At 42.5% G+C, this 72089-nt stretch overlaps 1 protein-coding gene and 1 long non-coding RNA gene across 5 annotated transcripts in view; both read right to left on the bottom strand.

The window, feature by feature from the left end:
• Nucleotides 1–37123: 37123 nt before the first annotated feature.
• Nucleotides 37124–61874, bottom strand: LOC118651769. The gene is made up of 6 exons (XR_004966343.1): nucleotides 61434–61874; nucleotides 60419–60575; nucleotides 58619–58703; nucleotides 53494–53596; nucleotides 46929–47016; nucleotides 37124–37661 (listed from the first exon to the last, which is right to left on the bottom strand). It is a non-coding gene; the product is annotated as an uncharacterized LOC118651769 (long non-coding RNA).
• A 9837-nt stretch (nucleotides 61875–71711) lies between these two features.
• Nucleotides 71712–72089, bottom strand: part of ERI1 (exoribonuclease 1) — a 15502-nt gene continuing 15124 nt past the window's right edge. For all 4 annotated transcript variants that reach the window (XM_036299840.1, XM_036299843.1, XM_036299842.1 and 1 more), the window contains one exon: nucleotides 71712–72089. This exon is cut by the window's right edge and continues 1264 nt beyond it. The gene's annotated coding sequence lies outside the window, so the exon portion shown is untranslated.

Here is a 72089-nt window from a genome sequence, read left to right as displayed (position 1 = left end):
TCAGCAGTTACAGCTTCCAGTCCTATCACAATGTGAACAATGGAGGTGACTAGAACATACAGAAAAAGAGACACTGACCTGGTGCGTTGGTTAATGGTCTAGCAGGAAGGAGGAATCAGCTACTAAGCGCCACTAATCAGCCAGTCACCGTGAGTGATTACATAAGTCTCCCATCCTGCCTCTTGCCCTCAAGGAGTTATCATCAACTTAGAAGAGCTGGCAAATACTTGTTGCCCAAGTGATGGGAATTGTGAACTCATCATTAGGTAACAGAGGGTGAAGAATATAATCTCTTGGTGAGAACCACTGAAAAAAATTAATTGTTCCTTTCTTCCTCTTTTGTTAGGCATGATGGGTGTCTAGACCAGTTGAAGAGTATCCTGCTGATTGAACAATGGTAAAGTCTGTGCTGACAGCCCCCGCCCTGCTACAGTCACCAGGCCCAAGTGCGCTACGGAATGCACAGGCACCTCCGTCCTTCCAGCCTCCTGGCCTTAATTCCAGTCCTGGTATAGACTTAGGGATGCCTAAGCCCCTTTTATGTCAACATGCACACCACACTGGTAGATGGGCTGCCTTATAGTTTAAATCCTAAGGTGTACGGGTGAACAAAGGAGCAACCATTGTAGATAATCCCAACTCAGCCTTTGCTTATCTTTTCTTCTAATTAAGAAACAAACATTTGGCTTCCTTTCTCACCTTCCTAATTGAGTCCACCAGTCACTGGGAAGGCACAAGCAGGGGGTAACAGGCCCTGAATAAGGATGGCATTGGAGCACAGTTGCAGGGGCAGCTGGTGATGACCTTTGCAAGGATAATGTCACAGCAGAGCAAAGAGGCAGCCTCGTGTAGTTGGGAGGATGGCTACACACAGGGAACTGAGCAAGTAAACACACTAAGGATAATGGGACCTGGAGAAATAGAGACAGACGATAGATGTCAAAGTACCCATGTGTACATACATAAGTGTGTATGTGAACATGAGTGTATAAGAAATGCATATATTTCCTAGTTCTGTCCATGAAGAAGGCCTGGGAGAAGCAACATTCCAGTAGCAAAGGGCACACTTAGCACCCAGATCTTGACGTCAAAATATTGCTCTCCACGAAAAGGAGACAAGACTCCTTAGAGAACGGGCTGGTCCAGAGCTGTACAAGATAAGCTTGTTGTCTATAGTGTCCTAGTCGCTCCATTGTTCTCATTTGTGATAGGACTGAAAGCTGTACCTTCTGAGCAGCTTGCTGTGGAGGAAATGCTCAAGAATGATGGGCACAAACCAAAGGGACACCGAAGCCAGTGTCACAGGGATCCTGCTGTCAGAATCGGGGTCAATTTGAACATCAAAATAATTAATGATAATAATGGAATATAAGACACTGAATCATAGCTTATAATGAGTAATAACTCATTTGTTTATAAACAAATTAATCTAAAAATGGGAGATGATAAATTTTCTCTTCACTGTAGAATGCCAACTAGTAAGTGTGTAAAGAATGATCCAATTAGAAAATGACCATTTGACAAATATCATGGTAGTAATACATTCAGGCAAGACACATCAATGGGTGCTGAAATAAGTGGTGAAAGTGGAATGAGTAATGGGATGTCCATGATACTTATTAATTACAAATGAAAAAACTTTACAGTAGAGAAATGGGGCAGACACTATCTTAATCAAGTGATAAAGTTACCATCGGGACACAAAGTTATGGGGACAAAGTGTCATCAGGGGCCACTTGATAGGCTGCAGTAAGAACACAAAATCACTTCTGTGCCATTCGCCCCTCAAAGTGCATAGCCTGAAGCTCATCATGAGGAAGCACGGGGCGAACCCAAGTTGAGGGTCAGTCTACAAAATCTTCATAAAAGTCAAGGGCATAAAACTCATTCCAGAAAGACTGGGTCATGTGACTGAGAATTGAAGTCTTCGCTAGCCAGTATATCATGGGTAACACCTGAAAAGTGTATGGATGAAAGCTATACAGTTCTTTGTTCTATTCTCACAACTGTCCTGTAACTTTGAAATTGTTTCAAAATTTATTTTTTCAGAATTAAGAGCGATTAACAACTACAGATTGGAAAGATGACATAAATGACAGTAATGGGCATGGCAATGCTTCTCAAAGTGCAGTCGGCAGACAGATGCTGGTCTGCAAATTTCCCCTGCACCAGGAGAAGGAGCTTGTGCCATGCTGTATGCCAGCCGCCTCCCGAAGCACACCACACTTCAGCTGAGGGGTTATTGAAGGCCCAGTTTTCCCCATGAAGGATGTAGTACATTAATTACTTTCTGGATCAAGCCTCCCACGTTATCAGAGACGGACGCCTAGAGTAGCACCGGTGTAAATGACAATGGAACCTGGATTGACACTTCATAAAGGAGGTTGTTAAATCACAGTTCTCTCCTGTGAGAGTCACAGTTGAAAACAGTCATAATCATATGATCTCAAATGTCTAGTTCAAAACATAGACCTTGATGCATTTTGGATGAAAGTGATCAGCACCGATATGACCCCGCATAAGCTACAAGTGTAGGCCCAATAATCTCATGGGCTTTTTCTGTTCAAGATGTTTCCATCTCTTAACATCTCTACAGTCCTCAGGGGAGGGGAACATACCGCACATTGCCGTAGTCTATCACTAATTCTTCACCAAGCGACTCTTGCAATGGGAAAACAAAACTAACTAAAGAAACATGTTTAAGCAAATTAGTGAAGAGAAAAAGTTTCATGCAGCTTTAAGACCTTCCTTGTACCTAAAAAAAAAAGTTTCTTATAGATGCTTAGTGCTTGTGTCTAGCAAACTGTAAAACAAACATCTGTACTTGATTTTAAAAGTTCTTGGCCATCTATTAATAATTCTCTTATATGAACAAAATCTTTTTTGGCATGCTCTTCTCACATGATTGGAGACAGTTCTTCCTGATGGTTTTACATTTTGCCCTTTTGGTAAATTCTATTTGCTAATTCTAAACTGGTATGAGCATTTGTGGTTTTTAATCCTGGGGATATGCTTATTGATTTGAGAAAGAGGGAGAGAGAGAGAGAGAGAGAGAGAGAGAGAGAGAGAGAGAGAGAGAGAGAGATCAATTTGAGAGAAAACATTGATTGGTTGCCTTCCATATGTGCCTAGACCTGGGGATCGAACACGCAACCTAGGCATGTGCCCTGACCTAGAATCGAACCTGAAACCTTTCAGTACATAGGATGCTCCAACCAACTGAGCCAGACTGGCAGGGAAAACCTTTTTTTTTTTTTTTAAACTTCCTGTGTTTATGCATCAACCCATACTACTCTGTTTCTGTTGCCAAGAATGTGCGTTGCCAGGATAAATAAGATCACCTGGTTGGTACACTGTTTTTCAGAACAGCAGGAACTTCAGGATCCAGTACCTCGGAGGTTGTACACCAAGCTGGGTCACGTGGCCTCTTGGGCCAGCCAAGTCCTCCAGTGGGAGGAACAATTAAAGAACCAGCAGGATCCTTGGCGCCAGCCCAGCATTGTCAGCACTTGCTGCACATTCAGGAAGAACATAAACACCACTACCTTGACCCAGGGATCGATTGTCCTTGCTGCATCAGTTCTGTAGCACCTGGAGGTGACACAAAACATGGGGATGTCTGCCCAGGGCTGGTTGCTCCCTTCGAACTGGCGTTGCTTGTCCCAGATCTCCAGAAACTGTCTCATCAACACTGCTAAGCTCAAATATGTGAGCAGCATACATGTGAGCAGAGTCCTGGAGGGGAAAGAGTAGGTTTTCAGAAATCAGCAGGAACCCTGAAAAATAGGGTTGCTATAATGTGGTGGCTGCTAGAGCAGTCAGAACCCTGGGGATGGAGCTATACCTGAGATATCCTTTCATTTTTAAACTTGGAAATCAATATGCTTCTTAATGTGGCCTCTGCCTACCTCCATAACCGCATCTCCTGCCTCCCGCTGACTACCTTCCACCAATGCCAATTTGCATGGTGCTCCCCACATGCTCCACGCTATTTCCCATCTCTAGGCTTTGCTCTAAACTTCCTTCTGCTCTGTCGACTAAAGGCCCAGTGCTTGGCTTGAAGGAAACACTCAGGCATGGTTGTTGAATTGAGCCACTGAGACCTCAGGCCCCTTTTCGGTTGGTGGTTGTTCTTTAAGTCTGCTTCTTAGTTTATTTCCGATAAATAAAAGATCTGCTATGGTAAAACCATATCAGAAACATAGATGCTGATCAGAATTTTAACCTAGAGAAGATAACCTTTGCATTAAATTAACCAATAACACAATATAACCTCTACAAATACCTCAGGTAATAAGAATTGTCTCACTCAAACTAAAAACTACCCAAGGTGTGACAATGTCTGTTCCCATGTTAACAAAGCACTATTTATCAAGGTTCTTGGTTGCTATGGTAATTTTCTCTGTTGACCTGGTTATCATGAATGAGGATTTCAAGGCCCTGTCATTCCTCATCATTAAGATAACCTTATAATTTTTCATCCAAACTAGAATATATTTGAAGGTCAGAAGGATTCATATAAATAATTACCCCAATGCAACATCTATACATAGGACAATTCCTGGAAATTTGGGATATAGCACCACATTGCCCATCAGGCTTTATGGTGTCCACACAAACAGACCCTCAACAAGTGTTTTCTGACTGAATATACTTTATGGTTTTCTGCCCAGTTTCCATGTAAGGTCCTTAAGAGCAGGGATGATGTCTAATGCTTCCTCTAGATTACTCACAATGTTGAATGCATAATAGCTGCTCAAACATACCTGTTAATTGACTCATGGTGATGTTCTTCCCAAATGAAAGTTCCCCATGGGTAGCTGTAATTTAAGAAGGGAACTTTGTTGAGAAGTTAAGGCTAGAATATTTAGGTGGGTCAGCAGCATAGAGGAGATAGTGTTAGGTAAGTATAAAAATTCTCCCAAGATACTACATATACTGAAGAAAACAAGTCAATGATGAGACCTGACATGCTTCTATAGGAGGGTGAAATCCTCCTGTCTTTTCTGAACTAGGACATGCTAGAGGTCACGGACTTTTACTAATCTTAGTACTTTATAAAGTAAGAGAAGGGGGAGGGGAGAACTTGGAGATTATTTTGTTTAGGGAAAGAAATAATAAAATGAATAATTTTTTCCTAGCTTTGATAATGATGATGGAGCACAATAATAATAAAAATATACACTCATACTTTTGACACAAGAAAAACTTTGGGCCACCTGTGACTCCTATTGTTTTATTTTACAGATGAGGAAACAAAGACACAGAGAAGTTGCATGGCATCAGTTACCCACCGCCCTCTGAGAAAGTCTTGTAGTGAGAATTTGACAGCATTTAATTATCCATCCGTCATGACTTCAGCAGCTTTGGGGAAACCTAAACCTTCATTCTAAGGCATGAATATGTCCCCCCTTGAGACAAGGAAGTGAAAACTTCTCAAAAGTTTTGCCAAGATAAGATTAAGATTCTCTTCTTGTTTGGTGACTCTAACCCCTAGCAGGTCTAGGTTAGTAAATGAGCATCTGTTCTTGAAGCAGTCAAAGCATGAAGAGGGAGAAGGCAACCAGAAGTCCTAAGCAAAAGCGATGGCATCTGGCCCCCATGAGTGAAAACCTGGCCCCTGCCATCTTTGGCACATAAATGTCAATATCTGATAGAGAAATCCCCTGGAAAAACACTGGGAAGTTCAGTCTCAGAGTATACTGAGGACATAATTATATGACAAACCAGAAAGCTTCATATAAATACTGTTCCAGTGTTAGCAGTGAGCAGAAATGTCACCCTGTAAGGTCACTTTATGTTTTCACGACTCTTCTAATATTTCAAAGATCTTCATCATCACAAAATTATGAGAGTCAACATCTTGGCATCTATCATTCACACATGAATCACTGAAAGTTTTTCAATTCATTTCCCACAGTTACAGAGTGAGTCAAAAGGAAAGTACAGTGTAAGCTAATAACCTACGGAAGCCATTTCTGGAATGATCAGTATAGGCCTCTGCCGACAGTGGCCCAAGTTGTTGTGCTCAGAAAGACTGCCCTAGCACAGTGAGTCTGCACCATACCTCCTTCTACTCCACTTTTTTCTTTTTCAAACAGGATAATTTTTTCAGCATGATTAATATTAAAAGAAAAAGAAAAAAGGAAAAGGGTTGTAGGGGAGGGGAAAGGTGGACTTAGAGATTCCAAGAACTAATAAGATTCTGGTGCCAGGAAGGCATGTTAGTCAGGACTTTCATTTTTTAATTTCCTTAATGAAAACTTGTGGATTGATGAATTCCCAGAGAACAGGTCCTTCATCCAACCCACTGTGCTATGAGTCTGGGGTTGAACATAGTGACTAAGGTGCAGCCATGGAGTCTGAGTTCCACAAGAGAATTTGGAATGTAAACACATCTTCCTCCACCCCTGAACAGGTTAAACAGGTAGATTCTTTCTGTAGGTGAAAAAGGTTAATCAGCCAGCCCAAGAAGATGACTATTGTATTCTTAAGTCTGCTCCCTTTGTAAGAACTAGAGCCCTAGATGCAAAAAGTGCCCCAAACAGGACCAAGGCACTCCAAGGACTGACAGGTCAACCACACTGACTCGAACACAGTGGACCCAGATGGCATCAAAGATTGAAGAGCACCATGTTAAGAAGGAAAGATCCTGGTTTTATTACTTGAGTTTACTTAGCAGAAGCGATCTGGCGTTTGATGATAATCAATAATGCTTACCATGGAGACCGTTAAATTCATCAAAATTGTGCCAAGACTTCTTATTAGTTCCTGAACACCAAAGATAACCTTAGAATTAGGCTGTTAAGTGGTTTTGGAAAAGATCTCAGACTTCATCTAGGCTTCCTGATGAGCAAGGAGAGGTAAAGTAAGGCACAGGGACCTGCCCAACCTCACACTAGGAGTTTGGCAACAATGAGGTCTGCAGTCAGATCCCTGGACTCTTAGATGAAAGCAAGTTTTCTGCAGCTGCAGCGATTTCCTTGGCACTTGCAGGGGCCACTGAGACCCAGACAGATACTCTCCCTATCTAGGAAGCAGACAAGGGAATCAGAAAGGTAAATACTCAGAGTATGTATGTACATGACCATGAACTATGCTGCCACGTTTTGTCTGCAGAGAAGGAGAAGTAAACCCTATCTAGCCCATGATAGATAGAAAAGAGCCTTCAAGTCCAGCAGATCCAGACTTTAGTCCTTCTTCCACATATACTCAGCTGTGTGACTGCAGACAAATCACTTTATCTCACTAATTCATTTGCATAATGAGGATAATAACTATACCTAATTTAAAAGTTTGGGGAGGGCTAAATGAGATCCTGTGTATGGAACATTTAGCACTGTGCCTTGCAAAGACTATATGAGCTGCCATTATTACTTTGGCTTCTGTGTGTTAGTTGGCCGTGGCCAACCAGCTGCATGCAAAGTCGCCTTGAAGGCTGCCCATATCCAAGAGGACCCTCTTCTGTGCACTAGAGGTCAGTGTCCTGAGATGTGGTTTCCATGGGTCTTACAGAAACTTTAGCAGAGCTGTTACAGGAATCCTCAGCCTGGATCTATTTCTCTCACTTCAAAGAGCTGAAAATATATTTGGGAGATAAGTCAGAAAGACACCCCCCCAAAAAAAAAAACCTTCTAGCAATATAAGGCACAACTGAAATTTCAAATAATCAGTGCAGATACAAAATCAATGGGTAAGAGGTCATTAAAGAATGAGTGGGATTCAGAAGGAAATGGGGTAAGGGATTCCAGGGATGGGTGTCTTGTGAGAAAAGTTCAAAGTCAATGATCTTGTCTTCCCAGGAAACAAAGAAGATAGTTAGCAAGCAGACTGGCTGGAAGGGAGCTTCATATAATAACCCCGCCCACCAGACAAGCAGGGCAGATCATGACCCAAGGTTATTGTTGGCTCAGTCTTTCACCATTAAAAAAAAAACACAACCTACACATTTGGATTAAAGCTAAGCAAACAGTGATCCGACTCTGTGGGCCAGATGTATCCTATAGGAGGTGGGAATAAGAAAACAGAAATCGCCCCTCACCTCATGAAGGGAAGTTATGTTTTTTATGCCAAACAGAGCTCCCAAATGATACAAAAAGGCAAGCTTTCTGCGGTTGGCATGATGGATTTCCCAGACAGGGGAGGGCAGAGGGGCTCTTCCCTTCCATATGAAACAAAAGAGAATGGTTTGCCCTCAAGAAGAAGCAGGGCCCTAACCAGTTTGGCTCAGTGGATAGAGCGTCGGCCTGTGGACTGAAAGGTCCAGGTTCAATTCCAGTCAAGGGCATGTACCTTGGTTGTGGGTACATCTCCAGTAGGAGGTGTGCAGGAGGTGGCTGATCAATGCTTCTCTCTCATCGATGTTTCTAACTTTCCATCCCTTTCCCTTCCTCTCTGTAAAAAATCAATAAAATATATTTAAAGAAATAATAATAATAATAATAATAATAATGCTTATTTAAAAAAAAGAAGAAGAAGCAGGCAGGGGATAAGGATTTAGCGGCAATTTAAGGAAATGAAAGAATGATGGCACCTTGCCCCATCCTATGGGGATCCTGCTCTTTATTTGATGGTCCTTCTACATTTTTATAGCCTCTACCTCTCTCTAGGAGGCACTTGCTTATCTAACAGCTTGGGACTTTTTTCTAATCCTTTCAGATAGGGTGTCTCTACCACTGGGTTATAAGCCCCACAAGTCAGGGGGTACTTCCTCATCCCTTTCAGGATACTGCAGTCTTTACTGCCCAGGCCTCCACACGCAGGCTCCCTGGGCATGGGCTGTGATAACCCGCTGATCAACAGGGGCTCTGAAAGAGGTGTCCGCTGATAAACTGGCCCCTGCTGCGTTGTTCAGTGTCTGTAACTCAGAGCACAACTGATTTCTCCTATCTCACTGCAGAAATTCCAAGCTTGAGCCAGACCCAGCTTTGTAATAAGCCTATAGCAGGACCAGAGGATGTTAGGGGTCAAAGCATTAGTATGGAAAAAAAAAAAAAAAAGAAGGAAGAAAGAAGCCGTCATGCCAGAGAAGAATTACGTATAAACTACACACTTAACTGTGCAACTTTGAGAAAAACATTTCTAATCTATCATTGGAATACAGAAGGTATAAGTAGCTATTGAGTGTCTGCAGACACAGAACGCTAAGCTAGGGGCCGGCATAGGAAGCTGCTAAATACATAAAGCTGGACTTTGAAGAATGAGGAGGATTGGCCTCCCAGGCCTGGTGATTTGGTGCACTATGAGGTTTTAACAAAAATGTGTTTAAATGCATAGATGAGCTCCCAAGAAAGAAAGTGAAATCCTCAGGTCCCAAAAATGAAGAGGAAAGTTTAAAAGAACACAACAACCCTCCCTCCTTCCTCCTGAAAACTCATGTGCTGAGGTTGTACCTTCTCTAGGGGAGAGGATGGAAGAGTGAGAATTACATGACGTGGTGATTTAGGGCAGAACTGCTCAAACCCTTCTATGCCCATGAATCACCTGGGGTCTCGTTAAGAGAAAAATTGGAATTCTGTAGATCTGGGCGGGGCTGAACTTCTGCCTTTCTAACCAAATTAGCAAAATTGAAGAGAGAATATGTGAATTGTCAAATAGGTCACTGTGATATGTAATTGTGAAATAGATATGCACAGTTTGCCCATTATGAAACCAGAGAGATAAAGAGATAGAAAATATTAAAGGGTGTTAAGAAAAACAGAAGATAGAAAAGGACCAACATTTAATTGGAGTTGAAAGTTTGGGGAGAATGAGTATGAATTTATATTTGAAGATATGAAGGCATTAGTCCTAGACAGAACAGAGAAAAATAAATCTATACTGCCACACCCTTGGTGACGTTATAGCGCGTGCACGTGCGCGCACACACACACACACACACACACACACACACACACCTTAAAAGCAGCCACAGGAAAAAGTGAGAAAAAGGAAAAACAGAGAAGGGGGCAGGAAAGAAAAGTAAAGGGGAGGGAAGGCAAAGAAAATAATGATCTGAAACAGTATCTTACTATTCTCCACATTGTCTAGTAACCTTCTACTTGTCTTTTGTGTCTCGTCTGAAATGTCATATCTCCCAGAAAGAATTCCCTGACTCCCCTAGAGGTGGCTGGGTGCTTTGCCTCTGTTTCCACAACACAGTGTGTTAACCTCAACCACGCAATATTGAAATTGTCTGTTTCCACATCTGTCTTTCTAATAAATTTTAAGCGAAAGGAAAAGGAAAGGAAAGGAAAGGAAAGGAAAGGAAAGGAAAGGAAAGGAAAGGAAGGAAGGAAAGGGAAAGGGAAAGGGAAGGAAGGAAAGGAAGGAAAGGGAAGGGAAGGGAAGGGAAGGGAAGGGAAGGAGGAAAGGAAGGAGTAGAGAAGGAAAGAGAAGAGAAGAGAAGAGAAGAGAAGAGAAGAGAAGGGAAGGGAAGGGAAGGGAAGGGAAGGGAAGGGAAGGGAAGGGAAGGGAAGGGAAGGGAAGGGAAGGGAAGAGAAGAGAAGAGAAGAGAAGAGAAGAGAAGAGAAGAGAAGAGAAGAGAAGAGAAGAGAAGAGAAAAGGTGAAGGGAGGCAAGGGGAGGAGAGAGAAAAAAAGACAAATTACACAAAGGAGAACAGCCTGACAAAAGGCTTTCAACAGCTACCACAGACACTGAAGTAATATTTCTGAGTGCTGAGGGAAAGCATCTTACTCTAGAATCTCTACAGGGCGAAACTATCAAACAAAAGAGATGAAATAAAGATATAGTCAAAGACTGTTCGAATATATTACTCAGACAGCCTCATGGAAGTGTGTGCTTGAAGAAGGAAATTGAACCCCAATGGAAGAATCAATAACAACCTAACAATAGGTGGGCAAGAAAAGGATAGAGGACCTGCAGGGCATTTCTGGGGAAAGGAATTGTTGAAATGCACCCACATTCTCCTTCTAGGAACTCTGTGCTGAGACAGGGGAGTGGGGCGTGCCTGGCCGTGGCAGATGGTTCCTTTGGTGACTAAGTGGGAAATAAAGACATAGAGTCAGATGCCCTCTCCCCTTCCTCTGCTGCCATTCTCTATCTGACATTATACACTTTGTTTTATTTGTTTCTTGACTCTCCTACTAGAATCTAAATTCCCCGAGGGCAGGGACTTGATCTATTGTCTCCCCTGGCCTGGCACACACGTGGTGCTCATGTATTATTGAACACAAAAAAAGGGAATGAGGTTGTGCAGAGAGATTTCAAAGGTGTGGAGTTTAGACTTTCTTCTCAGCGGAACAGGTGGGATGTGGTGGGGACGTACCCAGTACTAATGACCATCTACCAGGTCCTGGGCTACACACAACACACATTATCTCACTTTGCATGGCCTATGGAATAACACAAACCACATGCTAGTGAGCAAAATGAGCTGGTCTTTCAACCTGGTATAAAATCCAAGCTGAGCATCCTTGTCTCGATTCTGTGTTTATGTGCATTACTGCTGTTTCTAAGGAAGATGTAGGCTGTGATCTTCCATCCAGCATCATGTCCTATGTCCAACTGGTCATTGGGAATAAGATCCTGCTCTGTGTGCTTGGGTAAAGCTTTCACACTCTGGACAGAGCCACACTCGGTATCACTTAGTGATCTAGTAATTCTAGTTTCCTAACACTTACCACATGGACCCCACACCACAGGAACCCTGAAATTCCGGTTCTAACAGTGAATCACTAACAATGAGAAGGCCCCATCTTGACTGGAAGCCAGCCCCACCTCCTTGTCACAAGGCTTCCCCACCCTCTATGTTCTCAGCTGTACCCTCCTTGAGGCCCCTCGGGCCCACTGTTAAAGCCAGACAGACTCTCCAGTTCTCACCCCTCCCCCAACAACAACCCTGCAGCCAGTTTTAGATGCACAATGACCAGAACAGGCTTTCTAAGGAATGGTGTTGGACACTGTGTCCTCATTCAAAGTCCTGATAGCATGAGGGTAACCCTGTAAACACAGACCTCAGGGCAAAGAGCAAGAATTCTTTCCCTTCCTCACTTACAGCCAACACAGAAATGGAAAAGGCCTTTTGGAGGACAGGCTTGGTAGCCATCCAGTTACACAGAAAATTCCCTATACCCCTATGGGAGGACATGACAATGAGAAATGTCCCCATTGAGAAGCACACAAGACATGCCCCCACTTTCTCTCTCTCTCTCTTTCTCCCTCCCTTCTTTGATGGGTCACATTTGCTGTCCCTTGAGTGCTTTCTCCAGCATTTTCTCCACTTGCTTCCTTTCTGGGATTGACACAAGCTCAAAATCACACAAATAGACAATCCTCTCAGTCTTCCCTTCACCACCTTCTTTCTCTGCTTTCTTACTCTCCCTCAACCCCTGGAAAAATGACCTCCACTTCTAGACATCGGCATTGCTCTCCTGAATCCACCCCAGTAGCAGCCCAGCCTTCTCTAATGGGCCTTTCCTAGTCCCTTGAAGGTAGCTGCGGCTCAGTGTTTTCTCCAAGACAGCTGCATGAGTGTGAAAGCGCATGCTGGTCTTCCTTGCTAACCCAGAGCTTTGTTCATCGTAGTGTTCAATGACTACGAGAAGGAAGAAAAGCAGTGAAAGGGACTGGTTTGGGAAATGATGTCAATGCATATCGTATTCTTTCAAAGGAGTGAATCTCTGACCTTAGGGACCTTGGGGAAATTATAAAAGATCTGATTTCAGACCCACTTTGACGATGTGAAATCAAGTTCTGTGACCTCATTGCTCCTGGGTTGAGTCAGTTGGCTGAGCAAGTGCCCTCTTGCCCTCTCACTAAGTATATTTGTATAAGAGGTCCTGCTCTCACTCGAGGCCACCTCTTCTTATCTGCAATTCACCAGCCTGTAATGCAGGTCAGCAGATTCTACCATATTCAGAGAAGAAGTGAAATATTAGCTTGAATGTTCTCCCATGTCCTCCAAAAAGTGAGTTATTGGCAAGGAAAGAGCTCATGTTTTTTCAGCCTGGAATAGAGTGAATGGGTAAAGGTAAACAGAAGACAGACTCCAATTCTGATGAGCTTTCCCTCTTGGTTTGGTAAAATTAAACCACAAAGTAATTTCTGAGCCCCGTAGGCCATTTTAACCAGCACAATAATTCCTATGGACAGGAAGGAACCTGGTTGAAAGGACTGTTAGGGAGACCTTCCTGGAGGAGTGGGGTGGGGAGTTTGTCTTTGTGCAATGGGATGGTGGTAGCAATTTCCCGAGAAGCCTGGGTCTCAGGTCTGTGGACTATATAAAGCCACTAGCAGGACCCTTCCAGGGACACTTTAGAAGGTCCCAATGGAGGGAAGGATGTAAAAATGCTGCAGACACTCTTCATTTCCCTTCAAAGGGCCTGGGATGAGAATGAGGTCAGGAGGGTGGAGGGGGGGAGGGCCTGCCATGCCTGTATATGGATGAGAGGGGCCCCAAGTGTGCTCCCTCGTGGCTCTCCCACCTACAATGTGGAGACCAAGGCTTTGTGCACACAGAGATAAAGTGTGAGTGCAGCCTGCGATAAGAACTGGTTTCTTCCTGAACCGGCCATCCCTGTCTCGGGGATAGTTTCCATTTAAAAGTGAGCTCCTGCAGCCTGGGGTGGAGCTTACAAACACTGCAAAGGGGCTGACATGCATGGATGCCTCTGGCGATAGTGGTGGTTATATTTAGTCCTGAGCTCAAGTTAAACACCAGGCCACCTGCAACATGCACGACGAGAGCACCAAGAACAAACACGAGTGCAAGGCCAGTAAAAATAAAAGAGCAAAGTGCAGACTCCAAAGAATAAATATGCACAGGCTCTGGCTGGAGATACGACGGGGTAGGTGGAGCTGGTCGCTGGGGCAAGGTCAAGGTCAGCAGAAATGGGTCACTGCGGAGGGGCTTTCCCCCTTGTTCCCTCCAGGGGCAGAGTTCTGAGGGCCTTCAGCGGGGTGAGGGGAGCTCAGCTGCATTTCCTCACCCCACACCCCACTCCACACCCCATGGCTGACCCTTCTGTCCAGGGTTAAACCTGCACAGTCTTCCAGAGAGCAATGGAGCAGCTGGCTGAAAGTCACCTGTGCAAGTCAGTAAGGTTTACGCTCTTGATTCCTGAGCCTTTCCACCTGCTTACATGCTATCATTTCCCCCCCTAGAGCTCTTCTGGTTTTTGCTTCATGTACCAAGCTTTCTCTCGATGTAATTCGTGTAGTAACACACAGATTTGCAAAACACTGCAGTTTTTTTATTCACTGCTCCAAGCTGTAAGCTCCTTCAGGACAGCGAGGGACAGAGTTTATCTGTGCAAAATGCTTGACCCTTAGTGGGTAGCCAACACATACTATTAAAGAAAGAAAGAAAGAAGGAAGGAAGGAAAGAAGAAAGAAAGAAAGAAAGAAAGAAAGAAAGAAAGAAAGAAAGAAAGAAAGAAAGAAAGGAGAGCAACTAAGATGGCGGCATAGGTAAACACCAGGAAATTATTGCCTCACACAACAATTGAAAATTACCGCAAAGGACTGAGCAAACATCATCCAGAACAACAGGAAGGCTGGCTGAGTGTAAATTCCACAACTAGAAGGAAAGAAAAGCACGCTGAGAGCCAGAGGCGCTGCGGAGGTGAAGTGCAGAGGTATGGTGGCGCGCGCGCGCGCGCGAGGAAAGGGGGTGGCGCCTGAGGACGCGGCTGTCTTTTTGAATCACAAACTCCCGACGGCTCTGAACTCCGGTTCCGGGAAGTCTCTGGGGACCCAGGTCTCATACGGGGAGAAGCTGGTCTGTTCGGCAGCGAGCGAACTTGAGGGCGGCTTTCCCTCAGAGGTGCTTGCAGCCGTTACCGGAACACTGAGACGCGCGACTCCGGGCGGAGAATCGGCCATGGCCGCTTTCTCCGCCCTCTGACTCCCTGAGACCCCGCCCCACCCAGGCTGCGGCAGAGGCTTTTGCATGTGAATGTACCTAACTGCAGCCAAACCAGGCAGACCTGGAACTTCCAAGAGAAGGCCCAAGGCCCCGCAGCGGCTTGCATTGCTTCACAGCTGAGCCTCTTCGTGGCTCCTGCTGTGTGGCCTCAGGCAGAGGCTGAATTAGCACCTCCTTAGATCCAGGAGCCACTGTACCCAGTGGTCATAGGGGGTCCATCCAGACTGCAACTCCTCAGATCCATAAGGGACGCACTCAGGGAGCAGACTCAGTGAGCACCAAAGCCCCACTGAAGCAAGTCTTGCCCCAGAAGGGTGTCTTCAGCACAGAAGTTCTCCCACTTTAGACACAGCTGATTCTCACAGCCAATTGGCCTGGAGGTCAATTCCTCCCAGTGATTCTACAACAACCAAGGCACCAAGAGTGCACCAAGAGTGTCCACCCCAGGTAACTGGGGAGGCTGAGCTACTGGGCCCTACAGGACACCTGGCGCACAGGGCCACTCTATCAACACAGGGAAGCTGCCAAAATGCGGAGACAAAGAAACAGGTCACAAATGGCAGAAATGGAGGAAAGCAAACGATTGGATATAGAGTTTAAGGCCACGGTTATAAGGTTTTTCAAGAATTTTATGGAAACCGCCGATAAATTTAATGAATCCCTCAATAAGTATAGGGAGACCATGGAGGACATGAAAAAGGACCAACTAGAAATTAAGCATACACTGACTGAAATAAAGAATAATTTACAGAGATCCAGCAGCAGACAAGAGGATCCCAAGAATCAAGTCAAAGATTTGAAATACAAAGAAACAAAAAATACCCTACCGAAAAAGAAAAAAGAAAAGAGATTCCAAAAATATGAAGATAGTGTAAGGAACCTCTGGGACAACTTCAAGCGTACCAACATCAGAATTATAGGGGTACCAGAAGGAGAGAGAGGGCAAGATATTGAAAACCTTTTTGAAGAAATAATGACAGAAAACTTCCCCTACCTGGTGAAAGAAATGGACTTACAAGTCCAGGAAGCGCAGAGAACCCCAAACAAAAGGAATCCAAGGAGGACCACACCAAGACACATCATAATTAAAATGCCAAGAGCAAAAGATAAAGAGAGAATCTTAAAAGCAGCAAGAGAAAGACAGTCAGTTACCTACAAGGGAGTACCCATACGACTGTCAGCTGATTTCTCAACAGAAACCATGCAGGCCAGAAGAGACTGGCAAGAAATATTCAAAGTGATGAATAGCAAGAACCTGCAACCAAGATTACTTTATCCAGCAAAGCTATCATTCAGAATAGAAGGTCAGATAAAGAGCTTCACGGATAAGAAAAAGCTAAAGGAGTTCATCACCACCAAACCAGCATTATATGAAATGCTGAAAGGTATTCTTTAAGAAGAGGAAGAAGAAAAAGGAACTCTTACCATTTGCCACAGCATGGATGGAACTTGAGAGCGGATAAATACCACAGGATCTCACTCATTTGTGGAATATAATTAACAACATAAGCTGATGAACAAGGACTGATCCAGAGACGGAGAGGCATTGATTGGACTGTCGGGACTTGGAGGGAAGGTAGGGGAGGGTGGGGGTAAGGGGGAAAGATCAACCAAAGGACTTATATGCAAGCATATAGGCCTAACCAATGGACATGGACAACGGGGGGGTGAGGGCATGAGCGGGGGTGGGGGGGGGGGTGGGGGGTAGAGGGTAACGTGGGGACAAGGACACATATGTAATATCTTAATCAATAAAAAATATATTAAAAAAAAAAGAAAGAAAGAAAGAAAGAAAGAAAGAAAGAAAGAAAGAAAGAAAGAAAGAAAGAAATTCAGTGGTTCTGAATTGTTTTTGAATCATGGACTTATTTGAAATTTAATGGAAGCCAGGGACGTTTTCCTATAAAATGCTGATGTACAAAACATACAAAAGTGAGAATACAGTCTGGGAAGGATCACCACTCTCTAGCAGAAAGGGCTCTAGATTTTAAGCCAGAATGAAAAAGGGTGAGTTCTTTAAAAAAAAAAAAAAAAGTGAAGTGGAAAAAGGAACCAGGAACTGACATGCACCAAGAACCCAAGGCTTTGACTTGTAATCTTCTTTAATCCTTAAAACAACCATTTAAAATAGACATTACTATCTACATTCCACAGATGAGGAAAATGAAATTTAAGTAGCATTTTCACTATTAGCAAACTATCAGACCAAGTATTTAATGCAAGTCTCTTTTACTCCCAAACTCCTGTTCTTCCTGCATATCATTCTGCCTCCAAATATTAGAGGGTCTCAGGATTCCTCATACCATCAATTCCTTTTTATTGTGTTTTCCTAGATGAGGTCCTCTAAAGAACTATGATCTAAACCTAGCAAAAAAATATATATTTTAAATACAGTCATCATTTGGATTAGACAACTTTAAATGATTTCTATCGAGTTCTAGAGAAATCTATAAATTGACTTCTAAATGTATTTGCACATTATATTTTGCTTAGATTCTTAGACCAACAGTTAAAGCACAATGAAACCGACATCTCAACTAAACAGAACCCCTCCCATGGGCACAGAATGCTGTGTTTCCCCTTTTCCCTGGGTCTGAGAAGAAAGCAAAGCACAAGGTAAGTGTCTTGACTTTAGCATCCACTGGCTCAATCCCCCCTTTGTAGCTAAGAATACAAATTTAGGAGCCAGAAAGGCCTGTCTTCTCACTTCTTTGCTATCAAACAAGAGACCTTGGGCAAGTTATTTAATTTCCAAAATTTTCAGTGGTGGCCTCATCTGTAAATGAGGATAATCATAATGCTCCCCTCAGAGGGTTTATGGGAGGTATTAGGGGCTAATGCATTTACAATTCTTAGCACAAATGCCTGGCATGTGAGAAATTTATAATAATTGTCGGCTATTATTTTTCTTCTTCACCATCATTGTCTACGTCTCCATAATTCTACAGTGAGCTGACATGAACAGAATGATGACCTGGAGGTCAAATAGACCTGGACGTTTCTTAGAAAATTAAACATAAATTTACCATATAATTAAGAAATCCCACTCCTAGTCATCTACCGCCAAAAAAAAGAAAGCATATATCCCACATAAATATGCAAAGGGTCATAGCAATATTATTTATAATAACCAAAAATTGAAAGCAACCCAAAGGTCCATCAACAGGTCAGTGGATAAACAAACTGGCATATCATACAACAGAATACTATTCTACAGTAAAAAGCATGTACTCTTGATACACAGTACAACTTGGATGAATCTCAAAATAAATACGCTGAGTGAAAGAAGCCATACAAAAACAGACCATATACTGTATGATTATTTATATAAAATTCTAAGAAATTCAAACTAATCAGTAGTGTTGCCGACCAGTTATTGCTTCAGGCAGACCAAAGGGAAAGGAGGGATCACAAGAAAATGTTGGGGGTGATGAATATGCTCACTATATTGTGGTGACAGTCTTATGGGTATACACGCATGTCAAACTTATCCAATTGTGTATTTTACATATGTATGTGCAGCTTATTGTATGTCACTTATAGCTGAATAAAGCTGTTTAAAAGTTCTTTACAATGGCTTTCATTGCTTTCAGAATAAAAACTACACTTTTAAAAAATGTATTTTTAATTGATTTCAGAGAGAAAGGGAGAGGGAGAGGGAGATAGAAACATCAATGATGAGAGAGAATCATTGATTGGCTGCCTCCTACACACCCACCACTGGGGACTGAGCCCACAACCGGGGCATGTGCCCTGACCAGGAATCGAATCGTGACCTCCTGATTCATAGGTCGATGATCAAACACTAAGCCATGCCAGTTGGGCAAAGCTACACTCTTTATGATGTATTATGTTCCATTTATTTTCTTTTTCTTCCTTTCTTTTTTTGGAAATCTCCCCTCTTACTAAATGGTAAATTCCTTCTGGAGAGACACCATGTTTGTTTGGTTCACTATTGGATCCTCAATGACCACCAGAGTGCCTGCTATAAAGGCAAATTGTTAATGAATAAATAAGAAAATAAAATCATTAAGGTCAAAGAGTAGAATGGAAAATGTATACTATGCTAGAGGGCAGAGGAGGGAGAAGGAACAGTGGGATTTAACTGCCACAGAGGATTTATGGAAGGTAAAGCACAGTGACCAAAGGCGGTAAGAGTATAAACAGAAAGAGAGAAAAAAGGGGCCTCCCCCCTGCTTCATTTTCAGAGTAACAGTTGACACTATCCAGCAGCGATATTGATATTGTCCAAGTGCTTTCATATGTGTCCCTCCTGGGAGTGCCCCATAGAAGAAGAAGGCAATTGCTTGGGGTGCTTGGTCCTAGTTTGGGGTTGCAAAAAGGTCAATCTCTTAATTAAGAACCCAATGTAGGCATCTTTAGACACCCCTGTTCCAATGCCTTGCTTTCCCCCCATCGTCTTAGGCCCTTTGAAGGAAGGGGGGCTATAACCAGGCACCTCTTTCTAAACTTAGCAGGAAGCACTTAAAGGGCCTGGCTTTGTTTTGAAGGGAGAAGAGAGGAAGCAAAGCATCTGAAAAGGTACTGTTTGCTTTTCGTTCAATGCTAAAGTCAAATAGAATGTGTTTGCTCTCTGCTGAATACCCAGGAATGAAAGGTTTTGTATTTGAACCTCATGAATGGGACAGAGTAAATGTACTCTCTGCCTCACGTCCACAGCACATTTAGATAGTGCTTGAAGTTTGCCAAGTACTTTCGTAGACATTATCTCACTTGATCCCCAGGGCAACCGTAAGATGAAAGTGGGGATTATTATGATTTCCATATCATGGATGACCCAGTGCCCTGGAGCTGGAGGCAGGGGCTCAATAGATGTTTCTCTAATGAGGTCACTAAGGTTAAGTGACTTGCCCAGAGAAGTCAGAGTTGGGTTAATCAATGTTTTCCCCCTGTCCCCTATCAGTGACCCTCAAACATACAGCAAAGCCTTCCTGTAAACCTCTACCCATGGATATGGGTTTCCCTTGATAACACAGACCTTGTGTTTGCAATGCTGACACTCCTGGCCATTACACGGGAAGATAGCAAGAAGAGGCACCAGTTATTGAACACTCAGAATGTGTCAGGTGATTTCTTCAGCATCTCATTGAATCTTCACAACAATCCCAAGGAACAGGTTATATCATCTCCTTGCAGATGATGAAAGGAAGGCACAGCAAGATAACTTAACTTTCTTGAAGTCACATACTGTTCCAACAGCAGTAAAAAAGATTTGAGATTCAAACCAGACCTTCTGGCTCCAAGGCCTGTTCCCTTCCCATTGCACCACGATGGCTTTGAACCTGGGAATTACCTTTGGGTCTGTCCTACCACCCACCACCCTATTCCAGGCACCCGCCCCCGCCCCATACATATTCACACAAGCCATAAGGGAATTACGAATTTTTTTAAAACAGGAAAGATCTCCCGAAGCTTAATTTGGTTGAGCCTTTCACTTTAGCAAAGCACTTCAGAGTTTCCTGTCTTTGGACAGACTACCATTGTTAAACGTTAGGGAAGGGCCAGTCTGGTATGAGATGAAATACCTAGTGATCCCCAAAGCAATGAACCCCAGCAGGAACTCACACTGTAAAACAAGCCAAATAATGAGAAACACATTTATGTTCCCCAACCAGCACGAAGAGGAAAGATGTGGTCTTTTGTTCTGAGCAGTTGGGTTGCTGGAAACTTGTCATCCAACGGAACACTGGACAGAGAGAGGGAACAGAGGCAAGCTCTCTCTCCGTCGTGGTCAGAGCAAACAGCCAGGGCACATGGCTGGAGGGTTTGGCCTCATTAAAAAGATTTCACGAATTGAAAAGTTTGAGAGCGTTGGTCCTTCCCGCGGCTGCAGTGGGAGGGTTTGCTAGGCAAAATACCAAGTCTTAACTCTTACAGAGCAGCCTCTGGGACGCTGCCCAAGTCAGCACTGAGAAAGGGGGTGAGAGCCTCTGCCTGGAAGACTCTGCTGGCTGCCTGGGCTCGCTGTGAGCCTGCAGTGGTCCTCTCTGTCCACATGCAATAGGCTATTGGTTTAGGAATTGGAGCTTGTCAAGAAATACCCCAGCTGATTTTTCCTTTTTCCTCAATGTCCTGTCTGCTACTTGTAATATTCTCCAGCACAGCTTTTACATGGCTAATAATTGTTGTTGTCATTATTAAACAATTAATGTATAACAATTATTAGTTGTTGTTGGAGCTAGCTGATGGATATGTAGGGTGTCATAATTTCTAAAGGGTTTCGGTCTACATTTGAATGATAAATAACACAATGCATTAGCATCCCACCTTAAAACTCAGAACCACCTGTCTCTTTGAAAAAGTAATTATTTTTAAGTCTTCACTGTCTTACTAACACTGCTTATCGGATGCTGCGCCTTTTCATCTTGTGGTCCCGTGGTGTCCTCATAACTACATCCTGCGCTCAGCAAATGGCTTCTTCTGGAAGATAAAGCTTTCTAGAACATGCAGAGATGTAGGTTCTATTTCCTGAAATGTGTGCTTTGCTCTCTTGGACATACATGAGATTTTTCTGACCCCAGGTCAGAGGTTAACCTGGATCGGTTCTCTGAGGATTGGTATAGCTCCTCAGTACCCCTCTGTTTTTTTGGGAAGGAATTCAAAGAACAGATGAGATCAGGTATCTTCATGAGAAAACCACAGAACTTCCGCTGTGATACCTGTGCATGGCCCACTGCACTCACCGCTGAGGCAGGGCAAACCTAAGGGTCCACACAATGTCATTTTCTCCATCACCACAAGGCTGTAGGAGTTTTCAACTTCTAGATGATCCATTCCTGCCGAATACCAGACCCAGGTCATCCAAGTCTGCTCTGACAACCCACAACTGCCCAAGTTAAAACTAAACTAGTGTGGGGTAAATACATTTCTAAACCAAAATGAAGAAGTAAGTGATGCTATTGACTTTGAACAAGAAATTCTGTGAAATCATAAACCACATCTCATATGCCTATATGCTAATTGTATGTATGTGTATGTAGCTATTGTTATTGACCCCCCCAAAAAAAAATACTGATACATAAGACATCATTCTATCATCAAATTCAAAGGCAATGCCACAAGTGTATGTAATGCATAACTGCTATAATCGGCAACATACACACATTGTTCACAGGAATGCTATAGAATTCAAGTAAAACTCCATGTCACGCAACCAGTGTCTAGAGCAGGCCAAATTGGCCTTCCCTGTGCTTATCTCCCCTCAAAAAATATTATACATACACACATGTATGTACTTATCTGTTTATAGATTTGTTATGAGTTGAATTGTGTCACCTAAAATATCATATGTTGACGTCCTAACCCCCAGTGCTCAGCATGTGACCTTATTTGCAAACAGGATCATTGCAGATGTAACTAGTTAAGATGAGGTCATACTGGAATAAGATGGAACTCAAATTCCAGTATGACTCGTGCTCTCATAAAAAGGAGAAATTTGGAAACAGACACACACAGAGCAAACACCGCGTGAGCATGAAGAAAGAGATTGGAGCGGCATGTCTCCCAGCCAAAGAGCGTCCAAGAGTGCTAGCAAACCACCAAAGGCCAGGAGAGGGGCGTGGAGCAGGTCCCCCTCATAGCACTCAGAAGGAACCAAGCCTGCTGACACCTTGAACTTGAACTTCTGACCTCCAGAACTGTGAGAAAATCAATCTCTGTTATTTAAACCACCCACTTTGTGTTACCTTGTTAGAGTAGCCCTAGCAAACTAATACAAATTATGTCTATAAATAAATGAAGCACCAGGTCTCAGGAACTCAAAATATGAGGAAATAAACATCTGAATCCAGTTCGAGTGGCAGACCACTACCCACAGTCCTGGCTTCTTCCTGCCAGCTCGCAGCCGTCACATTTATCCTAATAGGTTGATAAGTGTGGGGAGAAAAAATTGCTCATTTGATGCCAAGTATACTTCAGTTAAGTCCCATGTTTGTTTATCCATGGCAAGAGCAAATCTCTATATGCTGGTCTCTATTTCCCATGCTTGGCCATGTCAATTTTTCCCCAATAACTACTAACACCATTACTTGCCTGGCCAATTAACTAGTTTGTGGATATAAATAAGATATTTGATTGTTCTACTGGACACAGGTACACTGGTGAACCTGACCGGTCACCATAGGTAATATGTTGTAGGTAGGGCGATCCTGAATAGAATGGTCCAATTTCTCCTTAAGTATCCGAAGCTCTTTCCAACATCAGAAATTAACACTTCTGCTACTGGGTCCTTTTTGGGGTATTTGGGGATGTCTGTCTCTTTAAAACTTGTGTATGGATTCTGAAATACTATTGCAAGTTCAGAAATCTGCATTGGAACCTCAAATGCACATTCACATTTTGGGGAACTTGGACAGTTTGTTCCTACGTGCTGCTATATACAAACCAGACAAACATTTTCCCTTGGGATTCTTTTGCAAAATCTCAGAACATTAGACCTTGACCTAAGAACCAGTGTTGAGCTTATTTTCCCCGATGGATTCATTTATAGAAAGGCAAAGTTCAGACTTCAGCAATTGGCACTCAAATGCAAAAAAAAACCCCTCTTTGTTTGAGCACAATACCACCAAAAAATATTAATTAAAAATTCGAACTTACTTTCTTGTGTGTTGATTTAGTGGGGTGTTGGAGAAGGGCTGGTGGGAGATAGAATTCATTTTCTGGGTATTCTAGAACAAAAATATATTGGCCTGCAGTGTTATTTTAAACTGACACATGAGAATAGGGGAATGCATATGTGTAAATATAAAAATCCTGGAGGTTTGAAAAACTTTGTTATTTAAAATCATTTGTGCTCTTTGCTGAATTCTGAACATGAATACAATCTTTAGCTCCCTAAATGCTGAATATTAGAAAGTAATATTACACATTATAAAAAAATTAGAAAACACAGAAAATAAAAATTACCCTTAATTTCACCACTCAGAAACAGTTTTGAATATTTCTTTTCTATATTACTCTTAACTCACCTCTCTAAAATTGTAATTATGCTGAAAAGTTAGGGTTTTGTTTTTTTTTTTATGTGTGTCCTCCACTTACCATTACTTTGAAGTCATTTTCTTATTTCACTTCTTTCTTTCCTAAAGCACAATCTATTACTGATGATAGTTGTCATTATCTATAGAGAAGGACTGGGGTCTGAGATGAGAGGGACCTCCTTCTCATTAATGCCCGTTTGCACTATTTAAACTTTTAAATAATGTGCATGTGTTACTTTTCAGATTAGAAAACAAATGCATCTGAAACACTACCTTCATTGGCTGTGTAACTCCACCCTGTAAATGTACTTGAACATATTTAGGTATTTCCATGCTTGGCCATGTCAACTTCTCCCCAGTATTTTACTCTAATATGTAATGCTACAGTGAGTACCCTTAACATGCGTGCTCATTGGCATCCTGGATTGCTTCCTTTGGCTGGATTCCTGTAACTAGAATTATTAGATCAATGCATGGGAACTTTTAAAGGCTTCTACATATTCATGCAAATTGTTTCTAAAACATGGCACCAAGGTGTCCTCCCACCAGCCAATACACCTGAGCTCACCCCACCTGGCCTCTCATTGCTCCGGGACCCACTTTTTCTCTCCTCCAAAATATCAGGAGGAGGAGGAAGTAGTGGCATTCCTGAATAATTGGGTCAAGCAAGTGTCCTGGGTCCTTGGATTAGGTTTGCTTACTAAGAGGTGGGACTTTCATGATCACTCTAGTGTGTGTGATGCCTCTGTGTTAAACACAGGCATGCAGATGGGAAGTGTGATATGGCGTGAGACTGAGTCAATTCAAAAAAATGCAAGTTGTGATCCTATCTAGCTGCCAGTCATCCTTCATTCAAAAGCAGCACACCCTCTTTCCAGCAGTTGTGTCAGATGTTCTTATGGGTAATTTCAGGGAACTCTCATTGCTCACATTCACATCTTCCTCCTCTGGATTTACTTGCATTCCCACCAGCAAATGCACCTGAACCCATCTCACCACACCTCTTATTTCTTCACCAGAAAGCGAGATGGATTCTCCTACCTAATCTCCCTCTTCTTCCTAGAACAAACCACAAAACCCCAAGGATTTGCTTGCTATCCAAAACTTGTCATTGTGAGCTGCTGGTGAGGATGAGGTAGGAAAAGCAACAGAGGGATTCAGTGATGTGTGCAGGACTCAGGTGGTGACTAAGAGAAGAACCAAGAGTCCTCCCACCCGAGTCGGTGGTGCTTCTCTCTGTTTCCTCCTCACAGAGAGACGTGAGCACCATCTCACCCTGAATTTTACGCCTGGAGAGCCAGTGACCCACCAGTGGTCCATGCAACATACTTTCCAAACCCCTGCATCCAAGTCTTTCTCAGAAAAGGAAGATGACTCTAAAGCCCCCTGTAGACTAAGACCCATGCTCGTGGCCACTGTGTGCCAGAGCAGGAGAATAATCTGGAAAAACCGCTAGATCAACTTTACCCTCTCTCTGTATGTTTTATAGGCAACAAGGGGGAATAGGTCAGACAAAGGCAGCAGAGGGGAAAAATGAGAATGAGGTAGGAAATATATTATTCCCACTTCACATTTGAGGAAACAGACACCGTAATGTTATTGTCACATGGGTGAGCTGCAGTTTGGTCCTAAGATCTGGCTAATTCTAAAGTCTGGGTCGCTCCATTCTACTCCAAGTGCTGATCCTGTGGATTAGGACATAACAGAATTTTGCACCTTGGGGTGGAAGACAGAAGGAACGCCTGTTAACTCACCCGCATGACCTGGGAATGTGCTCAGTCTGCTTTGTGGAAACGCTCACCTTCACACGTCCACAACAGAGCATGTCAGCATGCTAAGACCCAAAAGAATAATGTGACTGTGAGCAATGGGACCGGCTCCCTGAAATCACCCATAAGAATGAGCCTGACTCAGCTGGTAGAAATGAAGGTGTGCTACTTCCAAATAAAGGGTGACAGGCAGCAAGACGAGACCACCGCTTCCACTGCTGAATGGGCTTTGGTCCCACTCTGCACCATCTCGCCCACCACCTATATATGTGTGTGGGTGCAACCCAGAGAGAGAGATTCAGTATTAACCTCCCAGCAGTTTACACAGACTTCCGCTTACATCACTGCCCAGACTTCCTCCCAACACCGCTGTGGTTTGCTGATCTCCACTCCTGACTCCCCTCTTTCCTCTTTCACTTTCAACAAAAGGATGTTGAGAGTTTGGGCAGAACGGGCACAATGGGGCTAAAAGGATCAAATAAATGCAACTTCAGCAACATGAATTAGTTGAATGTTTAATAATAATTGAAGTGGGGAAACTAAGTCACTGAATGGCTCATTTGGCCTGAAGTACTCAGATAACACCCTTTTCATTTTACTTAGAGAGTCTCAAGCCCAGAACAGACGCAGGCACTGGGATAGATGCAGAGAAGAGGAGGTGTCACCTGAAATGAGCTCTGCTTTCTCCAGGGTCAGAAAGCCTCCTCTGAGCCGGACCCCACCCTGCTGAGCCACAGTCTCCGCTGGCCGGGAGAGCCAGGGTCAGCAACAGTTTTGTACGTGATCGCTCAAGAGACCACATACCCTGGAGTGAGTCAGGCATGTACCTCTGCGTACCTGCGTGAGTACTAGACAATCTTCCCAGTCTGTCAGGCATAGGTGACTAACCTGTCCCAGTTTGCCTCAGGACTTTCCCAGTTTAGTATTGAAAGTCGCCCTTCTTAGGAAATCTTTCAGTCCCTGACAAACTGGGGTAGCTGGTCATCCTAGCCAGGAAATGAGGGAGGAGCAATGCTCCAGTGTCGTGCCTGCCAGTGTCTGTCTCTCTCCCTCTCTACAAAAGCAGAGCAGCCTGTAACCCTTGTGGGTCTGCTGTGCCCATTGAGCTGCAGGTGAAGGGGATTTATGTCAACTGGGCAGAGAGCAGGATATCCAGATTTACCCATTTAAATTTTGTGTTACTGCTCTGAACTGCGATGTGTGTATGTGTGTGTGTGCACATGTGTGCTTTAACATACATACACAAGAAAAAACATCATCATTGTAAAAAATTTAGAATAAAGATAAGACAAAGGGATCAAAATTATTCATAATCCTACCACCCAGCAGTAACCAGTTTGATCATTTTCATGTGTACCCTTGTAGGTGATAATGTAGGCATACAGATAGGAATAAATAATGGTAAGTCCATTCTAGGAAAATATAGTAACAAAAAAATGATGTTTGAAGCTGTTCTTCACTCAATAGTATGTGGCAATAAATATATTTTTACAACATCATTTTCGATGGCCACATAATATTCCATAATATGTTTATACCACAGAATACTCAACCAGATCGACTAGGTAGGACATTTAGGTTGCTTTCAATTTTTTAAGGTTATATACAGTGCTGAAACCAAAATGCTTATTGCTATATCACTGAACACATTCTTTCTTATTTGTTAGAATAAGTTCTTAAAAGTGGAATTGCTGGGTCAAAGAAATTTCATTGTTGTTAAGTCCTCTGACATACATTATAAACACATCTTCCCCAGCACTGTGTAAGAATGACTGTTTCCTTCTTTGAAGAGCTGAGGTTTGAGTATGGCATGGTGCCTAAGAGGTATCTCACAATTATAATCAGTGTCAGAAGCATCATTAAACCATTTGCAAAGCACTTACTGCATTTTAGAACTAGAAAGAATCTTAGAGATCCTCTGGTCCCACCCCATCATTTTCCAGTTGAGAAAACTGGGAGGACCAGGCCTAAAAACACTTGCCCAGGATCAACGGTGCTCAAAGGACAAGTTTCTAAGCATTACCCTAGGGCTCACTTAGTGAGGGAGAAAGTAGGTGGAGCCCTCACTGTGTGGCTGCCTCTTCTTCAAGTAGGAAGATGGAAGCGGAATGGAATGAAACATGACCAAGTAAAAATCATCTATACTTGGTTCTTAATAGTTCTATGGCCTTATGTCAATCTCAAATAATTCGCCACAGCTGCTCTCTGCACCCTCTGAACTCACTCTGTGAACCCACCATCCCTATTTTTTCAGCATTTGTGAAAAATGCCCCAACAACACAGATAACCACATTTGATTTGCAAGAATCCTACAGTTATTTCCCTAATATCCGGATAAAATTAGGCCTTATTCTTGTTTTCCAGTGATTGCACCTGTCTGTTTGAGAGATAATTTGTCTTCCAGATATGCTCATGTACACACACATACATATACACTTATTTATTTATTTGTTTATTTGTTTACATCCTCACCCAAAGATATGTTTTTATTGATTTTAGAGAAAGAGGAAGGGAGAGGGAGAGAGAAATATCAATGCGAGAGAGAAACATCCATCGGTTGCCTCCCATATATACCCTGAACAGAAACCGAACCCACACCGTGGGTATGTGCCCTGACGGGGAATCCAACCCACCATCCTTCAATGCACAGGACAATCCAACCAACTGAGCCACACCAGCCAGGGACACACACACACATTTCTAAAGCATTTTGATCAAATAAGATCCTGCTAAGTTTAAGTCCTCTGCAGGAAAGATGGCCATTGATAGAAGTTAGAAACAGCCAGTTATTCTGTATTCCACAGACCTCAGCTAAGTGGTAAAAGGCAGCTCTTTCGCAGAAACAAATCCCAATAGCTCTACTTCATTATAAATTAGTGTCACACATTCCTGTTCAACTTACTTTTACAGACTCATCATTTCTGTGAAGGGCCAGGCTGTAAATATTTTAGGCTTTGTGGGCCATATGGTCTCTGTTACTACCATTCAACCCCGCCTTGTAGCACAAAAGTAGAGACAATACTTAAATGATCATGTCTGTGTTTCAATAAAACTTTATCTATAAAAACAGTCAGTGGGCAGGATTTGGGCAAGATTTGGATCTCAGACTGTCATTGCTGATCCCAGATTTAAAGCATCCAGAGTTAGTCAAAACACAGATTGCTGGGATCCTCCTCCTCCCAAGGTTCCTGATGCACCAGGTCTTGGGAGTGGGCCCAAGAATGTGAATTTAAAAGTCTCTACGTGCTGCTGCTGCTGCTGCTGCTGCTGCTGCTATGGGTTGGAGGCCATGCTTTGAGAATGTTGGATCTAGGGCAGTCCCACAGGCTTAAGTGCTAACTAAATTATTAATCTCACACGAATTATCACATTTTTCTCTGAGATACTTAAATGCTTGCGTTTGCCTCTTCTCTCTTGCCTCTTTGTAAGGTAAGAATGATTAGCTTTGCTATCAGTCAGGTAACCAAGTTGGAGTCAATGGAATCTTCTCTAGCAAATGTATGAAGGAAGGAGGTATTAGCGTATGTGAGAGAGCTCATGGACTCACTGGAAAAACTGAGGAATATATCCTAGGATCAGCTTCCAGGAACAGCTCCCAGAATGATGCTACGGATCAGGCCTGATGGCATGTACCCACCAACCCTCCTGTTTTCTCCTATAGTTCAAGTCCCAGCCAAAGTCTTGCCAGGTGGGTAGGGTTTTCAAACTGAAGTCTCATGCATGGGCCCTCGAGGCAAAGGAGGCTGGACCATGTAGACTGGTTTTTTTTTGTTTTTTTGAGAAGGCAAACAACTAGAGAACTGAAAACATAGAGCAGTGTCTAGAAGATTTGGGATAGATAGTATGCCTACAATTCCATGACTGGGAAAGAAAAGGTACAGTGAGGAAAAGGAAGCTATAAAGTCAGAGAGCTCCAACTATCTGGGATTTGTTTCAAAACAATGCGGCAGGATGGAGAGAAGAGGGTGAGGCAGTGCTGGTTATAAGTAGATGATTGTTGCGGCTGCTGATAGGTACAGGGAGGGTCGTTGTTCTTTCGTCTTTAGTGCACGCCTGAACTTTTTCAAAATAAAAAAGTAATATAAAAAGGCATCAAAAGCAGAAAAAGAGTAGAACTAAGCAATTATTTCTGAACTCTGTGGTATGCTCTGTCCAGGGAGCATATACGATGTAATAAAAGACCTTTGGATGGGAGTTATTCGCATAGCACAATCCTTGTTTAAACAACATTCCTAAAGAAAAAGATGGATGACTTTTTCACTGACAGCAAGTCAAGATAAGGCATTATTGCCACAGTCCTTGTGTTTGCTTCACCTGACAAATACACCTTGACCACTAGTTCCATTCAATGGAGCAAAAAAGGGTCAGAATGACTAATCTACTCTCCAGGTCACAAGCAAATCAAACCAAAGAAACCCAGTTAAACTTGAATTCCGTGTATATAGAAAACAAATTTTTTAGTATATGTGTGTCCCATTTAATATTTAAGACATGCCTATAGTAAAAATGTATTTGTTATTTAATTGCAATTCAGATTTAAGTGGGTATCCCATATTTTACCTGAAATTCAAATTTAAATAGGTATTCCATACTTTATCTGGTTAACTCTGCTTCCTTTTTTCTTTTATTTTTAAATATTCTTATTGATTTTCAGAGAGAGAGGAAGGGAGAGGGAGAAAGAGATAGAAACATCAATGATGAGAGAGAATCATTGATTGGCTGTCTCCTGCACGCCCCTCACCAGGGATTGAACCCGCAACCCAGGCAAGGGCCCTTGACTGGAATCAAACCCAGGACCTTTCAGTCCACAGGCTGACGCTCTATTCACTGAGCCAAACCAGCTAGGGCTGGCAACTCTACTTTCAATGGCTTATAGAATGCAGGAGTTTTCCCTCCTCCCCACCATTCTCCAACTCACGCCACATCTTATCTCACTCTGAACTGACTAAACTAGACTCCTGTAATTATGACTCCCCAGGTATTTCACCACCAACTTTTCTTTTGTTTCTGGCATTTTTTTCTGACCCTAGTCAAGCTGGACTGTCAGCCTGACCTTCTGGCCCTTGAAGTGGGAAGGAGAGAAGCCATTTGCCTAAACGTTCCCAAGCTCTAAGATGATGAAGCTAGACTTAGCTGTCCCACAAGTTCCTTTCAACAGCCTTCCAACAGGGCTGAAATGAAGATCCCTGAGATGTATGGGTCATGCCTGTGGCTGAGTCCTCTATACCAGCCGTCACCAACCGGTGGTCCACGGACCACTGGTGGTCCCTGAGGTCTGAAAGGTTGGCAACCGCTGGTTTAAGGAAACCTTTGGAGCAGCAGTCACCAACTGGTGGTCCGTGAGGTCCAAAAGGTTGGCTACCACTGCTCTATACATCCAGATGGGCAACATGGAATCAGGACTTCAAAGGAAACAAAGAGTGATTCATGCTGAAAGGCAGGAGAGACCTCCTCATTTAAACTAACTCTGTCTCAGTTTGTCATTGCAAGTTCTGGACTGTACAGTTTTTGTAAGCGGGAAGGCCCTTTTTGTCTTGCCTTGGCTATTGGTCACTTGACAACTCACTAGCATCTCCGCTGGAAGTGAGCCAGAGGAAGGAAGTGATAAACTGTCATGAGTCAACATGTTACTTGCCAGAAGTTCTGGTAAAAGGAGTAAGAGGAGTTTAAAAGAAATACGCAGAAAACAAGAGTTTTGGGGATTTCTTTTCTTCTGTTCCTCTAAGCCGGAGACAAATCAAGGGTCACGTCTCATAGCTGGACCTCTCTTAGTGGAAGTTCCTAGATAGAGACTACATTCCCTTTCCTGGAGTCATAGAAAATGCCTGCCCTTCATGACTTCTACTCTGAGGTTAAACAACTTTTAGAGTTCTTGTGGGGAATATACAGATGGGCTAGGAGGAAGGCAGAATTCTTCATGAGGTTAGAACAGCTTTTTTTTTTTTTAATTAAATCTTTATTGTTCAGATTATTACATTTGTTCCTCTTTTTCCACCCCATAACTCCCCTCCTCCCAGTTCCCGCCCCACCCTCGGCCCTCACTCCCCACCCACTGTCCTCATCCATAGGTGCATGATTTTTGTCCAGTCTCTTCCCGAATCTCCCACACCCCTTTCCCCCCCCCACAAGAATAGTCAGTCCATTCCCTTTCTATGTCCCTGATTCTATTATAATCACCAGTTCATTCTGTTCATCAGATTATTTATTCACTTGATTCTTAGATTCACTTGTTGATAGATGCATATTTGTTGTTCATAATTTGTATCTTTACCTTTTTCTTCCTCTTCCTCTTCTTAAAGGATACCTTTCAGCATTTCATATAATCCTGGTTTGGTGGTGATGAACTCCTTTAGCTTTTCCTTATCTGTGAAGCTCTTTATCTGACCTTCAATTCTGAATGATAGCTTTGCTGGATAAAGTAATCTTGGTTGTAGGTTCTTGGTATTCATCACTTTGAATATTTCTTGCCACTCCCTTCTGGCCTGCAAAGTTTCTGTTGAGAAATCAGCTGACAGTCGTATGGGTATTCCCTTGTAGGTAACTGAGTTTCTTTCTCTTGCTGCTTTTAAGATTCTCTCTTTGTCTTTTGCTCTTGGCATTTTAATTATGATGTGTCTTGGTGTGGTCCTCTTTGGATTCCTTTTGTTTGGGGTTCTCTGTGCTTCTTGGACCTGTAAGTCTATTTCTTTCACCAGGTGGGGGAAGTTTTCTGTCATTATTTCTTCAACTAGGTTTTCAATATCTTGCTCTCTTTCATCTTCTGGCACCCCTATAATTCTGATGTTGGTATGCTTGAAGCTGTCCCAGAGGCTCCTTACACTATCTTCGTATTTTCGGATTCTTTTTTCATTTTGCTTTTCCGGTGGGGGGGTTTTTTGCTTCTTTGTATTTCAAATCTTTGACTTGATTCTTGCTCTCCTCTGGTCTGCTGTTGGGAGTCTGTATAGTATTCTTTATTTCAGTCGATGTATGCTTAGTTTCTAGTTGGTTCTTTATCACAACATCGAGGGTCTCATTAGATTTCTCGAGGATCTCATTAAGTTTATCGGCGGCTTCTAGACAGTTCTTGAGAGACCTTAAAAGTGTGGTTCTGAACTCTATATCTTCCATTGACAATTTTGTCCTGTTTCTTTGTCTCCGCATTTTGTTATGCTTTCTTGGTGCAACCCCTAGTGGTCTTTGTGCGCAGTCTTGTAGTTAAGCCTTGATTGTTGTAGCTAATACTAGGGGGGATTTGACCTCCAGGCCAAGTGGCTGTGAGAGTCAGCTGTGTCTGCAGTGAGAGAACTTCTGTCCTCTAGGGAGGTGCTAATCTGGCGTTTGCCTGAGGCTATCCGGCAAATGCCTCTGTGCAGGGCTTGGGCGGGGCGGGTGGGTCACACAGGATCAACAGGGTGGGCCGGAGAGAGCAGTTATGGCTGCTCTCAGTCCTGTCCCCAGGGGCTCTGCCTCTCTGAGTCCCAGCAACCGCTGCAAACCTCGGAGAGAAAGCTGCACTCACTCCGACCGAAGCCAGGCAGTCCCGCTTCTCCCGTTTGAGTCAGGGTCCCTAAAGACTCGCCCGGATCTGGAGCTCAGAGTCTGCGACTCCCTCCTGATTGAAAACGCCAACCGCGCCCTCCGCCGCCAGCCCACTCTGCATGCACTCCGCACCTCAGTATTTGACTTCAGCACTGTGCCTCCTCTGAGTGTCGGTATGCGTTTCTCTTTCCTCCTAGTTGTGGGACTTCCACTCAGCCAGTGTTCCTGTGGTTCTGGGTGATGTCCGTTCCATCTTTTAGTTTCACTTTCGAAGTGGTTGTTCGAGGCAGCAAACTTCGGTGTTAACCTATGCCGCCATCTTGGTTCTCCCCTAGAACAGCTTTTGTTCAGAAAAACAATGTAAGTGGGTATGCTAAGTTACAAAACAATAGGTACTTCCAATGTGGGCTGATGAGAAGTCTCAACAAAGAAGAATGAAATTATTTGTTTTGCATAGAACAGGATTTTTTAAAGCATTCCCCTTAGGTGAGGAAGACAGGGTTTTAGTGGATCACAGAATGGGGGGAGAGAGGTGAAGTGGGTGGCAGGGGGGAAGAAAGATCTGAGCATTATCAGTAGGCAGGGCCCTAGAGGGAAAGGTGGCCAGAGAAAAGTTGGCATGCCAGCGATGGCTAGGGGATTCTAAGACAGTGATATCTAGCATCCACTCTGAAAAAATATTATCTACTATAGAAAATCTCAAGCATATGCTAAACAGACTAGTATAAAGAACCTCCATGTACCATGCCCAACTTCAACAATTAACTCACAGCCAATCTTGTTTCATCTAAAATGCACCATCCCTTCCCATAAATTATTGTGAAGGAAATTCCAGACCTGGTATTTCATTGGTAAACATTTTAGTATAGCATTCAGTTTTAAGTAGTCACCTATTCTGGGCTGTACTATTGTTGGACATTAAATGAAAATTCACACCGGAAGGCTCTTGGAGACATGGTGGGCACATCCACTCAGATGGCAGACTGCTCAGGTTATACAGACATTTGAACTTGAGCAATTTTTTCTGCTAGCTAATTCTGTACACATTTCAAACGCCAGCAACAGCCAACATTTTGCACTATCCACACTAGCTTAAAGAAAACAGGAGCCTTTTACAGTGTTGTTTTTGTCTTTTTCTCTTTAGAAAAAAACATTAGTTCAGGGAGAATGAAAACAGTTTATAGCTGAATTCACATCAGTGTTTCCAAAATAAAATGGTCATAGGAACTCAATTCTCCGCATCCATTTTCTAGACTAAGGGGTTAACCTTGCCCTTCGGGCTTTCATGAGTGCTCTCGACACTTGGTGATCCCCCTGGATTGTTCTACCCTCTTACCAAAGGCCTACTGTCAGCGGTTTAAAAAAAACAAATTAATGTCATTTCTTTCCTGAATTAAAAGTCATAATAAATCTCCCCCACCCCCTCGTGAATTTTTCTGACACCCATGAAGAATTTGCCTTTCAAAGTCCTGTCTTCTTCTCTCCTTTCCTTAAAGCTTCCCTTGACATCTGCCTTCCAGGTAAGACAACACCCTTCAGAGCTCATAATCTTGCCAGTTTAGTCTTCTAAATGGTTTTTTTAATCACCAATAAAATCTTTGCTCACTCAGCACTCTAAGCCACCCTCTCCTCTGAGAACTGAGGTTTGCATACTTGCTAAGGATCCCATAATGCCGCCTAGCCTCTGAGGTGCAAGGGCCCCACAGAGAAAAGATAATCCTCTCCTGCCGTCCTGGTTCTCAGGCTCCGAGCACGTATCCGAATACCTGCAGGTCTTGTCAGCACAGACTGCTGGAGACGCGGATTTAGCTGCTCTGGGTGGGCCTGAGAATGTGCATTTATATGCAAAGATGAAAATGGCCTTGTCTCTGGCATTGCAGTGCGATGGGTAAATCACTCCTTTCGTCCAGGTAGTACTTTAGGATTTGAAAATTGCTCTCATACCCACTAGATTTTTTTAAAAAACTAAACCACATCACAACCCTTGGAGGGAAGTAAGATCCATATTTAGGGTCGGAAAAACCTGCATTTGTATTCCAGCTCTACCAAATATTAGCTCTGTGATAGTGGACAAGTTACTTAAACTCTCAAAACCCGAGTTATCTGCAAGAAGAATCAAAACCTCCCAGGTAGATAATGCCCCTGTTTGTGAAAATGCTTTCCAAGCTGCAAAGTGTTCTATGAATACATAATATCAGAGAACAGACAGCCTGTGGTCGGTGTCAGATCGGCCACCAGAGCATTGTGGGAGCAGAGAAGAAGCAGTTGAAAAAGGTTTTTTTTGGTTTGTCTGTTTGTTTGTTTGAGTTTGGATTTTTTTGGCATTTTATATGTCCCTATTTTATGAGAGGCACTGTGTTATTGACAAAGGAGAACTGAAACAATTATTAAATAGCAAAGCTAGTAATTATAGACCATGAACAAACCTTCTGGGCTGTGTGTCAATGTTCTCATCTGCTACTCCTCACCCATCTTCTTACCCGGGCTGCTGCTGGGGGAGGGGCCACCAGGTCTCCCACTTTTATGGGAGCAGCTACTGCTCCAAGGCACATGCCCTTTCCACATTCCTTGCTGACTCCTTGTACCTGCAATCCCCGCTGAGGCTCCCATCTGCTCTCAGGAAGAATGCAGTCTGACCTATGTCCATAAGGTTGAGATGCAAATGCATCACAAGGACATAGTTCTTTTCACTAGAGGGTACAGGTCAGCATCCTGGCATTCCTCCTTCCCTCTTTCCCTTGTGAACTGTCACCGTCTACTTGTGGCTGTTTCACAATTTGTGGAGCAGGCAGTGAAGGTGAGGCATCTTGACATGGGGCCGAGCATTCTTGCACAAGGGGAGGCATGCTATGTGTCTGCTTAAGGCATTCGTGAAGAAAGGTGGAATTCCCTCTAGGCCCTAAAAGTTTTCAAAAGACAAGGAATTGAGCGGATAAAGAAGGTATTAGGAGATGAAGGATACATAGGAAAATGCATGAGGAGTTGGAGGGTACAGAAAGGTGATTACTCTCATGACACAGGTGGAGAAGGAGTTTAAAGCTGCATTACAGAAAGCTTTGAGTAGCAGGGAAAGGAAGGGAACATGATTCAGTGGGTAGCCAAGTAGTTCAAATCAGCAACTCCATATGCTCAGATCACAAACACTGGGCTGGGGATCGGGGAATGAGGAATTACAGAACACACTTTCCCTCTCCTTCCCTTCTTGCTAAACACGCCTGGATGTTTCAGCCATGTCTCATTTATCATATCCAGAGATATGATTTTCTTTCTCTCATCAAAAGAGAAGCACATGGCATTACCAAAGGCACTTGAATCATTTAAACAAACAAACTCTAAATGGATGGATAAATTTAATTCCCCACCCCGGGTCTCTTTATCTTACTGGGTAACTTTATTGGGAGTGTTTGAAAGAAGGTCAAGTTTAAGGTCCAAGTGGGTTCTCACTTGTCTATGATGTCACAGCTTGGAGCCCTGGTCACATTTAAATCCTTCATCTCATTCTGACTTGGGATTGCTCTGATTTATAGTTGAACCTGATCCATTGTGTGTTTTCCCCCTGAGGGAATTTTATGGATGCCAGCCTGAAATTCACACCCTCTCTGCTGCACCCTAAAATGTGTCACATGATTGTTTGCATTTTCTTAAAAGTTTCTTTTTTTCCTTTCACGGTAATGATAGTTAAGCCCTCAAGGACCATTACATTGTTGTTCCTTCCTTTCCATTTTCCCGAGCTGGAAAGGTTAAGCTGTCCGTGGCTGATGTGTGCACACCTGGGGGATCATTTGTGGATTCACTAAGCCCATATTGTAGGTCTCATTAGCAGCAACACAACAGAAAGACACTAATAAAGCCCCACTTCTCCTAATAAAGGGCTGGTGCTATTCCACACGAAAACCATGATCAACCACGCTGTACACACAAGTCCCACCACCTGCGGTTTATATGGGAGCTCTCAGGAGCTCACAATCCCTCTACATGTCTTATTATTATTGTCTACAAAACTCCTCAGTAGCTTCTCCGTCCCCAAACCCTGCAAACACTTTCCAGTGTGTGCCTCCGTCATTTCCTCTTACGGTGGAACACGGGCACCCGAGGAAAAATAAGAACAGATTGGATTTTCCCTTTGTGTGGAAACACATTTCATTTTGCTTACAAAAGTGAGAGGTCTGCCGGAGCTCGGCTGATGAAACAAGATGTTTTGATTTGAAGAGGTTCTTCTTTCACGAAGCGCGGTGTGGAGGCAGAGGCAGAGTCATTTGAAAACAATTTGTATTGACTGTGACTCATTAGAAAGGATGTCGCGTCCTGGCATTTCATCACCGAGCAGGGAATCATTCCCTTATAGGGCCGCGGGCTCAGATGTGACTCAGGAAAGGGAAAATGGACTTCTGTGGGAAATCTGCTACCTCAGCCAGGACCCAATGAAGCAAGTACATATGCGACACCCTCTGCCGCTGCCATGGGTCACTTCCCGTGGTATTGGAGGAGAAAACGTGGCTGTGTGGCTCTGAAGATTAGAAAGACAAGAAAATGCAGATTTTTACTTAGAAGGACTAACATAAACCAAGAAGACTATGCCCTTTGTTATTATTTTTTAACTGTTTTTATTGATTTCAGAGAGGAAGAGAGAGATAGAAACATCAATGATGAGAGAGAATCATTAATCAGCTGCCTTCTGCACACACACACACACACACACACACACACACACGATTGGGGATCAAGCCCACAACCTGGGCATGTGCCCTGACGTGGGGAATCAAACCGTGACCTCCTGATTTATAGGTCGATGCTCAACCACTGGGCCACGCCTGCAGGCTATGCCCTTTATTATTAAAGTTTCAGGAATTATAAAGGGGGGAGGAACATACAGAAAGTACCCATACCTATGTGGGCACTATAAAAATAAAGTACATTTTACTGAATCATGGTTTTTTATGAAAGTCTCTAAACTGTGATATTTTTCATGAGGTGAATTATTAATAAGTGAAAGACCCTAAAACAGAAGTTTTACTGGACTACTTTTGTCCTAGACTTCACAGTCCAGGGTGAGAACAGGTAATGTATGTCTAAGCTTATTTAAAAAATAAGAGGCTTTCTAATACCACTAATATCTCACACCAGAAAAAGATTATTCAGTGACATTTTTAAAAATCTGACAGCCCATGTCTTCATAGCAAAAATTGAATATAAAATTATAAAAAAAAACCTTGTAATTTTATTTTTTAAATTTTTTAAAAAATATATGTTTTATTGATTTTTAGAAAGAGAGGAAGGGAGAGAGAGAGAGAGAGAGAGAAACATTGATCAGCTGCCTCCTGCATGTCCCCAATCGGGGATCGAGCCAGCAATCTGGGCATATGCCCTGACTGGGAATTGAACTGGTGACCTCTTGGTGCATGAGTCAATGCTAAACTGCTGAGCCACACTGGCTGGGCAACAAAAAATAACTTACAATTTTTAAAATGAAAAATGAACTGGAAAACAAAAAAACAAAAAATCATGAACACTCTTCTACTTGCTATTAACTAGTTTCTACCATGCTCTGGTCTCCACCATGATCTGTTTTCTAATGTGCCCGTCAGGGATGAAAGGGGCCCTCCCCTCCTAAACATCCCACACATGCCCTCTCTCATGCTATCCCTCCCGGGAAGTATTCAGAACCGTAAGAGGCGGGGACAATACCCTTTAATAGAAAAAAAGTCTCAGTTTAGATAATACATAATGCCTTGCAGTTTGGGGATGATTTGACAGATTAATGGCACTATAAGGTGGTTAAGATCCAGCCTTCAGCGAAGATAAATAATGTTGACTCACTGTTCTTCCAAAACCAAGGACAGAGCTGTGCTACAGTTCATGGCTGGGAAGATAACCAGTATTCAAATTGACTGACAGCCAGAAGAAGGATTATACGTTTGTTCCCTGATGAATGTGGTAGATACAGATGAAAAATCCTGAAGGTGAGCAGGGTGGAAGGTGGGTGTGAATGAAAGAAAACCTCAGACTGAAGGTACAGGGAAGAGCTGAACAACAAAGAGGCAAAGAGGCAAAAAGATGAATGCTGTAGTCTGATCTCTACAAAAGGATTTCAGGTTGAGGCGGGTCTCCCAGCCCTGGGGCAAGATGTTCAGTTCGAGTGAGAGCACTCTGTGCGAACCCCATGCTCAGCCTCCGTCTGGGGAACCACTTTCACGGGCAGGTGGTTCTGTTCCTTCATGGCTCCAGCTGAAGGAGGGAGTACGCCTGCTGAAGAGCTGATCACAAAACTGGAGACATTGATACCAAAGTGCTGACTCCTGAGGGCTTCAGAGAGTGAAAGAAGAAACAGCAAGGAGATTGGTGGTTATTTAGGGCTGGAGGGGGTAGGAGGGTAGGGAGTGATAACCAAAGGAAATTAGGTTTCTGCCATTCTCAGATCCACTGCAGTGATGGCTGCACATATCTGTGAAAATACATGTTAAATGAGTGACTTGTATGGGATGTGAACTACATATCAATAAAGCTTTTTTTCTAAGCCTATAAGAAATTAGAGACAAGAGTCATGTGGTGTGAGAATAAGCTTTAACACAGCAACCTCGCAGGGCTGGGAGGTAAAGACTGGGTACCACTGATTCTGGCAAAGAAAAGTATTACCAAATGCTAAGCATAGAACCACAGGGAAACTTGAACTTGTGCTATTGCATATTTCACGCCTCCTTGGGGAGTCGTGCCTCTCTCGTGGTCTAGATACCACTGTTTCCCAAGTCCAGTGGCCTTGCCCTCCTGGAGCTCACCAACTACGGGGGCGATGAATCTGAATGTAAGGTAGAAGCTGTAGGATAAATCACAAGGGAACATTTTCCATGTTTCCCTGCAGAATAGGGGACCAATTAAAGGGGTCAATTATCCTGTTCTATCTGTAGAAGGCATTTCTCAGAGGGGAACTGGAGGCTGGAAAAGGTTCCTTGTTCCTTTACATAATTAGGACAGCACCTACAAGACTTGTACTTTCTGGGTGTCCCCAAAAACTCCTCACATAGGGTTGGCATTAGTAGAAATTTAACAAATACTTTCTGCTTTTAATTATATTGAATTCCAAAAAGGGAGCTTAAAGGTTAGGCATTTTATGACGGGTGTGCCTTCTACTTCCAAATGTAATAGCTAGAATATAAACCGTAGGAAAGGAAAAGTATTTATTAAACACCAAAGCTCCTTTGAGAAATGACTTAGTCGAGTTTACTGGTTATCATTAGTTTTATTAAAATGGCTAGGAAAAGGCTGACCTGGCAGATGTCTGTAACCATACAATCTTTAGTGTGGAATAATGTCCTGTGTTATACTGTGTAAATGCAAGGACTTTCCCTGGGAGTCCAATAGCTTTAGCAACGGCTCCCTTTTCAAACATGCCAGGAAAGATGTGTTGCTTTGGGTTACAGACACTGGAAAATCAACAGACCAAAACACCCAGAGGAACTGAGTAGAGAGAGGACTGAGCCTGGTCATCCTGTGGTGTCTGAAGAGCTGCAGAGTGACAAAGCCGACCGCAATGTCCTTGAACAGTTCTCTGCCCACTCCCCGGCCACCACCACCACACCCCTGCAGGGCCCTTCGCACATGGTCTGTCAAAATGCTGAGGAAAAGAGCCCTAACTGGTTTGGCTCAGTGGATAGAGCGTCAGCCTACGGACTGAAGGGTCCCAGGTTTGATTCCGGTCAAGGGCATGTACCTTGGTTGCGGGCACATCCCCAGTAAGGGGTGTGCAGGAGGCAGCTGATGGATTTTTCTAACTCTCTATCCCTCTCCCTTCCTCTCTATAAAAAATCAATAAAATGTTGTTTTTTTTAAAAAAAAAATGCTGAGGAAAAGAGATTCAACATGACGTCAGGCCCAAGTTAGAGACATATTTCACAGAGCCACAGTTCAAAAGAAAAAAATGAACTTTGACCTATTTGACCTCTACACATGAGAATGGAGCCAGACCCTTTCAGATACCAAGTGTTCTTTCCGTGTGCCTCTGCAAGGACCAAATGCACTGGGCAAGTGGGTTAATTGGTCCCTTATGGGGAGGGAGTTCTCATGGGTATTCACTGTGAGTGCTCTGTGGGTGAATAAGTGGTTGGGGAAAAGCCAAGCAACTTCTTCCTTTGTGCACACTGGCAGTTCTACCAGCTCTGAACACCACCGATGCCTCACCAAACATAACGGGGTCTCCTTAGACTGCTTCACATACGCTCTTTGAGTCAAGCCATCCCTGTCCTCTGCACACTCATCTTGAGGATAACACATCATTTTGAGGGCATAACTAGTTTATACTTCTTAAAATACTTGCAGGCATGTTTGATCTTCATACCTGAGAGAGGCGTTCTCAGGGAAAAGTAACTGAGTTTTCTTGACCACTAAAGTATGTTTCTTTATGTTACCACAATAAACAAAATTTAAGTCTCAAAAAAAAAAAATCTTTCTAAAATACATTGCAACAAAGAAATATAAATTAAAATAAGAATAGTAGGAATTTTCAAAAAATGTTTGCCTATTATATTAAGGACTTTTTATTAAGTTACTAGAGTCCCAGTGCACGAAATTCGTGCACAGGGGGAGAGGGGTCCCTCAGCCCGGCCTGCACCCTCTCACAATCCGGACCCCTCAGGGGATGTCTGACTGCTGGTTTACGCTTGATCCGAAGGTATCCCTGTGGGATGGGTCCTAAACTGGGAGTTGGACATCCCTCTCAAAATCCAGGACCACTGGCTCCTAACCACTCGCCTGCTTGCCTCATTGTCCCTAACCACTCTGCCTGCCTGCCTGATCGCCCCTAACCACCTCTGCCTTGGCCCCTGCCATGGCGGCTTCATCAGGAAGGTCGTTTGGCTGTCCGGTTTAATTAGCATATTATGCTTTTATTATTATAGATAATACCCATTATAATACCCAGGTTCAGAGAGCAGCAAGGGAAAGGATTCCCACGGACAATGCCGAAGAGATTGTGAATTTTGACATTTGGGGGAAGTGATTTGATAATATGGATCCAAAGCCTTATACATGTTCAACTCCTTGACCCCACAATTCTTTCATGCTTTTAATATTATTTGAATGCCTGCCAAGTGCTAAAAACTCAAAGTACAATGAAGAACAACACAGGCCAGCTCCCTGCCCTCAAGAAGCTTACATTTTCATGAAGAGAGAGAAAGACAATGAAAAATCACACGGGTAAATTCAGACAGTAATAAATCCTAGGAAGAAAGTAAACCATAGCTACGATGGAGCCTGTAGGTGAGACAGGAAGTTGCTTCTCTTGGTGTCATGAAAGACCCCTGTGGCCAAGAGGACCTCAAACAGTCAGCTTCCCACTTACCCTATTAAGAGAGCCCCAAGAGAAGAGAAAACCAAGCCCACCTTTCCTGGCCTTCCCGAAGACCAGGATAATGTGGGGGATGTAAAGGCAGTTGTTAGAGCTTCCAGAAACAGTTATTTGAAGGTGAGACAGTGTCAGGTCAACCACATGTAACTGAAAAAAAGATAACTGAAAAAAACACACACAAAAAACTTGAATTTCAAAAGAGATACATTAATGGTAAGGAAAAGAGCAATTCTGGCTTAGCTATGGCTCTGAAAATATACATCTTCTGCTTCCTGTACCTTTTTAGTTATGAAGCTTTAAGTGAAATTGTTCAAGGTTTAGTAGATACTTCTTGCTTGGAGGAGTTGGGAGAGAATAGTATGGAATATATAGATGCTATAATTCTCTGTGCTAATATGTATTGAAAAATTGTATAACACAGGATAGCAGCCAAGTGGGATAGAAAGAATATTGGAGTGGGAGTCCATCGACCTGGCTTCCAGCCCTAGTTCAGCTCTAAAAGGCGGTGCAGTCTTGGCAACCAGTCACTTAACCACGGAGCCGATCCTCTTCCACTTCAAGTGAGGAAATTGGACGAGCTCGTCTCTAAGGCCTCATCCACCTCTGTAAGCCCATTTCTTCTCTTTTCCCTCCATCTACTATTAACATTACACACACACACACACACACACACACACACACACACACACATAAATATATAGGCTGAAGATTAAATCCCACTAGGACTTTAGAATGAACCAGTCCAAAGAGAGGAAAAATTACAATCGTAAAATAATGACTATATATGCTCAGAAAACTTAATACAGATTTTAGGATGATAAAAGAATGTGTCTATAATCTTTACATGTAAGATATTTTATATGTATGAATAATGTACCTTGTAGCTAAATCAATAATCAAGGCTTATATTTGTAGAATGCTTTCGTGTTTCCAAAGCAATTTTATGTCATATCACTTTCACTTTTGAGCCTCCAACAACTTTAGGAAATCGGTAAGGCAATAAGAATTATTTCTTCACAAATAAATAGATGGAGACTTCAAAGTGTTAAATGACTTGCCCAAGTTTACATAGCAACTGGGACCTTGTCCGGTTCTCCAGCATTTATTCCCACCTGCCACAATGCAGGGCCACTGGAATGACTGTGGCCCAGGCTATTCCCTCGCCCCTCACTTCACCCTTCTGTTCCACCCATTCTCACAGCTCAGCTGAAATCACTGAGGACACCAGAGCAGTGAAACAACAGGATACCCAAGCTTCCCTAAGATAGAAGCTATCACAGAGACACTCAACCAGCTGCTCCACTGTCAACTTGCAGAGCAGTCACATCTCAGTGTCTTTTCTTTCTTTAATTTCAGATAGGAAAATAGAATGCATAAAATAGGTTACACCCCTTCGTTTAAAAATAATGGCTAGCATTATATATCCATCATTCGTAATGGAACTCATCTTGAATGACAAAACGGCCTACCTCTGCACAAAACAGTTCATTTGATTTCTTTCTGCCCTTGGTTTGTCGCCCACTTTCAGTATGCCTAACAACCCAGAACAATGTGAACTCTAAATCAAATCACTGTAAGCACTGGTGAGTTCGAATGACACCAGGCGTAAGTGCTATATAAGGACCACAATTGGCCCTGGCAGGGTGGCTCTGTTGATTAGAGCACCGTCCCCTACACCAAAAGGTTGTGGGTTTGATCCCAGATTGGGTACATAGGGGAGGCAGCCAATCAACATTCATCTTTCTCTCTCTCCCTTCCTCTCTCTCTCTCTAAAACATATCCTTAAGTGAGGATTAAAAAAAAAAAAAAAAAAAGAGCCACACTGGTTGCCTAGATAGCAATTTATTTTAATCCAACTAAGTTAAACAGGAATATATGAAAATCATAAAAGGGTAAACCAAATGCCACAATCTTGTTATCATTTTTGTCAGTCATTAAAATGGATAAAAACCACTGCCCCTTCTGAGTTCTCAGGGGTTAATTCTTATGGCCTCAATACCTGAAGCTCTTTCCATGAGCAAATGCGCTTCTAATTTTAACAGAATCATTAATTAAAGCTCCATTTTCCACCAAGCCACCTAAGAGGTTTTAAAAAAGAAATAGTCCTTGATTCCACCTTTTTCACACTTCACATTCACTTCATCAGGAAATCCTGGGCTCTACCACATTCCCCGGCCTTCTCAGCACCTCCGTGGCCCAGTGAGGCCTTTGGATACTTGCAGCAGTCTCCTAACTGGTCTTGCTTCTGCCCTTAACCCCTGCAAGCTGTTTCTAAGGCAGCATGGGACAGGTTGTGTATTTCTTCTGGTCCAAAGCTTCCAGGGTCTCGCATCTGACCCTGAGGAAGGCCCAAATCCTTACAACCGCCCCCAAATGCTGCAAGATTCACCCCTGTGCCTTTCCGGACCTCAACTTCTTTCCTCTACCTGCCCACCACTCCGTTTCAGCCTCCCTGGCTTCCTTGCTGCTCTTGACACACAGCAGGCAGACCTGTCACCTTGGCTGGTGCCTCTGCCCCAAGCAATCTAATCCCAGAGTCCTCCGTTCATTGTCTCACCTCTTTCAAGTCTTTGCTCCAATGTCACCTTCTCACCCTATTTAAAAATGCTGCAGGTACCCCCCTCCCCCAATGCTCTCATTCCCCCCTTACCCAGCAGTCCCTCCCCCTAACTTACACCTTCTAACCCCCAAAATATTCGACTTATTATGTTCACTCTCTTCCTCTCCTCACTAGAAAGTACACTCTACAAAGGGAGGGACTTTTGTCTGTTATTTTTCACTGTGTCTAAAACAGTGTTCGGCACATAGAAGGCCCATAATAATTATTTGTTAAAATGTGAATAAATGTAGATGGCTAATCCTTGTTTTGCAAACCACAAACTAGTGTGATTGCTAAGCATGGATCCCCAAATTGTTGAATTCCTGATCTGCATGCTGGGTTTTCTATGTGACGACTGAAGTGTTAGCCAGTCCCTGAGACAATGCTCATTGGCCTCCTTCTGCAATTAGAAGTTATGAGGAGAAGAACAGACCAGAGCTGGGCAAATGTATGAAAAAGAAGAAATAAGGAGCTAACTAGGAAAGGGAGTTTAACTTCAAGAATAATTGAAGAAATATATAGCAAAGCACTAAGACCATTTTTTAAACTATTAAGTTAGCAAAGGTTTTTTAAAAATTATAATATTCAGGGCTGGCAAAAGGACAGAGAAAAACTACTTTTAGACACTGCCCTTTAGAAATTGGAGCCCTTTTAGAAACTTACTTGGTGAGTGTGTCAAAAGCTTTAAAATAGTCAGGAATTAATTAGTGCAATTTTACCCTAAATGTGGAAAAAGCTTTATGGGCAAAGATTTTGTTACAACTGCATTTATAAAAGCAAAATTTGGAAGCAACGTAAATGATCCATTATAAGAAGATGATTAAGCAAACTATACATGGCTCATCAACTCGATTCCATTTTTAATGACTCATTAATAACTTAACAATGTGGAAAAGACCGAATGTGATGCTGTGTAACCCCCCATCCCACCAGAGCAGGGAAGAAAGATGGGGGAAGAGGTTAGTTGAATATAAACAGGGGTGGGCCCTGGACAGAGCTGTGCTCCTGGATTCCAGGTTGTTTAATGCCATCCACCTTATCCCAGATATCAGATTGGCCACAGATCGTCTCTCTCCTGTGTCTGAGAACAATAGTTCCAATGCCCAGAAACATTATGTTTTCCACCTCTTATTCACTATCTCTCCTCAGAGCTAAGGAGCCCTACACATGTAGGCACCCAGTGACCTGCCTGAGACCCTGCTGTTGCCAAGGGACGTATATGAATGAGGCCCCAGAGTGACCTCCCTCCAAATAATTAAAAAGTAAATACAAACAGAAATGAAAGAATGGAGGTGTTAGACAACAAATGTATTTGTAAAAAAGTAAACCTGAATCCTATAAAATATTGAATCAAAATCAGGCCTACGTGGGCACATAATGGTATATTTTGATGGGTATAATTTGGTCCTCTGGATTGTTTTATAATAGGAATCTGCCAAAAATGAGTTCAGTCACAGGTTATTTTAAATACGCTGCAAAATGCCACTACCACTACAAATTTATACTACCTTTGATACATCCAATTCCACGGCAGTAAAATAATTGGACCCACTCTGAGGAGTTCGAGCAGAAGAGATCACGAATCAGATAAACTTCATATGTGAACGTGGGAATGGGAGCTCATTATCACACCAGGTAGCATATTGGACCTTAGAACCTTGTCTGTTGTTGTTTACTCGCCTCTATGGATATATCTCCTTTCACTTCAGAAGGATCTGTTGAATATTATGCTCGGTCTTCAACTGTTTTTGAAGTGCCTTTGTGGAGAGAGCTGAGACTGGGTGCTTGGCTGCTTTTCAGAAGAGACTTTTTAGGGTCGGTACCTCCAAAGTTCTTACCTGGTCCCCCAGCAATTCTCTAACACCAACTGGGTGTCCCACAGTTCAGTCCAATTCTGACACAAACCACCAGGAGTAAGCATTAGATCTGTAAGTGAAGGAACGAATAGTCTCACAAGATTGTCCCCACTTCAGACGCCAGAAACAATTACGTGTAGGTGGGGCCCCGAGCCACCCACAATTCTGCCGGGCTGACTACAAATTCTGGTTTCTATACAAACATCAAATCATTCTGCTGCACATCTGAAGCTAATATAATGTTATCTGTCAATTATATCTCAAATTTTTTTAAAGTCCAAAAATTTGGGAGTTTCTAAGATCCCCATCAGGTTTAATAATTTGCTAGAACAACTCACAGAACCCAGCAAAGAGCTGTACAATAGATCCTCCTTATCCCCGGTTTTGCTTTCTGCTATTTCATTTACCCCTGGTCAATTTTCATCTGAAATATTAAATGGAAAATTCCAGAAATAATTCCAAAGTTTTAAATCACAAGCCACTCAGCTCTGTCCCACCTGGGACATGACTCATCCCTTTGTTTAGGTTCTCTACAATGTAGACACTCCCTACCTGCTGGACACCTAATAGCCGACCGGATTATCAGATCAACTATCATAATATTAAAGTGCTTATGTCCAACTCACCCTTGTTTTACTTAATAAGGGCCCAAAGTGCAAGACTAGTGATGCTGATGATTCAGATATGCCATGGAGAAGCCATAAAGTGTTTCTTTTACGTGAAAATGTATCTATGTACAGGGAAAAAACATAGTATACTAGTATATAGGGTTCGGTACTATTCAGTTTCAGGCATCTACTGTGAACATTGGAACATATCCTTCTTGGATAAGGGGGACTACAGTATTTATAACTACAGTGTTAACTTAAAGGACACAAGACAAATGAAAGAGATGCACAAGGCAAGGTAAGGGGGCAGGCGGGGTGGGGGCAGGGCCCAGAACTTCTAAGCCTTTAGATACTCCACTCTTCCAGAACTCCGATGAGTTCATCAGCCGGAAGCTCCTCAGAACCTCATTGTTCAAGTCTTTATCGAGGGCTCATTACTTAGGCACAGAGGATGGACTGACCTCAATCTCCAGCCCCTCTGCTCTCCCTGGAGGTTGGTGGTGAGGCTGAAAGCTCTAACCCTCCAACCTCCTGCCTAGTATTTCTGCTGTGACCAGTCCCTCCCTTGAAATTATCTAAGGGTTCACCACGAGTCACCTCATTACTCTACACTCAGATTGAGCCAGAAAGGAGCTCATTATGAAGAACAAAAGATACTCATATCACTCAGAAAATTCCAAGGGTTTTTGAAGTTCTGTGCCAGGAACCTGGGACAAAGACCAAATATATCTTTTATTATATCACAGTTCTGAAATGTTTTCTGGGTAAAATCCCTTTACTTCAGTTTTCTGAAATGTAGCCTGAAGTTACCGAGTTTAACTTCCTTGACAACCATGACCCAGGTTTTTACGATTCTGAAGCTAATACACGCTTGACAGTTCTTTGTGCAAAGCATGCACCTCAATATGTGTGCACTTAGTGTGCTTCTCAATTAATAATCGATAATGCTGGTATGTGCTACTTGGGCCAGAACATAGCTGGTGTTAGTGGGAGAGCATGGCCAGGACCCCAGGAGACTGAGGGCTCTGGGAGAGTTAGATCAATTAGATAAAGCACAGGAGTTGACTCTTCTCAAACTAGTGGTGTTCATTCAGATTCTTCCGATATCAAGAGATAGAAACCTGACTCAGATTTGCTTAAAGGAGATTTATTATTTTTAAAAATTTATACTAATAAAAGGGTAATATGTTAATTAGACTGGGAGACCCTCCGGACAAAGCCATGGTGGGCAGAGTGGGGCAGTTGGGGAAGATCAGGCTGGCGGGGGAGGGGGCAGTTTGGGGCAAGCAGGTCAGCAGGGAGGGAGGAGTGGGGGCAAACAGGCTGGCAGGGGAGGGCAGTTGGGGGCAAGCAGGCCAGCAGGCAGAGTGGTTAGGGGCGATCAGGCAGGCAGGCAGGTGAGCAGTTAGGAGCCAGCGGTCCCAGATTGCAAAAGGGATGGGATCTGGCCTAAACCGGCAGTCGGATTTCTCCAGAGGGGTCCCAGATTGGAGAGGGTGCAGGCCGAGCTGAGGGGCACCCCTCTGCCCTGTGCACAAATTTTGTGCACCGGGCCACTAGTATAAAATAAAAGCATAATAAGCTAATTATACTGGATGTACTTCTGGATGAAACCAGGGCTGAGAGGGAAGACTGGGTCCCGGATGCCAGAGGAAAGCTGGTCCTGGCAGCTGGGGGTAGGAAGGCCTACTCTTGCACGATTTTCGTGCATCGGGCCTCTAGTATACATATAAAAGCCTAATCTGCAAATTGTCCCCTCAGGAGTTTGACCAAGAGATCAGCAGCTCGATTGCTCACTATGATGCGCACTGGCCACCAGAGGGCAGCATGGAACATAGGAAGGCCCCAGCCGGCAGCTGGAAGGCCCTAATCAGCCCTGATTGCCCGCCAGGCCTAGGGACCCTACCCATGCATGAATTTCATGCACCAGGCCTCTAGTGTGTATGTATATATATATATATATATATATATATATATCACGGAATGAAAGAGGTCTTTGTTCATCCATGATCAGAAAAGCAGGAAACAAGAAACTCTGGGACTCCAGACATAGAAACTGTGACTCAATATCATTAGGTCTTTATCACTTAGTCTCTCAGTGTCTGTCCTCATCTCTCTTAGCTCCTATTCTCGTAAATATTGTTTCTTTTTTGTATGTTACCTTTCTTTTCTCTTAGCCAATCAGCTTCTTCCCTGACACTGTAGCAATTGCTTTGGAACTACAAGGAAAAGGGTCTTCCCACCTAAGACTTCAGTTAGAAATATTCAAGGTTTGGGCTTATGTTCATAGTCTTTGAGAAGCAGGAGAGGCAAAAGAAAATATTGCACCAATTTACATTCATTACATAATGCAGAGCCAGCCACTCAGGAATACTTAGTAGCCCCAACCCCAAACTGGGGAGTCAGGCATGCTCAGCAATAAGAGATGAGTTGTGGTCAAGGCCAAGGAGAGGTCAAGGAAGAGAGCCAATAGTGCCATGGGAGAAAACCAAGGACACCCTCCATAGAGTGAGTCAGCCTGGGACACTGCTGGGAGCATAGTTGAGGATACATACAGAGGTTGCATTCAAGGAACAGCTGGAATTCCTTCAGAGCTCCTCCTGTGAAAGCCACAGGATGGTGTCAGCTTAAGATTCCCTCAGAAATGCCTTCACTGAGCTATTATTTAATGCAGTGCTCTCAGCTTTTATCAAGAATTCAGACAAGAAATGGCATTTAAGAAACATTTTGTGGTCTTCAAAAAATCCACAACAGAATACATTGTTCTTACTTCTTATGTAATGAGCATAATATTCTCCCCACAATTTAGAGCCAAAGAAATATCTGTCTCTCCAGGCATACGTGTGCTGATTTTTATCAGACAATAGGAACTATACAGCGTGTTTCCCTTTTTGCACTGGCCCCTGCAAACCATAAGTTAAATTTGGTGCTTCATTGTTCCAATATCACCTAGATTTTTGGATGCCTTCTAATAAGTTCTGATTTTCCTTTCTGTCTTGACCCACCTTGGTGGCATTTTTTCTAACTTTTTAATTGGGAAGTACAGTACACATACAAAGACACACAGCACAATGATGACTTCAAGATAAATACCCATATAACCACTACCCAGGTCAATAAACAAGAATTTCCAGCATCCCCAAAGTCCTTTTTGTCTTCTTCCCAAAAACCATACATCCCCTTTCTCTATCATTCCTTCCTTATTATTCTGACTGCTTTGCTTCTCTGTATATTCCTATTCCTCAACACTACAAGTTTAGTTTTTTTTTCTTTTAACTTCACAGAACTAGAATCACTCAATGTGTATTCTTTTGTGACTGGCTAATTCCACACAATATTACATTTGAGTATATATACAATCCCTTATTTTTATCTTTTCTGTTCATTTTTTTCATAGCTGTATAGTATGCCATTACATGGCTAAGTCACAACTCTTGCTACTGATAGACATTATCCTTTTATTTCATTTTCTTGAATTACTAATGTGGCTGAGTACGCCCATGTTTATGGGTCATTTGGAGTCTTCTCGTTGAACCATAGTTTTTAATTCATCTTACAGAACCAAGGAAATGGACTCTCCCCTAGAGCCTCCAGACGGAACATGGCCCTGCCAACACTTTGACGTTAGCCAGTGAGACCGATTTTAAAGATAATAAATTTATGCTGTTTTAAGCTACTAAGTGTGTGGTAATTTGTTAGAGTAGCAATAGGACATTAATACACAAGGAAAGGGAAGAAGGCTGCTTAGATACTTAAAATAGTTTATATTTTTAAAATGTAAAGATATATTTGCATTATTAACACATTACAGCATTGTCCATTTTCCAAATTTAATATCCCATCATATAAAGTAAAAAATGGCCCTAGCCGACTTGGCTCAGTGGATAGAGCATCAGCCTGCAGACTGAGGGGTCCCAGGTTCGATTCTGGTCAAGGGCACATGCCTGGGTTGCAGGCTCGATCCCCAGTAGGGGGCGTGCAGGAGGCAGCTGATCAATGATTCTATCTCATCATTGATGTTTCCATCTCTCTCTCCTTCTCCCTTCCTCTCTGAAATCAATAAAGAAATATATTTTTAAAAAATAAAGTAAAAAATGATTTTTAAAACTGAGGTATAATTTATGTACAGTGATATGTACAGATCTTAAGTGTATAGTTCAAAGAGTTCTGACAGATGCCGACATCTGTGTAAACAACACCCAACTCAAGATATAGAATTATTTCCACTCCTCCAGAAATTCCTCATGTCCCTTCCTAGTCATTCCCTAACCCCTCCCTGCCTTCACCACCCAGGCAGCCACTGATCTAATTTCTATTTCCATAGATTAGTTTTCTCTCTTCTAGAACTTCAAATAAAAGAAACACACAATATCTACTTTCTTGTGTTTGATGAGAATGCTCACTTTGAAGTTAAAGACTCCAGTGCAAATTCTGGTTCTTCCACTTACCAACTCTGTGAACTTGACAAAGTGCCAGGCTTTCAGAGGCTGTTTCCATTGAGAATATAGACTTCCCACCTCAGAGCTACTATGGTGACCAGAGAGCATATGATAAAATGGTATGTCGTTTCTCAAATGGCATATGCTTGTTTCCAACTCAAAACAAAAATTGGATGCTAACCATCTTTGGGTAATGGTATAATAAGTGACTTTTTAAAATACATACATATATATTTATCTATCTCAAATTTGTATTACCATATATTCCTTTTAAATTAAAAAAATCATTTTAAAATAAATTAGCACAGGAATATTAATGAACTATTTTATATCACAACCCTTTCTTATTAGATTTTTGTTTTAATATTCTGTTTCAATGAATAATCATAATCCTTAAATATGTACTTGTGCAAATCATATCAATTATGATGTCACACTTCTAACTTGACCATCCTGTCATCAGCTAGCCCAAAATGTCCCTGTTCTGATAGCAGGATTTTACAGCCTCCATCTCTCTACCACTTAGAACTGTTTTATTTTTAATTTTTTATGTATTGATTTTAAAAAGAGAGAGAGAGAGAGAGGAAGAGAGAGAGAGAGATTTGTTGTTTCACTTATTTATGCATTCATTCACTGATTCTTATATGTACCCTGACCGGGGATTAAACCCATAACCTTGGTGTATGGGAACAATACTATAACCAACTGAGCTACCCAGCCAGGGCAACTGAGAACTGTTTAGATATGGATACTAATTGCAGTTAGCTTCCATAAACTACACAAATAACTGATTGTTAATGATACCAATCAAATGTCAACTATTTTACTAGAACTTTACCCTTCATAATTTACAAAGTGCCATTATAGACCATCCATAACGACAGAGGACTGCAGCGTGATAGAATCGTCAGGAGCTACAACCAGTGGGCGTATGTTTAATATTATGAATCAAGATGGAATGACTTCCTACAACTGGTCTATGCAACCATTCCCATTGCCTCTGTGACGAGAGGAAAAAAGCAAGAAATAGAGAGATAAAGACATTGCCAGGAAGTTTAATAGGGAGCAGTAGTTGGTATTCACAGAAATTACCCCATAGAACAAACCTCTATGTCGGAATTGCACAGGTCGGTGTAATAGCAAACTTAAATAGGAGCAATACAATACTAGTTTGTATTTATTGAGTGGTTATTACTTTCTAGGCACTATATTAAGTAACTTTATAAACATTAATTCTTCTATTCTCACTACCACCCTCTGAGATCAGGGCTATTGCGCCCCATTTAACAGAAGGCCACTTACTTGGCAGCACCACATGGCCTCAGAGCCATGCTCTCGATCATTACACCGTGCTCACTCCCTAATGATGGCTGGAAAATGACTGCATTTCAAGCTTGAATTGTAAGCAATTACAGTAGAAAAGACTCAACATTCTCAGGAAGCCGTGTGTGAAAAAGACGTGATTATTCAAACACATCCCTGTGGAGAATGCGTAATTACCTGGGATACTCAAGAAGACCAAAATATACAAACTCAGAACAACGAAAGAAGCAGCTGCAGGCAGGATGAAGAGGCAGTCGGTCTTAGAAGTAACCCCAATGCCCTGTGGGAAAGTAGTGTAGTTACTACGAGAAGTCATGTTATTCTCTTTACTTAAATTAAGAATTTAGCAAATAATATGTAGTTCATTCCATAGTCCAAGTTTTGTTACTCTCAGTTCATCCCTTCTGCTATCATTTTAAAGTCCCAAATAAAGGATCGACTTCCAAGGCTTATTGGAGTCCAGTATCAGACCCAGGTGAACTGAGCTCACTTAAAGAAGTACACCCTGACAAAGTTTATTTCCACCTGACTGTGCAGCTGTGGGTCACTTTTGCACCATATCTCTTTGATCCCCACCACAGGAGAACAACAGGACAGATACTATTATCCGCATTTCATAAGGAAGAAATAAAGCAGCCCAGAGATGTGAAGGGATGTACCTAACACCAGCCAGCAAGTCCGAAACCTGCGACTAGAATCTCGGCTTCTCCATTTCTTCTCTAATCTTGACCCATTTTAGTGACAACTTTCCAGATGTATTAATAAACCAAAAAACTGGCCGATTTGGCCTACCCATTGGGGAGGTATCAGTGAGTGGTGAAATGTTCTGAAAGTGGACTGAGATAAGAAGGTAGAGCTTCTAGAATAAACTTAGAAAATGAAATAGTCATATAACAACAAATGCCATGTTTTTAGCACTTAGAATGTACAAGAAAGTTTGCAAAGTGATATATAGGATGTCCTCCAAAAATGTATACACACTTCGAATAATTATAAAGATAGTATTTATTAAAATACATTTCATTTTCAAAATTAAGCTATCAGCTGTTAAGATATGTATATATTTGGGGGGAATATATATATGCATATATATACATATATCTATAATAATAAAAGCGTAATATGCTAATTAGACTAGACATCCTTCCAGACATCCTTCCTTCCAGACAAAGCTGCAGAGAGCAGGGGCCTCGGCAGAGGCAGCAGGCGGGGCCAGGGCCAAGGCCCCTGCATAAATTTTGTGCACCGGGCCTCTAGTGTGTGTGTGTGTGTGTGTGTATATATATATATATATATCCGCATCTATCCGTAAACCATCCCATAGAGATATATTATTAGCTCTATTTTACAGATAGGGGAAGTGAAGGTGAAACAGGTTAACTTACCAAGGTAACAGTCTGAATCCTATGTAACAGGAGCTGTGTGCTCAGATCCAAGCTCAGCCCAGCCTAACGCTTCCGCAGAGATGGGAACTTCAGGCTGCTCTCAGTGACGTGAGCTGACAACCTGTGCTCAGCATGCCTCTCCTGCACGGCTGTCCACTCTCCCTCTCCCCTAACCTGCCGGCCCTGAACTACGAGGCTATTTGTTTGTGCAAGTGTTCACTTTGATGCAGGCAATCCCTCCCGTCCTCTGGGAGGCCAGTGTTCTGATGCTTTTGTGATATCCCACTCTCTCAATTCAGGAGGATCTGAATAAGCCCACGTTTATTCCCCGTGTGGGAATGTTTACTGGAACTCACAGTGGGGCACACAATTTAAGAAAAACAATGCTTGCCAGCCAGTGTGGCTCAGTGGTTGAGTGCCAATCTATGAACCAGAAGGTCATGGTTCAATTCCCAGTCAGGGCACATGCCCGGGTTGTGATCTAGATCCCCATTGTGGGGTGTGCAGGAAGCAGCCAATCAATGGTTCTCTCTCATCATTGATGTTTGTATCTTTCTAGCCCTCTCCTTTCCTCTCTGAAATCAATAAAAATATTTTAAAAGAAAAATATAAAGAATGATTTAATATAATATTTTGAAAAAATCAAAGTTAATGTAAAAATATTTATTTTAAATAAAGACGGGAGATCCTCCCCACATCTGCACCACTCACCCCAACCCCTCACCTGGCCTCAGTCCTGTCGGATCCTGACTGTTTAAATTATTGACATTCTGTTCATTGTGGATGTTTTTTGCATTGATTTTTTTAATATGGCACTAAAACATTATTTATCCTCATGACAGAGGGGTTTTATTTGAGTCCCCTTAAATTTTGTACCCGAGGCCTCTCTCGCCTCACCCTATCCCAGTCCAGGACTGAGTATATAAAAGACAGAATTGCAGACAGTAGGCCCCGACTCCCAGTTTCCCCATGTCCTTCCCTGTCTCTCTTTGTTAGTTCAGTGGTTCTCAACCTTGGCTGCACGTTAGAATCACCTGGAAATCTTTTTTAAATCCTCATTTCTGGGCCTCATCCTCCGGAAATTCTGTTTCTTTGTTACTAATGTGGCCTCACCCCGTAACAAAGAAACAGAATTTCCGGAGGATGAGGCCCAGAAATCAGGATTTGAAAAAGATTCCCAGGTGATTCTAATGTGCAGCCAAGGTCGAGAACCACTGTGTTAGTTTGCCATGTCAGCCGCACCAAATAAGCGACCGCCACATGCACTCAGGCGCCTAGCGGAGCCGTGAGGAAGGAGGAGAGAGAGTCTCTCCACCGGGCGGCAGAGCCAGAGGGAGGCTTTGGCTGTTTCTTGCTCTTTCTCACAGGACACTTCTTATTCCATCAGCTAAGCACTTTGCCGCGAGGGAAATTCCTCCCTTTGACACCCTCCAGTCAGTGTTGACATGTAATTTTAATTATTGAATTCCTATCACTGTTTCTCTAAGGCAGGGGTTCTCGGTCTTTAAAAAACTAATCCCTGTGCCCAGGCTGCTTCCAAGCTCCATTATGTCAGTGTCTCGCGAGGCAAGAGCCTGGTGTCCGCAGTCTTTACAGCCTCCTGGTGAGTCGGTGTGCAGGCAAGGTTGGGAACCATTGCTACAGTGCATGGCTGGCTTTTCCTTTTCCTCGGTCGGAGGGTTTCCCTTGGTCCCTCCCGGAGGACATCAGCCAGGGCTCCAGGGGCGGAGGGAGCCGCATGCAACCCCTGGCTCTCCCACAGACTAGCTTTGTCATCGTCACAGGATACTTGATTTTTATTTCCTCGGCTGGACCCTGGGGATAGAAACAGAATTTGCCCCGTGGAGCTGTTTGAAGGAATCCAGCCGAGGCGTCTGAGACACCGAGCCCAGTGCTTGGTGCGTGTGCCTGCATGCACGCTCCCTGGGAGCTGTTAGCGTGATGAGTTACGAATCCATCCTGCCAACAAAATGGCAAGGAGCCAGTGCATAAACAGATAAGGTGGAGCTGCTCTGTCGGGAGGCCGTGGTAGGGCGACACTCAGACCCCACTCTCCTTCCCAGGGTGCTCTGCAGAACCCCGAGGGGCTCTGGGAGGTCATCTGAAGATCACTAGTACGGGGCATAATGGCATCACGGACCCAATTTTACAGTTTGGAGGGGCTCTTTCTGCCTCGGCACTCCTGTCGCCCATTTCTGATCTCTCTTCTGGTGGCAGGCATCGGCTGGCCAGGTTCAGGGCCACTCTGCGGCCACAGGACCCAGGGCTGCTTGGCCCAAGTGGCCTCCGTGGCCTCAGGCTTATTCGTGGAGTAAGCCGCCGAGTTCACGGACCCACCGAAGGACGTTGCTCTAAATGCCCAGTCCCCTGGCTGGTGAATGTCCGTTTGGCTTCGAGGTGTGTGGTGGCGGCTGGAGGCTTGAACGTGTTTCCTGTTGGAAAGCAGAAGGTATTGAAGTGCCAGGTGGGGGGGGATCCCGAGGGCGTCCAGGCGGGGCGAGGACACTCCCTCTGGGAAAGAGCGGCTGCCTTTGTTCCCACCTGGGAGTGGCTGTGCTCTCTATTCGTTTTGTGGGCAGTGTTGACTGTTTCACCCCAATGAGTCCAAAGTCTCGGCCCAGTTCAGAGACCCTGGCCAGCCTCGGGCTGACTCCGAAGGGGAGGCAGAAGGGATAGACGGGGGCCAGTGTGGCAGGTTGGCTGGGCCTCAGAATCGTCTGTACCACGAAGTCGAAGTCGGCTGTGGTTCCTCTTCCCTGAGAGAGGCCCGTCTGGGTCCTGCTGGCCCATGTGTTACTCCCATCGCAGCAAGATTTCTCATAGCTGTCCCCATTTTCCTTTCTTCCCACCAATCGAGTGCCTTTCTCTTTTTGCAGAAAGGGGCACTCCTTGAACCGAGCTAACCGCTGAATAAACTACCCGATAGTAAGTGTTTTGTTTTTTCCTCCCCCGAGCCCATTTCCAGGCCTGTGTGGGAAGAAGGGTGATATTTCACCCCAGCCTGAGTGGAAAGTGTATGCCTCGATTGTTCTTTAGAGAAGCTATTTTAGTGAGACGCGTAGTCGTTGGGCTCTTTAATTGCAGGTAACAGAAGCCAACTTGTGGCGGCTGCAGCCACAGAGAGGAATTTATTATAAGGATAAAGGAGCATCTCATGGAAGCGAAGACCAGAGTGTGGCCAGGCCTCAGGAAGGAACTGAGGCCTGGAGAGCTGCCAGGACACCTCCGCGTGTTTCATCTCTGGCGCTTCCCATGTGTGCTCGCTTTGTCTCGCTCGCTAACTGGCTTTCACTGCCTCTGTCCACAGGGAGGAACGCTGCTGTCACTCAGAGGGTGCGCTCTTCCCCTCTGCCCAGGACGCCTAGTGGCTTTCAGTGAAGATTCATGGGAAAAAGAACCTGGTGGGTCAGATTCCCCCAGCGATGGTCTGTGGGCAGATGGCACAGTGGCCGTCTTCTCATCCAGGGTTTCCAGATCTGGCTGATGATTAGAGTCCCTAGTGGGAGATTTTTGTTTTTATTTTTACATACAGACCCAGGTTCCACCTTAGAATCTATAGCAGTAGGAGCTGGGACTCTGCACTAAAAATTCCTCCAGAGATTCTGATGATAAATGAGAGTTGAGAGCCAATGAAACCCAAGTCTTCGGTACCCATTAATCTTTCTCCTAAGGACTCATGAGAGACTGCCTTTTAAGCTGTCTATTTGTGGAGGCTATTACTATAGGGCTGGAATGCACAATTCATTTCAGTGCAAATATAGGTAAGTGGGATGGGGAGCTCCCTACCCCACTGAGCACTTGCAGAAGAACCAGTCTAGTGGAAATCTGAGAAGCCGGCGAGAGCTGGATCTAACATCACTGTTCTTAAAGGCTTCATGTTCAGCACTTTTAGACAAGATTTCAAGAACTGTGCTTACCAGGTGAAATCTGGCTGAGTGTTAGCCAAGCAGATGATACAGCAGTGTGGGCCAGTGTGAGTCAAGAACAGGTTAGCACCTAGGGCTGCAGAATGAGGAAAAATAGAACTCTGCTGGGAAAATGCAATTGTAGAGAATCAAGTTGGGTTTTATGTTCCCACGTTTTTATTTCTCACACAGGCTGATACCTAAACTATCACCCCTTGTAATGTCTACTGGCTTGTTCTTTAAGACTGAACTTGCGTCTCCACTGAGAGAAAGCCTTCTCGGACTCCTCAGTCCCCTAATCGTCGCTTCTGCCCCTATAATAGCCTCTGTGTACCTCGACCACATAGTGGATTGTACTCGTTTTACTTCTCCATCGCCCCCACTTGATGATGGGGAGCTGGCACTTCGGAACCTAAACCTACATGAGGGTTGGCGTGAACTGTCCTATGAACTGATGTAGGACATGCCTGCTAATTGGGCCCCTGGCAGCCCTTCTGTCCCTCACATCCCCTTAGTCCCACGGTCAAAGCCGTTATGCTTTCGCCAACAATCTCAATACTATTCCAGGTTCTGGAGCACCCTTAATCATGGAAAATTTAGGGAGCCCTGCATCCAGTATGCCTTGCTAGTACGACACCCTGATGAATCTGGAAGATGTTTTACTTGTGTTTTACTCTACGATACTCTAGCTAAATCAGCCATACTTCATTAGGCATGATTCAGATATTACCTCATTTAATTCCCACAACAAGCCTACAAAGAATGCTTCATGGGAAAAACTGGGAGTCAGAAAGGTTAAGTAACCGACCTAAGCCACACCACCAGTAAGTGTCAGAACCAAGATCAAAACCCAGATGTGACCCAAAACCTTATGCTCTTAAACACCAGGCTGCACTTGAGTTCTTTTTTAAACTTACAGTCAGTTGCTTAGTTAACTAGTTACTTTATATAGCTGGTTATCATTCCCTGTGTATGCCTCATAGCTGAGTGTCTGCCTCATTTTCTCAATTAGAATAAAATAGTATTTGTTGGCTGAATATAATCAATATAATTATATTGATCTGAACTAAAAAATAAAAAAAAATGAGTGCCTAACCTTCTCTTATTGGTTATCAAGTACAGAATGATTTCCTAGACGTAGCTATTTGAAAGTTTCCAACAGAATGTAAGTCTAGGCCTATTTGCATCTCATCCACTTGCCATGGCTGAGGAAAAGATTTCTCTTGGCTGTCCCCATTTTCCACAAGATATTCCTGAACTTCAAGGAAGTCCAGTGTGCTGATTTATAAGTGGCCCTACACAGTAGGGTCTGAGAATACTTATCAAGAGAGGTGATGGAGCCTGCCACAGCTCTCAGAATAGTCATAACTGAGTCACAAAAGAACCACACAAGCTGGGCCTGAAATTGGGCCGTTAGGGGAGGGCACAGTATACAAATTTCCCAACATGCCAGCTACATATCTGACAGCCCACACAAGAAAACCTTCTTCTCTGGTCTTAAAGGAGGGGTTCTAGGAGACACGAGAGTTCTACAGGATATCAGAAATGGTTTGCATCAATGACAAGTGGGGAAGTCGAAAACGAAATTCTAAATAAACCATAATTATGCAGTCTCTCCTCACTGAAACGTGGTTCAAAGGCTAGAAACCTGGAGATGAACTTGGACCTAAGAGTAGAATCAACCCCACCTATACCGACAAAAGACATGAAACATAGACTGCAAGGGGGCAGGGGCAGGCCTCTCTCTCCAGAGGCTGCACTAGTCCAGAGCCTTGCAGAGATGACATGTACCAGGCAGATACATGACCCTACCTTTGGAAGAAACAGGGGGACAGGCTGATTCAAGCAGGCTCAGGTGTCACCTTCTGAAAGCATAAGGTTTTCCTCCAGCTTCATGAGCAAACTTTTCATTCCGGATGCAAAGGGCAATACATCGAGGCTTCCTCCAAGGGCAGAAAGCCACAGCAGCCTGCAGTGGGAAAGTGAAGCATCCCCATAAGCATAAAGAACAGCTAACTGGCACCTTTGCCCCAGATTTTGAATGTGAGTGATGAGCAGGTGACAGAAGTACAGGTTGGGAGGAGGGAGAAGGGAGGGGATAGCCGCGTGTTTGTTTTTTAATGTATCAACTCTAAATGCTGGACACACTCATAGCATATCCAGTAAGCTGGTAGAAAAGCAGTTCTGGAACTCCAAATAGAGGTCTGGGCAATAGATTTTAGGAACCATTAGCAAGGAGGTGAGAGTATCCTATGTGTCAGAGAAGACAAGAAATCAAGGTGAGGACGGAGGACATAAGCTTAGGGGAACATGCACTGGATGAGGCCTTCTGGTTACACAGTCCCCAAGTTCCTCCTCTTCTTTCTACAGAGATTCCCCTCGGCCCTGAGAAATCCCTAATGCTCGCCTTCTTCTATTCCCTTCTACCTTGAACAGAAGTAGTAAATTTTCTCCCCAAACCTGACAGTCAAATAGAGCCTTGGAATAAATGACTTCACTCCGGTTTGTAAAAGGCCATAAAAAATGTTGTAGTAGAGTGATCTTTGAGTGGATTAATAACCTTTCTCCAGAATAAAGAACTGTGGTGTCTAAAACAACGTAAGATTCTTATTGCGTCCCATTAATCTGTATAGTTGAGAGGGAAAAAATTACCTATGAGAATGGTTTAAATTGTTACATTGGTACTTTAGTACATCTAATTTTCAAAAGCTCCCTTCCTTCTCTCCTCCCCACACACAAACTGGCAGAACAGAAGGAAGTTGCCTGTATGAGGAATGTAGGACTTAAAGCAAGTTTTATGACTTAAGGCCTATTTATTATATTTTACCTGTCTTTCCTGAATTTCCTGAACCATCATTAAGTTATTGTTTGAAGTTCCCACATTCTTCTCCCTAGACACACAGAATGAACAAGAAGCCGTGGTCACTGCGTTCTTTATACATTCGGCACAAGCTTGCAGAGGAGCCGTGTAATCACTGGGACACTCAGCAGAGCAAGCGATTGGGTTTCAGCTGTCTGCACTGGGAACTGTTTCCTAACATTATATATACCTAGCATGTGGGCAGTTTCAACACGGCTCGGGACTGAATAAGCACTAGACTGAGGTGGGAAGAATGCTAACCCAGGTTTCTTGACATTATCAGATAAAGGGAACTCAAGAGGCTTGGTGTTGGCTTGTTGACAGATAAGCTTTCTGACATTAATGCAGGTTTGGTTTGTTTTACACTCCCCCTACAAAAGATTAACCCAGTTTTCCCAGTGCCCATGAAGGAAGTCCTGAATAAAAGCTTTTATCAAATGTGAACTAAAAAAAAAAAAAAAAAAAACACAAATCAAAAATGAAAACATTTTACAAACATACAGAAATTTTCAACACTCTGGATCAGAGGTCTTCATATGGGGTATATCTAACCCTATCAACGGAACCTCAAAACCTTCCAGGGGGCCCTTAAACAAGGTAACATCCTCACCTTTTACACATACCCTCCCCTCAAACTAAGCAATGTGAAAAACAACAGAACACCACATCGCCAATATTTCTCCCCTTCTACAAACCAGAGGCACACAAGTTTACACAGGGCTCAAGTTGCTTCCTTGGGGCTTCCTAGCCTTCCCTGTTCTATATTTCTATTAAGAGAGATTTAGAAATGGGGTATTTGAGAATTGTTAGGATTTCAAAAGTGGGATATGTGGTAACGTGGGGGACAGTGGAAGTAAAGATTGTTATTTAACAAGTGGGCCACTCCCATCTCCAGATTCCTGCCAGGGAAGGAATATATCACTCTTGATGGAAGCCCCACCAGCAAAGCAGCAAAGAAATATAGAATGCTACAAATAGCTTTTCTCATAAGTAATTGTCCCAGTATTTAAAATATTCATCTTTACAACACTCGCTGACTGAAAAGTACTTTTGGACAGTCAAAACAAGAATAGTTTAGTGATGCCAATAATTTTAAACGTAACTTGGAATATTTTTCAGGACTACCAGAATTTTCATGATGAACTAAATAAAACCTACGGACAATACTTTTCATGATGTTATCATGACATATTTATTCTAAATACAATAAATCTCCACTTAATTAGTCTCATGAACTTATTAATATCACCTATTAACAGAAAGTAAATTAAGATTTTAGTTGCCACACCAGTTAAATGATAAAAATAACATTGAATTATTTTATTTTTTTTAAAAATATGTATTTTCTGTGATTTTTTAATTACTTTGAGTAAATTTTTACAAGGAGTGTTCTGTGATAGTCTTAATGATTTTTATAATATTCTTTTAAATTCATTAACACAGCATTTGAATTTTCAAGTCAGACTTTTTCTGACAGAAAGGAAGTCTAAGTTGGTTATTTGAGATGGTTGGTTATTTGAGACGGTGGATTAAATCTGGTTTTGATGAATTATATATTTAGTGAAATATCTATTATGATAAAAATATATTTAGAACATTAATCCTACCCAAATATATCTGAAAAGGTGTTTTGAAGGTAGTAGGTTGGATTTTCCAACTGGATTAATTTACTGGATCAAGTAGTTTTTCTAAGTGAAAAACTAACAGGTACAATGAATAATCATTTGATAGTCTTGGTAAAGCCTATTGGGTTTAAATGCCCAAATTTGAGAATGAACAATTCTAAACAAAGTCTTCTAAAAGTCAGGCAGCTTCTAATTCTCTACTTTCAACAAAAATAAACAATAAGCTAACCGTGTCAACTGAAAGCTGACTAAAGACAATGTGACTTTTAGTATTGAATTTAAAGAACTGAATAAAACTATTTTGATAAAGCTACTTCCATTCCCATCTCTTTATTTAGGAGCTATTTTTTCAGCATCTACGTAGATAGAAATAAAAGGCATAAATAAAATTGACACTGAACCCTCTTTCATTCTAGCAATGCCATAATCATCCAAGGGCACATAAACTAATCAGAAAAATTAATCTCATTAAAAGAGGACTTTTTCCCCATTTTTATTGAATGTATTGGGGCAACACTGGTTAACAAAATTATACAGGTTTCAGGTGCACAATTCTACAACATATCATCTGTACACTGTATTGTATGTTCACCACCCCAAGTCAAGTCCATCACCATTTATCCCCCCATACCCTCTTCCTTTAAAAAATATTTTGTCATTTTAGTTGCAAAAAAGTATGACAGTAATCAATATGACCTTCGGGTATAAAAATATAGAGTAAATCCTATGGCAACAAACTCCACGAATATGAAAATCTGGTCTAGTGGAACTGGCCCCCATCCTTCAACCCAGGCCCCCATTCCCAACACTTTAAGTTTCTCTGGAGAAGGCATGTGGTATTAGTGGTGGTGGCTAGAAAGTGATGGCCTTGTGATCAGTGGGGACTTTCTCAATTTAGTGAGCAGTCAGTTTGTACAATAAGTTTTAGTACCTTAAAAAAAAAAGTTTTGCCCTAACCGGTTTGGCTCAGTGGATAGAGTGTCAGCCTGCGGACCCAAGGGTCCCAGGTTCGATTCCGGACAAGGGTATGTACCTTGGTTTCGGGCACATCCCCAGTAGGGAGTGTGCAGGAGGCAGCTGATCGATGTTTCTCTCTCATCAATGTTTCTAACTCTCTATCTTTCTCCCTTCCTCTCTGTAAAAAATCAATAAAATATATTTTAAAAATGTTTTACTACCTTTACTTTTGTCCTTTCTGTGATCGTATAGGCTAGAACATACTTTTAAAAAATTAGTATTAGCCCTAGCTGGTTTGGCTCAGTAGATAAAGTGTTGGCCTACAGACTGAAGGGTCCCAGGTTCAATTTCAGTCAAAGGCACATGTCTGGGTTGCGGGCTCGATCCCCAGTAGAGGGTGTTCCAAGAGGCAGACGATCAATGATTCAATCTCATCATTGATGCTTCTATCTCTCCCCTCTCCCTTCCTCTCTGAAATCAATAAAAATATATTTTAAAAATATTATTATGGCAGTAATATGACCCTGTATTTTCACAATTCGATTTTTGGGTCCTAGATAGGTATTATGTTTTATCATACTAGAATAAAATCTTGTGGAAAAATTGCAATGAAAACATAAGATCAAAGAGAAAAAGATGTAAAATTTTAAATATCTTTATGTATTTTCTATATGGTTGATGGTATTAGGACTCCATTGGATATATTTGAAAGAGCGATGAACACTTTTTAAAAATGTCAATATTTATTCTATGCTGGAAATTATATCTCTTGCCAATATATAAGAACAGCATTTAATGTGCAAAGGAACAGAATAACTTTTTAAAACTATTTTTTAAAAGTGATTTGCACAGGGAGTGCTTGTGAAAAACAAAAAGTTTAAAAATCGCTGCTTTAGTAAGAGGAAACTTAAGCAATGACCCTTTCCAAGGCCAAAGATACTAGGAGCAACTACTTTTTTATCAGCAGTACATAGACTGAACAACTAGGAAGGAGAGCTTAACATTTGTTTGCTTTTTCTGGCCCCTAGAGGGAAGGCCAAGCATAGACAGGATTAAGCATTTCTGTTATTGAGTTGGAGACTCTAAAAATGCATTTATGAACCATAGTTACAGGGAAGGGACAGCTCATATCTCTAATTCTACCCCGGCAGCAATTCCTTCTTCATCAGAGAGCACTCAAGACCTAAGCTCTGTACCCTCTGCAATTTCAGGAAAAGGTGCTGACCTCCTGGAATATATTTTATCACCACTAATCATTTTTAACCAAGCATCCCTTATGTGTTAGGTTCTAGGGATACAACATGTAAAAACCCGCACTTGAGGAATTTACAATCTCATTGGAGAAACAGAAAAGATACTGAGATCAATACAAATCTGTGTAATACAAATTAAGGGGCCAATGAGTATAACAGAAAATGTAATGAACAGCCCAGCCAGTGTGGCTCCGTGATTGAGCATCGACCTGTGAACCAGGAGGTCACAGTTCAATTCCCGGTCAGGGCACATACCCGAGTTGCAGGCTCCATCCTCAGTGGGAAGTGTGCAGGAGGCAGCCAATCAATGTTTCTCTCTCTCTCCCCCTCTCCCTTCCTCTCTGAAATGTATACACTGAGTGGCCAGATTATTATGACCACCTGACATTTGTAGGCAAATTAGCTATAATTTCGTGCTGAAGTTGCTCGAGGGCCAGACCATTATAAATAGTCCATTATAAATTTTGGTAAGCAGGTTGTTTACGACAGAAGTGATTTTTTTCCGAAGATACGGGTAAACAACGCGATTTAACAGCCTTTGAACATGGGATACATATACACACACACAGAGTGGCCAGATTATTATGACCACCTGACGTTTGTAGGCCAATAAGCCGTACACTGCATCGTATGGGATATGGAAGCCGAAGGCCTGTTCGAACACCTTTGCTGTCTGCAGTTACCAAGATAAAACGTCTCCAATTCGCACAGGAACACAAGGATTGGACAGTCGAGCATTGGAAAAAAGTCATGTGGTCCGATGAATCACATTTCCAGTTGCATCATGCAGATGGCAGAGTGAGAATTTGGCAGAAACAGCATGAAAGCATGCACCCTACATGCATGAGTGCAACGCTTCAAGCTGGTGGGGGCAGTGTTATGGTTTGAGGCATGTTTTCCTGGCATGATTTGGGCCCTTTAATTCGTGTGGAACAACGTCTGAATATCACAACATACCTAAGTATCGTTGCTGATCAAGTTCATCCTATCATGTTGATGGCGTATCCCAATGGAGATGGCTTCTTCCAACAAGACAATGTGCCATGCCACCGTGCTCGTATTGTGCAGGAGTGGTTTCAAGAACATGAGGGAGACTTTACCTTGCTTAGGTGGCCCCCACAGTCACCAGATCTCAATCCAATGGAGCATTTGTGGGACGAAGTTAAAAGAGCCACCAGGCAGCTGGTTCCATAACCATCAAAACTCACAGAACTGGACAGTGCTATTCATCGGGCATGGTGTCAGATTCCTCGCATCACCTTTCAACATCTCGTGGAGTCAATGCCAAGAAGAATCGCCACAGTATTGAAGGCAAAAGGTGGCCCAACGAAGCAATGATGGGGTGGTCATAATAATCTGGCCACTCAGTGCATATGCGCACACACACACACATATACATACCACGTTCAAAGGCTGTTAAATCGCGTTGTTTACCCATATCTTCAGAAAAAAATCACTTCTACTGCTGTGGTAAACAACCTGCTTCCCTATTTATAATGGTCTGGCCCTTTAGCAACTTCAGCGCAAAATTATAGCTAATTTGCCTACAAATGTCAGGTGGTCATAATAATCTGGCCACTCAGAGTCTGTGTGTGTGTGTGTGTGTGTGTGTGTGTGTGTGTGTGTGTGTAAAATGTAATGAACAAATGAAGTTATTGCCAAAGATCAGGATAGTCTGGGAAGGAGAAGACTGGAATCCAAGTAGGTCTCTAAAAAACCAGGACCAAGACAACAAGATTGATGGGCTAATTTGCTGGGGACAGAAGTAGGACGGGGTAGGTGTGATGCAGGTATGACGGTGACAGGAATAGTGATGAGTCCAGAGCAGATGGCTGCTATGAAACTTGGAAGGAACATAGAAACCAGACTGCGGAAGGTCTTAAATGCCAAAGGAGAGCTGTGTGTTATCTTATGAGAAATGTGAAGGTTTCTGAGATCAATATGCAACATTTTAGGAATCTTTTTTAAAAAAATAACAGTCATATAGGAAGAGACAGCAAGAGAGATAGACGAGTCAGTTCCATTTTAGCAATAACCTGGGTAGCTAGGATGGAAGCAGCCTGTTGCAAGGATACCGTGAATGAAAAATAAAGGTCATTGTGCTAAAAGGGGCGGGTAAACCACAAGTAATTCCCAGGTTTCATTCCCTATGATAATCACTGTCCCACTGACAATAAATCCAAAAGGAAAGCAGGTTTATGTTTGAAGGAGCAGGGCCAGCAGGCAAATGAAGGGGAAGGCTCAATCTCCAACTCATCGGCCAGCACCAACTATACAGAAAATCATACATTTTCTCCTATTTTGTTCTCTTGTTCAATTCAGGGGGAAGAGAATTAGTATTCTAAACTGATCATTGATCATACTGTACCCACAATGATTTATCAATAGTCACCCTAAATAAATTTTCCTTGAGAATATTCAAAAACAGATCTAGCTAATGCCTCAGACTCATCAGCCTCTTTCTTACTCGTCTTGCTGCATGATTCATAAAAACAATTACCTCTACCCTTCAGCCCCTCATCAGCCAAGCTTAAGTCCTTTGACCTCTGTCTCATTACAGACTCATTATAGTCCTCACTTTCAGCACGCTGGGAAAATTTTAGAACATAAATCCTTTTCCTTTCCCACTGACCCGTCTCCAACAAGCCTTGTAAGCTTGTTACTTTTGAAGTTAACAGTATCTGTATGTTTGTTCCATTCAAAGAATGAACATCAAATTATTTCCTGATATACATTTAGTACAATCAGACGATGAAAGTGCCCAGTTTAAAATGCAGCAGGAAGATGTCCAGACTATGTAGGACAACATATCTGTTCACAGAATATCAAATGAGCTGGTCTATCAGGGGAGGTGGCACAGTGAAGGGTAAAAGTGCAAGGCTCAACTCAGACTGCCCAAGTTTGAAACTCCCACTACTTCAACTCTGGCAAGCTAACCTCTCTGAACCTCAATTTTTCCATCTGTAAAATGGAGATAATCCTGCAGGATTCCACATTAGGAGAAATTCTTACTGTACCTTAGCATCCTTACTACAGTTGATTTCTTATTACTGACGGAACCTTATATTGCTCTAGGTCAGTGGTTCTCAACCTTCTGGCCCTTTACAGTTCCTCATGTTGTGACCCAACCCATAAAATTATTTTTGTTGCTACTTCATAACTGTAATGTTGCTACTGTTATGAATCGTAATATAAATATCTGATATGCAGGATGGTCTTAGGCGACCCCTGTGAAAGTGTCGTTCAATCGCCAAAGGGGTCGCGACCCACACGTTGAGAACCGCTGCTCTAGGTCAAAGAGGGAGGAATAGGCCAACCTTTTCTGCAAAGGGTGAGGCAGTGATATTTTCCGCCCTGCTGGCCAGATGGTCTCTGCTACTCAACTCTGCTATTGTGGCACAAAGCAACCAGACAGCATGCAAACAAATGAGCATGATAGCTGTGTTCCAATACTTTATTTATAAAAACTGAAATTTAATCTCATATATTTCATATGCTAAAGTACAGCTTCCTGTGACACCCATCATAAACTGAAATGGCATAAAGCGAAGAGTATACCCACTTCCCAAAAACTCGCATTATGCCACTTTGCTTTTACCAAAGACCTGCTTTAATATGGTAACAGTTTTCATAAAAGCAAAAATCTTTGGTTTTCACTCAGCTAGTGAAAACAGGTACTAATGTAGGTCTCCTATAAAAGCCAAGAGGCATAATGTGGACTTTCAGAATGTACAGGATACCGATATTATTCTCTCTTAACTTTTTTCAGCCATTTAAAAATGTAAAAGCCATACTTAGTTTGCAGGCCATAGAAAAACAGTCGGGGGACCAGATTTGGCCTATGGGAGGGAGTCTGCCAGACCCTGCTCCAGATTAACCAGTTTATGGGCTTTGGAAGCTTTCTGGGGGCAGGGAAATTGAAATACAGGTTCATGATGCAGAAGAGGAAACTTCTAAGTATAATTTTTTTATATATATATATATTTTATTGATTTTTTACAGAGAGGAAGGGAGAGAGATAGAGAATCAGAAACATCGATGAGAGAGAAACATCGATCAGCTGCCTCCTGCACACCTCCCACTGGGGATGTGCCTGCAACCAAGGTACATGCCCTTGACCGGAATCGAACCTGGGACCTTTCAGTCCGCAGGCCGACGCTCTATCCACTGAGCCAAACTGGTTTCGGCCTAAGTATAATTTTTAAAAAGGAAATTTAAAGCTGCCATTCACTTATTAACACTAAACTTGACTATGGTCAAGACACTTTTGGAATCACATACCGTGGGAATCAAAGATGGAGAAGTCCTAGTCCCTGCTCTCAAGGAATGCACGCTTCTTCACAGCCTAGATACTGAAAGTCTTCCTTCAAAACACAATCTATCCAATTTTGCAGCACATACAGGCATATTCATATAAGGGGCAGGTAGCTGCTCTGGTGACCCCACTTACAGCCTACGCCAAACCTAGTTATCCTGACCACCCTGCTTCCTCCTGTCTTCGATTTTACTACCAGTTCTTTTCCTCTCCCCCAAATTACTCTGTTTTGCATGATCATTGGGGATATCGTGATGTACTAAAGAGAACAAGACAACTGGCCCCATCTTTAAAAAATGACCATAAAGTAGCCTTCAGTGATACCATGTCCCTTTTAATAGATAATATGCTAGTGACGCCTATGGTTTTTCATTTCAATCCAGGTAGAAATTTGTCCCTAAGGAACAGGTTAAACAGATGTATTTTGGGGCAAAAAAAAAAAAAAAGACCTCAGAGATTTTTTCACAGCAAATGTTTTCAAGTATTTTATCCAAAAGAACACAAAACAAACCACGGACAAAATACAGTGCTCTGGTATATAACTCAGTTGGTTCTAAAGATTGTGCATCTGAAATAATACAACAGAAACCTAGTATCTCAATGTATCAGAAGTGAAAAGTAGAGAGCAAAAAATTAATATAGCTGATAGTTAAAGAAAAAATAAAAGGTTTTTTGTAAAGAATAATATTAATATCATTATAGTATATAGTATATATTACAATACTAAAGAAAATAAAACCTGACAATAAATTATTATTGATTTTCTGAAATACTAGATGGCATTCATCTCTTAAGCATTTCCCTTGCAAAAATCAAAAAGTAGAAAGTAGTATTCCCTATGTTTAATTTCATCTCATCAGAACAGGCACGATTAACAGTTTCAGCAAAATCCAATGAAAAGTCCACTTGGCCCAACCTGCGTGGCTCAATGGTTGAGTGTTGACCTATGAACCAGGAGGTCACAGTTCAATTCCCGGCCCGGGTTGTGGGCTCAATCCCGTGTGGGGCATGCAGGAGGCGGCCAATCGATGATTCTCTTTCATCATTGGTATTTCTATCTCTCTGTCCTTCCTCTCTGAAATCAATAAAAATATATTAAAAACAAAAGTCCACTTGACACCAGTTATATCAAATTGGAGGGAAGGGCAGAGACTCAACAAAGCAATTAAAAATGAGTTCAGAGGAACGTGAGGTCAGCAAGATGAAGGGCTAGGCAGTTCCAATGCTCATCTTCCCACAAAAAAATAAACTACAAACCAACAAGGGCAAGGGATGGGGAAAATGGGATGACATAGGACAAAGGGTACAGACTTTCAGTTATAAAAAGAATAAATTCTGAGGATCTAATGTACAACAAGGTAACAATGGTTAAACAGTATTATGTCCTTGAAAGTTGCCGAGACCTTAGGAATTCTTACCACCAAAAAAAAAAAAAAAGAAATATGAGGTGATACATGTGTTAACTATTTTGATCTTGGTAATCCTTTCACAATGGGTATCAAATGATCACATTTACACTTTAAATATATACAATTATATTTGTCCATTATTTCTGCATAAAGTCTAGAAAAATGAATTAGGACTATAACGCATCACCAGATAAAATATTTGGTTGAGCCAAAGGATACTGAGAGCTTATAATGTTGAGGTCTTAACAATAAATATAAAATGAGCTTCTTGGTACTTGGGTACTTAGCAAAAAGAAAAATCAGCAAAGAAATTGGCAGCTTGACTTAAAAAGAAACAAAAAAGGAGGGCAAGGTAATATTTCTTTGTCATTCTCAGATTTCCCACTTGCAGCTTCAGCTATTGATGAGCAACTCTAGAAGCTGGTGAAAGGTAATTCCAGTTTTGCCATGGCCATGAATTTGAATTCTATGGTAATGTGGTTAATGTGGCAAAATCACCCAAGGAGTATGTCAAATGGATCTCCTAGCATCCACATTTCAATAGTGGTTTGCTATTCTCTGCCATGGCACAGTAGCTCAGCAAGTATTTGAAGGAAATTCTTTAAAACTTTCAGTAATATCATATGATATATTATATGGTGATATTTGTTATTCAAAAATCTCAGCATATATTCACTTCACCTCCAGAGTTTACTGTAAAAACCTAAAATTTCTAGATGTTTCACTATACTCCACATCAATTTGTCTAAGGGCATCATATACCCCGGTGCCTTCTATTGTCCACCTGTTATTCTCTATTATGCTGATTCTACAACTACTACCCAAGGGCAGAAATTCATTCTTTTAAGTAGGAACCTACAGCACTGTGTATATTTTCATACCAAGAAAAATACCTTTTATCCTATCCATCACGGTTGAAAAACCTCTATAAAATTCATTTGATTATAACACATAAATCATTAAAATAAAGTATCATCACAATTATTAAAAAAGAAAAAAGCAATGTCAATGAAAATGCTCCATGGAAAAAAATGCCGATGAAATTATTCATGAAAGCTATAGGA

Source organism: Myotis myotis, unplaced genomic scaffold (genome assembly GCF_014108235.1).
Source record: "Myotis myotis isolate mMyoMyo1 unplaced genomic scaffold, mMyoMyo1.p scaffold_m19_p_3, whole genome shotgun sequence".
In the NCBI taxonomy this organism is placed as follows: Eukaryota; Metazoa; Chordata; class Mammalia; order Chiroptera; family Vespertilionidae; genus Myotis; species Myotis myotis.
This window is presented reverse-complemented; position numbering and strand designations above follow the sequence as displayed.